Source organism: Mustela putorius, unplaced genomic scaffold (assembly GCF_011764305.1).
Source record: "Mustela putorius furo isolate JIRA1106 unplaced genomic scaffold, ASM1176430v1.1 tig00537299_pilon_pilon_pilon, whole genome shotgun sequence".
Taxonomy (NCBI): domain Eukaryota; kingdom Metazoa; phylum Chordata; class Mammalia; order Carnivora; family Mustelidae; genus Mustela; species Mustela putorius.
In genome coordinates this window covers 1-70,592 of record NW_025422437.1, presented here as the reverse complement: position 1 = coordinate 70,592, position 70,592 = coordinate 1, and the positions used below count along the sequence as shown (strand labels likewise).

Below are 70,592 nucleotides of genomic sequence, written 5' to 3'. Positions count from 1 at the left end.
ATTTGTGATAGAGATTATGTTAAGCCTGTTTTGTTTAACTTAAAATTTTTTTTTAAGGTTTTATTTATTTATTTGGCAGAGAGAGGGAGAGGGAAGCAGGCTCCCTACTGAGCTGAGAGCCGGATGTGGGACTCGATCCCAGGACCCTGAGATCATGACCTGAGCCGAACGCAGCAGCTTAACAACACACTGAGCCACCCAGGCGTCCCCTTAACTTAAATTATTTTCAAAGACTTTTTTATTTCTTTAAGTAATTTCTACCCAACATGTGGCTCAAACTCAAAACCCTAAGATTGATAGTTGCATGCTCCACTGACTGTAAGCTTATTTGATAATATTAAATTTATTTAATGGTTCTTTTTTATTTTTGTAAATATATGGTTTTTTAAAAAATTAACATATAATGTATTAATGTTTCAGGGGTATAGGTCTGTGATTCATCAGTCTTACTCAATTCACAGCGCTCACCATATAGCACATACCCCCCCCCAATATCCCTCACCAAGCCACCCCCATTCCTCCCACCACCCGTGCTCCCTCACCCCCCAGCAACCCTTAGTTTGTTTCCTGAGATTAAGAGTCTCCCTCGCTGGTTTCATCTTTTTTCATTTTTCCCTCCCTTCCCCTGTGATCCTCTGTCTTGTTTCTCAAATTCCTCATATCAGTGAGATCATATAATAATTGTCTTTCTCTGATTGACTTATTTCACTTAGTATAATACAATATATTGTATTTTGACAGATGAACCCTAATACAAAATATCCTTTGGTTTCTATGTATAAATACCATTTATTTAGATCTTTTGAGTCTAATACAAACTTCTCATTTTATATGGGCTCTACGAGTTATAATCTAGTCTCCTAGATTACAGAAAAAAAGAGTTTTTCAGAAAAATAGAAGCATTAGAATGTGCAGAAATGAATTTTTTTTTTTAAGATTTTATTTATTCATTTGACAGACAGAGATCACAAGTTGGCAGAGAGGCAGGCAGAGAGGGAGAGAAGCAGGCTCCCTGCTGAGCAGAGAGCCCAACTCGGGGCTCAATCCCAGGACCCTGGGATCATGACCTGAGCCGAAGGCAGAGGCTTTAACCCACTGAGCCACCCAGACGCCCCTTGGACATATTTTATATATCTAATTCTCATCTACCCATCTCATCTACAATAACTCAAAAAACCTTTGATTATGGTTTCAAAATACAATGATCTAGGAGGATGAAAGCCTTTATATGACCTCAGAAAATTGAAGGAAATTTTGAATCTGACACACTTAATTTCGTGTTAAATGAGATGGTTGTAAGACTTCATTATAGGGAAATAAAATGAACAAAGGTTTTGTGAATTGCTAGGAATTTCTTGTTAAGTGGATAGAACTTCCTTACTGTATTCGTTACTCAGTTTCATAGGGTCATTTTCATTTAAAAAAAAAAAAAAGAAGCCTCCTCCTCCCTACTCAGTGAAACAGGAGGGAAAAGATGGGACCAGAGGTCACAATTGGGAATGAGAGGGCATTAAAACAAAACAACAACAAAAAAAACAAATACAACTGACTGGAAACTGGCCTTTGAAAGGGTTTAATGGAGTAAATTACTATGTGAGTTAATCCTGAGCACCTTACAGGTTCTGTGGAGAAGAGTTAGTGCACTTACATGTCAGGTAGTATAGGTCTAGAAGATTATTTCTTACTCATGCTTTTAGGTTTTCAGACCATGATTCTCTCTTCTGGGGACATTTACAAGAGTTGTAGCTAACAGGGCATTTGTGCATTTTTTATATTTTGTACATTTTTTCCTGAGTATTTTTTCTTTTAAGATTTTTGAAATTCATTTGACAGAGAGTGGGTGCCCAAGTGGGGGGAGTGGCAGGCTTGATGTGGGCTTGATCCCACTTGAAACGTAGGCAGATGCTTAGCAGACGGAGCCACCCAGGCGCCGCTTCCTGAATTTTTAAGTGAGAAAATTATTGGAGTTTTATATAAACTTAAATTATATTATAGCTTAGAATGTAGAACTCACAGGGGGGTATTTATGATAAATGGGAAACTACTTGAATTGTCTACCATGACTGTGGTTCTCATTCCCCCCAAACAGGGATTCACTCTCCTTGAGGCAAGTTTAAGAAACATTGGTACTGAGTTATGAGTGGGGCAAAATATTTTACAGAAAATGAGCCAAACTTCATAAAATTGTTTATTTACTCATTTGCTCCAAGTTTTCTTTTTTTTTTTTTTTTTAAGATTTTATTTATTTATTTGACAGAGAGAAATCACAAGTAGATGGAGAGGCAGGCAGAGAGAGAGAGGGAGGGAAGCAGGCTCCCTGCCGAGCAGAGAGCCCGATGCGGGGCTCGATCCCAGGACCCTGGGATCATGACCTGAGCCGAAGGCAGCGGCTCAACCCACTGAGCCACCCAGGCGCCCCATTGCTCCAAGTTTTCAAATCAGTTGTTATTGTGCTTGTTTCTGTGGAGCTGTCTTTATGTACCTTTTCATTTCTCTGCCAAGTCCTGCTTTAGTCTCTGTGGCTTTGTATGCTTTTTTAATTTATGCTATCCTTTTGGCTCCTTTAAATTCCCGTTTCCAAAGGTTTTCCTCACTTAAATATTTTTAACATGAATTTACTCTATATTGATTCACTTCTCAAATTCATTATTGATAAGATTTTCTTTTGACTCGTTCCTCATTTGCTTTTGTCTGCTTAGCATTGATCTGGTAGCCTTGCTCCAGAAGCCTGTTCCTCCCAGTCAAGCCTCAGAAGTCAACTCCTTTGAAACTTCCCAACAGCAGGGCTTTGGTCAAGCCCTTGTCTTCACAAATTCTCAGCACAACAATCAGATGGCACCAGGGACTGGCAGCTCCACTGCTGTCAACTCCTATTCTCCTCAGAGTCTGGTAACTCACTTTTATTTTAGTATGGGATTTGAAGAAATGTACCCATAAGCAAATGTATTCCAGAATGACACTTGCCTTATAATTATTTTATAAATAAAAATATATCTGCAGTAGATATCAGTCCAGAAAACAATGATGTGAGAATTACCAAGCACATATCTGATGTTGCCATGTGGAATTGAGCTACTCTGAGTTTTCTGGACAAAGATTGGAAATACTTCTTCTTTTTGGAGGGGCGGGTAAAGATTTTATTTATTTATTTGACAGAGAGGGAGACCGCAAGAGCAGGAACACAAGCAGGGGGTAGTGGGGGAGAGGAGAAGAAGCAGGCTTCCTGCTGAGCAGGGATCCCAACACGAGTCTTGATCCCAGGACTCTGGGATCATGACCTGAGGTGAAGGCAGATGTTTAATGACTGTGCTACCTTTTTTACAATTAGTTGAAATCTTGAGTCGTAATCACTCAGGCATCCTTCTTACTGGTAATTTTTTTTCTTGGATTTGGTTTGAAAGTCTGTACTTACGACATGAAAATTCATTTGTTTTCCAATTTAGTTAAATGCAGATGTTTGTCAGAATTGGCTTGCTAAAATCATGCTAAAACATTTCTAGGTGCTTATATTTTTTTTTGCATTTTTGGTTTTTTTTTTTTTTTTTTTTTTTTAAAATTAGTGTACTTTTTCTTAACATGCCACTCTAGTGGAGGACCTTATGATATGGATATGTTTTCATTAAAACAGGGGTATCTGCTGCTTGCATATCTGGCTTTAACTTCCCATGAAAATTTAAGTCCTGTCAGGACTCTAGGAACTGGTAGAGAAGGATATGAAGATAGTCTGATGGGAGTAAAATCTTAGAGCATAGAATATCAAAGAATGTGGCTGCAGAATGGTGAACTGAAGGCCCTAACTTTAGGCAGCTCTCATTTGGCAGTGGGGGGATGGGGGCGTTTGGAATACAGATCCACAGCTTTCACTAGTGGGAATTATTTTGGTTCATTTGCTATGTTTTACCTGAAATCTGTGGTTGAGAAACAAAATTTTGTACAAATATGATATCTTGTCCCCTTATTGACTCAAAAATCATTTGCTGAACCCTAATAAAATAGAGAATGAAATATGTAAACTTTTCATTGCTGTCTTCTACTCTGCAGACATGTCATGTCATGTATAACTGGCTTGGGACTTGGCATTTTTAGTGTCACTGATGATTATGTATGAGAGGGTGTCAGTGCTTGAAGTAGGACAGCCCAGGGCATGATGCTGTCTCTGTTTTGAGAAGGTCTAATAATACCCTCAAGTTTTGTTTTTTGTTTTTTTAATTTAAATTTTTTTAAAGATTTTATTTATTTATTTGACAGAGAGAGATCACAGGTAGGCAGAGAGGCAGGCAGAGAGAGAGAGGAGGAAGCAGGCTCCCTGCGGAGCAGAGAGCCAGATGCGGGACTTGATCCCAGGACCCTGGGATCATGACCTGAGCCGAAGGCAGAGGCTTTAACCCACTGAACCACCCAGGCTCCCCTTATTTAATTTTTTAAAGCAATCTCTACACCCAGTGTGGGGCTCGAACTTGTAACCCTGAGATCAAGAGCCACACATTGCACCAACTGAGCCAGCCAGGGGCCGCAGTGCCTGCAAGTTTTGATTGAACCATTCCTGTCCTTTCTTCTTTTTGCCTTTCCATCTGCTACTGGTATGCTGACATAATATCTAGGCTGACCTGCTGGAATCTCAGCCAGGACACTCATAGGTAGAACACAAGTAGTGTTTTTTGTTTTTTGTTTTTTTTTTTTTAAAGATTTATTTATTTATTTATTTGACAGTAGATGGAGAGGCAGGCAGAGAGAGAGAAGCAGGCTCCTTGCTGAGCAGAGAGCCCCATGCGGGACTCGATCCCAGGACCCTGAGATCATGACCTGAGCCGAAGGCAGCGGCTTAACCCACTGAGCCACCCAGGCGCCCCGTGTTTTTTGTTCTTAACAGTGCCTTCTGGTGTGTTGCCTTTTTCATAATGAACAGCACCTTGAGAAACTGGAACAGGTATTGTTTAGCATATTACAACAAAGGTGCTCAACCTACTGTACTTTTATAATCAATGGGGAACTTGAGTAAATAACAAAAGTAGTAATAGTAATAATAATATAATGCCAGAGTCCACATAGACCAAATAAGTCACAATTTTGGGATTGCAAGTTGGGCACTTGTGTATGTTTGTGTATATGTGAGTGCACACATATTTGTGTATCAGTATACACATTGTTAAAGCCCCCATTGATTAAAATACAGGTGAAATTGAGAAGTCCTGTGCTAAGTGTTAACCTGAAGCTAAGCGTTAGTCCTTGATTCAGTGATTTCATTGTGTTGCAAAACACACAGAAACTGCATTTGATAATAGTTGATGGAGGAAAGCGATCAGAAGAATAGAAGCATCATCCTGGAAGCCTTTACTGAACAAGGGGGCTTGAACTGGGTTGTGGTGGATTCATAGCAACATAAGACCTGTGTTTGGGACAGCATGAGGAAGGCCTCTGGAGTAGTGATAAATAATGTTAGCAGATTCTGTTATTTATGTGCAAAACTGCTTATAACCTAATGTTTTGCTCAGATTGGAGAACTTGAATTTCCTTAAAACAACTGGGATACTCCATGCCTTTGGGTAGTGTTAACAGAAATAATAATTTCAACTTTCTGTATCTGATCTCTTCAGAGAATGCAGGTCATTCCTGTTTTTGACCTTTTAAATGTTTCAAAAAGTTTATTTTTTTTATTATTCTTTAGATTTTATTTATTTGAGAGAGAGCAAGCACGAGGGGGGAGGGGCAGAGGAAGAAGTAGACTCCCCACTGACTGGGAAGCCCCATGTGGAACTCAGTCCTGGGACTGTGGGATCATGACCTGAGCCAAAGGCAGATGCTTAACTAACTGAGCCACCCGGGGGCCCTTAAAAAGTTAGTTTTTGATAAATACCTTTTTAGAAACTGAAGGATCTTGATATGTAGAAATGCAGTTGATCTGCCATTGTGTTCATGAGTTGTAGGCTTTCATTCTCCTTGTGTTTTTTTGTTTGTTTGTTTGTTTGTTTTCTTTTCTTATTTTGGTATAGTCCCAATAGTTTATTTTTGCTTTTTTTTCCTGGCCTTAGGAGACATATCTAGGAAAATGTTGCTGTAGCCGATGTGAATGAAATTACTGCCTATGTTCTCTTCTAGGATTTTTATGGTTTCAGGTTTCAAATTTAGGTCTTTAATCTGTTTCTAGTTTATTTTTGTGTTTTGTTTTAGAAAGTGGTCCAGTTTCATTTTTTTACATATATCATTCTCATTGGCTCTTGGTATCTGACCTGATAGGATAGATGAATGAAGATAGATAGAAGAGGTGTAACATTTTCTTTTGGATACTTAGTTAAGGAGCGTATTTGGTGTTCTTAGTCATCAAAACAACTTGAAAGAAATGCAGTGATGTCCAGGGTATTGGCCCAATACACAGATATCTCATGTGTAATTTACTGTTTGGTTTTAGAATATTAACTTTTTAAGTAAGTGCTCTAGCCTGCATTTAATTTTGCAGGATGACATGGCTGAGCCATTCCGTGATCAAACTTAATAAGTATGATTACTGTTGTTGCATACATTAAGAAAATACTGTACTTTTGTTTCTGAAGCTTGTCTTTGTCATTTAAGTCATGGTATTTATCTTTAGTGTAAAAAACGATACCATTTTGTGAATTTGTGGCATCACTTTTATTTATTTATTTATTTATTATTTTTTAAAGATTTTGTTTTATTCATTTGAGAGAGGGAGAGAGAGATCACAAGTAGGCAGAGAGTCAGGCAGAGAGAGGGGGAAGCAGGCTCCCTGCCAAGCAGAGAGCCCCATGTGGGGCTCGATCCCAAGACACTGAGATCATGACCTGAGCCGAAGGCAGAGGCTTAACCACTGAGCCACCCAGGTGCCCCTGTGGCATCACTTTTAAAAAGAAAGCAATGTCTTTTTGTTTTTTAAGATTTCATTTATTTGATGGGGCTCCTGGGTGACTCAATTGGTTAAGTGGCTGCCTTCTGTTCAGGTCATGATCCTGGAGTCCTGGGATGAGGCCTGCATCAAGGGAGCCTGGTTCTCCCTCTCCCTCTGGCTGCTGCTCCCCCTACTTATGCTCTTTTTCTCTAAATAAATAAAATCTTGGTGGGGAGGACAATTTATTTGCAGGAGAAAGAGGGAGAACACGAATGGGGGTTGGAGGAACAAAGGGAGAAGGAGAGGGAGAAGCAGGCTCCCTGACATGGGGCTCAACCACAGGACCCTGGGATCATGACCTGAGCCGAAGGCAGTGACCTAATCAACTGAGCCACCCACAGGTGCCCAAAACAAAGCAATGTCTTAAAATCCAGATAAAATATTCCCCTTCCCTTTAATATCTTTATCAGAATCTAGACGGATTGTTGGATTTAATCAGATTTTGTTCTGTAATCAGATTTTGTAGTAATATTTTCATGTAGTATTTACTCATTTATTCAAATGTTCTAGGTTATAGTTTTTTAAAATTCTTGTTAAATACTTGATGTACTTAAAGTCTGGAGTACAGTTTGCTGAGGATTTTTGCTTTTTTTTTTTTTTTTTTCCTTTTAAAGTCATCCGTCCTTGGTTCAGGATTTGGGGAGCTTGCACCTTCCAAAATGGCAAACATCACCAGCTCCCAGGTTTTGGACCAGTTGAAAGCTCCAAGTTTGGGCCAGTTTACCACTACCCCAAGTTCACAGCAGAATAGTACAAGTCCACCCACAACCACTTCTTCTTGGGACCTCAAGCCCTCAACTTCCCAGTCCTCAGTTCTTAGTCATTTTGGTAAGTATACGTTTTCTCTGGTGGTTTGCCCGTAGTGGAACATGCTAAACATTAGCAGAGTGCGTTGACTGAGGAACACTAATGTGGAAGTTGTGCAGAGATGTTTCTTTTTAGTAGAATTTCTGTGGCATTTATGAATTTCTTAAAATTTTTATTTATCTGACAGAGACACAGCGAGAGGGGGAACACAAGCAGGGGGATTGGGAGAGGGAGAAGCAGGCTTCCAGCTGAGCAGGGAACCCGATGCGGGCCTCGATCCCAGAACCCTGGGATCATGACCTGAGCCGAAAGCAGTTGCTTAACGACTGAGACACCCAGCCGCCCCTGTGTTTGCTAATTAAATCAGATAGCTTTGTGTTGTATAAATACCTGCATTTATTTGTTGTTATCAGTAGTGATAGTAGTACTTGAAGAGATGTGCAAAAGCATGGTAAAGCCATACAAATATAAGGAAATAACAGTTTGAGTAAATGCCTGGACAGAATTTTCTGAGCTCGACCAAAATATGGTGGGGACAGAATTGGGATGTGGAATTTTAAATCACTCCCTCTGGGTTGCTTTCTCATTCTAATATTTATATGTAATTATCCTGGTTTGTGCCAGCCTTATTGTCAGTGGTTTATAATATAACGGGTCCGTATATAAGTTGAATATTTTCTAAACTGTACTGTCACAGATTTTGTGACATTAAGACACCCCCCATTTCCCACCAGCATACAAATACCACACTGTATTAAGGAATAGCGGAGGGTTATTAACCATAGGGTTGGCTTCCTAGGCATGTTTATGTTTAGGGCTTCTTAAAAGACATGGGATCACATTTCTCTCTGAAAGAAACAGTTTGTTGTTAAGGAAGTATCTGAGACTACTCCCAGGTTTGGAGTCATGTCTACCAAGAAAATTCATTAGAGCCTGAATACTCTAAGTTTTTTATTGGAGAGCTGGTTATACATAAGTACCCTCTGACTGACTAGTACATACCAAAATTTCACATTCCCAGTAGGAAAGCAGGTGTTCATGATAAACTACATTGTACAGACATTAAAGGCACAGAGAGTCACTTTTACCTGATAAGAGTGCTTGGCAGCCTTTGCCTAGAATATATTAAAATTCTGTGTTCACAGATATTGGCCAAGAGCCAGTGTAGCAAGGTGGCTTTTCTCATGCCAGCTATAATCCTTTGTTAAACCTTTTTCCACAAACCCACTGCAGTGAGTGATAGGTGTTTTTAGATTTGTACATGCTATTTCTATATTCTTTAGAAATCCTGTCTTTCTTACACATGCCTCTAAAATAAAGTCCAAAAGTAGATTCATCTAAGATGGAAATATACTAAGTCATGGGTTGGCAGACCTTCAACTAAGTTTGTCAGCTGTTTTTGTAAATACCATTTTATTGGAACATAGCCATGACCATTCATTATGTATTGTCTTATAACTACTTTCAGTCTACAAAGGGAGAGTTGAGTAGGTGCTAACAGATGGCCTTCAAAGCCTAAAATATTTACTACCTGGCTCTTCACTGGAAAAAATTGCCAACTTCTATTTGATTTGAAAATCATAGACAGAGGGCTAACTTCCTTCATTAAAAAGAGTAACTAAAAGGAGACTAAACAGGTTAAAAAAAAAAAAAAGGACAAAGGGGTATTATTGTCAGAGTTCATAGGCAAAGAATACTGGAGTATATGAAATGATGCCTCAATGAATTTGTATCATTTAATTTGCATCTTTTATGTCATTTTCCATCATTCAAATTAGGAAGGATAAAATTTGTTGGTATCAGCATATTAAAAAGTGTGTGTTGTATCTATTGAAATAATTTTAAAGTGTTTGTCAATATTTAAAATAGAGTTGTTCTTTGAACCCTAACCCTATTCTAGTTGTTGATCCCACAGGTATACTTGCACTTGAGCAAATGTCTTACATAAAAATACATTCATTATAGCATTGTTTTTCTTAGCAAGATACTAGAAAATCTAAAAGCCCATTAATATAGTATTGGTTTTAAAAAATTGATGCCTGTGCACATTGGATTACTCTGTGGCCAAAAAATGAAATAGCCCTTCACATGGGAATATGGCAAGTTTTTGAAAACCAAATGGTTTGTGAGGAAGCTCTATATATAATGTGTGTTTCTCTGCTGCATATTTGTGTTTTGAAACAGTATCTCTGAAAATACTCAGGAAATAGTACAATGTCTGCCTCTGTGGAAGGAATCTGGGGATAGGGTTGAAAGGGTGATTTATAGTCATACACTTTTTTTTTACCTTTCAGATTTTGTAGTATCACATTACTTACTGAAAAACATATTTTTTAACAGTTTTGTTAAAAAATCCATAAAGCAAAATAGAATTCTCTCTTAGCTAAACATGTGTAGCAGCTCCATGTTCTTTTTGCCCACTCCATATGTCTTAATGTAAACAGCATCTCTCTGCTTTAAAAATTATCTACAAACCCATTCAGGCATCCTTTTGCATTTATCATATATCAGTTTTAATACATCACACACGCCCTCAACTTACAGGATTCAGGTAGAAGGTTCTTGGAAGAAATAGGTGGTGACTACAACCTTTCACTCTCGTCATAGTGGAAGAGGGAGCTCTAAGCCCATGTTCCTAAATAATTGATTATTGCTTGTTTCCCCTCCCCCCTTTACATATTTCATAGACTTCAAATCTCAGCCTGAACCATCCCCGGTTCTTAGTCAATTGAGCCAGCGACAGCAGCACCACACTCAGGCCGTTGCTGCTGCTCCTCCTGGGTTGGAGTCCTTTCCTTCCCAGGTAAAACTGCGAGAGTCAACACCCAGAGACAGTACCTCCACTGTGAACAAGCTTTTGCAGCTTCCCAGCATGACTGTAGAAAACATTGCTGTGTCTACCCATCAACCACAGTCTAAACACATCAAACTACCGAAGCGGCGGATACCTCCAGCTTCTAAGGTGTGTTCTCCATCAAGAAGTCCCAGGTCCAACGGTGGATTGTATTTTAACATTTAGCTCAAGGGTTGTGTTAGTAAGTCTCAGAAATGGTGATGTGTGGTATTTTTTTCAAACACATAGCTTACTGCTTAACAAGGAATTGGCCATTTCTGAGCGGCTCAGGTAATACTAGAGGGGATGGTTTTCTGTTGGAGACAGAGACTATTCATTCAAATTATAGGATCTGGGTCAGAGAATCCTGGCCTTGTGTATTTACCTGTGTCTTGTACATAGAATAAGATAAAGAATAAGGTCTTGTGTATTGACCTGTGTCTCGTAGACGGAGAATCTTTGGCTAGATAGTGCTTTCAGCAGCGGCCTGCTCTCTTCCCTTCACTCACCCATCACCAGCCTGCCCACACCCATTTCTTCAGCCTTTGCCCTAAGAAGCAGTTGGTGGCACTGACCATTCTGCTGTTAACTTCTCATTTTTCTTTTCTCTTCTCTTTGTTTTTGAAGTATCCTGTGCCTTTTTCCTTTTTGTAGACATCTTGCTCATTGTTCTTCCAGGGTACCAGTAGTGATTTGGGAAGCCTGTACTCATCTGGCTGTTAGAGGCCTCTGGGATGTGAAATCTCTCATCTCTGTTCCTGATGTGATGGCTCTGCTTTTTCAGATCCCAGCTTCTGCAGTGGAAATGCCTGGCTCAGCAGATGTCACGGGATTAAATGTTCAGTTTGGCGCCTTGGAATTTGGATCAGAACCTTCTCTCTCTGAATTTGGATCATCTGCAAGCAGTGAAAATAGTAACCAGATTCCCATCAGCTTGTATTCGAAGTCTTTAAGGTACACAACTTCTTATTTCTCTGGCTTTGACTAAATTAAGTCCCTTGTTGGGAAAGTAAAACAAAATAGAGTCTAAGAAATCACCTGGTGGAGACCATATAACTTGGGTTTGTGCACCCGTAGCTAGTACCTAATTTCAGAACTTTTCTTCCATCACCTTAAAAAGGAACCCTGTGCCTGTCCGCCATCACTCCCAATTCCCCCATCCTTCATCCCCTGGCAACTAAGCCTCTGTCTCTGGATTTGCCTATTCTGATACTTCATAAGGCAAGAATCATGCAAGATGTGGCCTTCTGTGTTTGGCTTCTTTTACTTGGCATCGTGTTTTCAAGGTTTATCCGTTTGTAGCCGATACGCATTTTATTTCCAAATAGTATTGCATTGTGCAGATATGTCCTATTCTGTTGATCTGTTCATTAGTTGATGGACATTTGAATTGTTTCTACTTTTTGGGTATTAAGAATCATGGTGCTGTGAACATTGATTTACAAGTTCTGTGTACTTTAAGTTCTTCTGGATGTAGACCTAGTAATTGCTGGTCCTGTGGTAACCCTTACGTTAACTTTGGAGGAAAGCAGCAAACTTTTCCCATAGTGTCTGCAGCATTTTACATGTCTGTCAGTAATCTCTGAGGGATGCAGTTCTCGTGCATCTTTGCCAACACGTATTTTCCTTCAGTGGAATGCTTCATAAGTAGAAAATCCCAGATTTTAGATTTTATTAATTTTTCTACTCCCCAGAGCTAAAAGCTGGTATTCTCTCTCTCTGAAAATGGTTTCAGGACGCCTGGGTGGCTCAGTTGGTTAAGCGGCTGCCTTCGGCTCAGGTCATGAGCCCAGGGTCCTGGTATCGAGCCCACACAGGCTCTCTGCCGAGCGGGGAGCCCGCTTCTCTCTTTCTTTCTCTCTCTCTCTCTCTACTTGTGTGCGCCCATTCTCTCTCTTGCTCTCTGTCTAATTAATTAATTAAATCTAAGAAAAATGATTGCAGACTTCTGGATTTATTACAGATTCTTTAGGATTCTTAAAGATGTCCCTCTACCTGTCATTTAAATTAGGTGTGTCTGATTGGGAGGGGAGGGGTATTTTGAATATTTGTCTTTAATATAGTTAAAGAATGCAGTAATACCAATGTGTAGGTACAGATGTGTTTAATATATAGTATGGCAGTAAATTGATGAACTAGTTCTTGATGAACGCATGTAAAGTGACACTAATTTATGTCTAAATCTTTTTATTCTTTCTAGTGATTCTTTGAATACCTCTCTACCAATGACCAGTGCAGTACAGAACTCCACCTATACAACTTCAGTTATTACCTCCTCCAGTCTGACCAGCTCATCGCTGAGCTCCACTAGTCCAGTAACAACGTCTTCCTCCTATGACCAGAGTTCTGTGCACAACAGAATTGCATACCAAAGCTCTGTGAGTCCATCGGAGTTAGCTCCAGGAACCATCACGGTAATTGGTCTTTCAGGTTTCTACTTGCTGGAAATCCTGTTTGGATGTTCATTGTTTAGTTTGAGGGTTTTAGATGAGATTTTTTTTTAGGAATTGGCTAACCTTTTTAAGATTTTATTTTATTTTATTTGAGATTTTATTTTTATATTTGACAGAGAGAGCACAAGTAGGCAGAGCACAGGCAGAGGGAGAGGCACAGCCAGCACCCCCTGCTGAGCAGGGAGCCTGATACAGGGGTTGATCCCAGGACCCTGGCATTATGACCTGGGCAGGCAGATGCTTAACCAGCTGACCCACATAGGTGCCCCAAGGGTTTATTTTTAAGTAATCTCTCCACCTAACATGGAGAGCAAACTTAAAACCCCAAGAGCAAGTTGCATGGTCTACCAACTGAGCCTGCCAGGCACCCCCTAGAACATTGGCTAACCTTTTGAATAGAATCCTTATAGTTCATTGAGTTTACTGATATGGGCTGTGATGTGAAATCTGTATTTTTTTTTTTTAAGATTTTATTTATTTATTTGACAGAGAGAGATTACAAGTAGGCAGAGAGGCAGGCAGAGAGAGAGAGGAGGAAGCAGGCTCCCTGCTGAGCAGAGAGCCCGATGCGGGACTCCATCCCAGGACCCTGAGATCATGACCTGAGCTGAAGGCAGTGGTTTAACCCACTGAGCCACCCAGGAGCCCTGAAATCTGTATTTTAAGCAACTATACTTTAGGAGTGTATGAATGGACTGAGAATCTTAGTATAAGGATAGCATAAAGATACATCCCAAATTGTCCCTGGTGCCTTTGCATGGGGTTTTGGGGTGGGGATGGGGGAAGACATGATGGATCTCTATTATTTGGTGTCCTGAATGGCAGAGATGTTCAAGCATTACTAGTGAGAGCTACTTTTTAAAAAAATTTCATTCAGGGCGCCTGGGTGGCTCAGTGGGTTAAGCCACTGCCTTCGGCTCAGGTCATGATCTCAGGGTCCTGGGATGGAGTCCCGCATCGGGCTCTCTGCTCAGCAGGGAGCCTGCTTCCCTCTCTCTCTCTCTGCCTGCCTCTCTGTCTACTTGTAATCTCTCTTTATCAAATAAATAAATAAAATCTTTAAAAAAAAATTTATTTCAATTTTTAATTTAAATTCTGGTCACCATATATGGTAAAATTCTGTAGTAGTTCATTAAAATTAAAAAAACATTTACAGTTTTAGTTCCTCGGACATACTAACCATATTTTAAGTGCTCAGTATCGAGGCACGTGGGTGGCTCAGTCAGGGTGCTAGGATTGAGTCCCCAGTTGGGCTCCCTGCTCAGTGGGTAGTTTGCTTCTCTCCCTTCCTCTGCCTGCTGCTCTCCTGGCTTGTGTGCTCTTTCTCTCTCTTTCTGTCAAATAAACAAAATCTTTATTTTTAAAAAATCTTTATTTATTTATTTTTAAAGATTTTATTTATTTGACACAGAGAGACACAGTAAGAGAGGGAATACAGGCAGGAAGAGTGCGAGACTGAGAAGCAGGCTCCCCGCTTAGCAGGAAGCCTGATGCAGGGCTCGATCCCAGGACTCTGGGATCATGACCCGAGCCAAAAGCAGATGCTTATCGACTGAGCCACTCAGGTGCCCCAACAAAAACTTTAAAAAGAATAAATGCTCAATATCTATAGTGGCTACAGTATAGGAACACACACATGTCCATCCATACAGAATATGCCCTTTATTGCAGAATGTTTCCTGGGCTATAGTTTCTAAAACCTAAATCACACAGTGTGCTATCCAGGCTTAAGGGTATGTCATCTGCTGAACTTCTCGACTGCAGCTCTAATTCACCTGGTATATTGCTTGCTCTTGTCATTACTCACCTCATTCCTCGGCTTGGCTAGATGAACTGAGACCTTGCAGATTTCTGATTTCTCCTGTCCATTTGGTATTTCTTTACTTTTGCTCCCACCATTCTTCTGCATAGAATTACCCCCACCCCAAGTATTACAGTTCCTGTGTTGTATCAGTTTCTCCATTATAATTTAAAAGTGATTTTCAAGGTGGAATAAAATATTCCTAAGGTCTGATGACTGCTCATTTTCTGTTACCCTTTTTTTAATTCTTTCCATTTGGTGTAGTTTTGAGAATACTTATTTGTATGTCACCATTTGTGCTGTTTTGGATGCACATGCTCAGTGTTAACGTCTGTATATTTAGTGCTTAGTGAACCCCAGTTTAGAGGGAGGCAGAAAGTAGAATTTTGATTGTTCTCTCCCTGTCTATATATATTGTTAAGATGTATTGTGTTTCCCTTTACTTGACCTCTTTTTTTTTTTTTTTTAAAGATTTTATTCATTTATTTGACAGAGATCACAAGTAGATAGAGAGGCAGGCAGAGAGAGAGGAGGAAGCAGGCTCTCTGCTGAGCAGAGAGCCCAATGCGGGACTCGATCCCAGGACCCTGAAATCATGACCTGAGCCGAAGGCAGCGGCTTAACCCACTGAGCCATCCAGGCACCCCGACCTCTTTTTTTCTAACTCATTTTTTTTCTCCCTCTCAAGTTCTAATCTTTCATAGTTCACATTTCTTGTAAATAACTTCAAATTGCTTTAAGAAAAAAGACATGGGGGCACCTTGCTAGCTCAGTTTTTAAGTGTCTGCCTTTAGCTCTGGTCATGATCCGAGGGTCCTGGGATTGAACCCCATATTTGGCTCCCTGCTTAGCAGGAAGCCTGCTTCTCCTTCTCCCACTCCCCTGCTTGTGTTCCCTCTCTCACTGTGTCTCTCTGTCCAATAAATAAATAAAACTTTCAAAAAAAGAAAAAGGAAAAAAATATTATAACATTTCTTGAACAGAAATTGTACTGGATTTGGATTAATACAGAGGTAACATCTATAAGGTTTGTCCTTTTTTTTGTTTTTTTTTTTTTTTTGTTAGGATTTTTTATTATTTGAGAGAAAGATAGTAAGAGAGCATAAGCAGGGAGGAGAGGGAGAAGCAGGCTCCCTGAGCCAGATGTGGGGCTCTGTCATGACCTGAGGCGAAGGCAGATGCTTAACTGCCTGAGCCACTGTGCCCCATATTTTAGGAGGTTTGACATTGGTAAGAAGGAAATTTCTGGGGGCGCCTGGGTGGCTCAGTGGATTAAAGCTCTGCCTTCGGCTCAGGTCAGCTTCCTTTTCTTATCCAGGGACAGTATTGGAGTTTTCTATGCTCCACTGTCATTCTCTCTATACCTGTCTCCGTTGCTCAGTTTGTGGAAATTTTCCTTGGTACCAATTTTCCTTCTGTGTGTCTTGGTTCCAGAGAAATGCCTTACGGTCAACACCATCTAGTTGTTTTCAGATTCTGCTCTGTTTAGTCACTGCCACACTCTGCTAACCCACTCTTTCCCTACCGAGTCAGGAAAGCTGTTTCAGAGTAACATCTCTGAGAACCATTTTTCATTTCATTTGGAAACATTTTTTTCTTGCATGACTGGTACTCAAGAGACAGAATGTGCATGATACAGAAAGATGTGGTGATTTCAGTATAGTAACTTCCTAAGTTTTTTGTACTACTTAATTTTTAGGACTGCTTCATTGCTTCCTGTGATTTGAGTCTTTTTTTTTTTTTTTTTTTTTAAGATTTTATTTATTTTATTTGACAGACAGAGATTACAAGTAGGCAGAGAGGCAGGCAGAGAGAGAGGAAGGGAAGCAGGCTCCCCGCTGAGCAGAGAGCCCGATGCGGGCCTCGATCCCAGGACCCTGAGATCATGACCTGAGCCAAAGGCAGCGGCTTAACCCACTGAGCCACCCAGGCACCCCTGTGATTTGAGTCTTAAGTTTTGTCTTTGTTAGTCCCCTAAATACACAGTCTGATTTTCAAAAATGTCAGCTCCTTGGGATTGTTTTTTTTTTTTTAACGTTCATTTATTTGACAGAGATCACAGGTGGGCAGAGAGGTAAGCAGAGAGAGAGAGGAGGAAGCAGTCTCCCTGCTGAGTGGAGAGCCCGATGCAGGGCTCAATCCCAGGACCCTGGGACCATGACTTGAGCTGAAGGCAGAGGCTTTAACCCACTGAGCAACCCAGGTGCCTCATCCTTGGGATTTCTTAAGAATATGTTATTACCTGTCCTTTTATTAAGAAGCAAAATAAAACCAGACATTGTTTCTTGACTAATCTATACTTCATATGTTTCTGGCTAAATTCCAGTAGAAATTCAGCTAAGTTGTCATTTGACTTTGTGGATTTACTTACTTTTTTTTCCTTATAGAATGGACATGGTGGTGGTCGAAGTCAGCAGACGGTAGACAGTAAGTATATAAGTAACCACTCTTGTTTTGGCTGGTGGAAATCAAACAGAAAAAGAGTATAGCCAATATGATGAAGAAAACCATGGCGAGTGACTAATTCTACAAAAATAGTCCTTTTGCCTTTTTTCTGATAGTTAGTTACTTCTGATCCATCACATTGGCATCCTTTCTTTGGCAGGGTTTACAAGTCCAGCCAGAGATGCCTCTGTGAGTAGGTTGTAGCTGATGGTATTAAGAGAAATGTCAATACTACAGCAAGAAGGAGGTGATAATAAGCCTCATATCCCTCTGTTCTGGTCGCCTGCACCCCAGGTATACAGTGTAGTGTGGATTCAAAAGATGCTTTGAGGTACAGGTTCCAGTATGTTCATAGAGCTCTCCAATACTATGTTTGATTCTTGGTGTGCTAGTTCAGGAAAGACATGCTTGTACATGTATAGAGACATGTACAAAGACATGAGGTACAGGTTCCAGTATGTTCAAAGAGCTCTCCAGTACTATGCTTGATTTTAAAGCAAAAACTTGGTGTGCTAGTTCAGGAAAGACATGCTTTTTTGCCTTCAGGATCTAGTGGACTGTTGTGAAGAAAAGAGGTCAGATGCTCTCTAGAGTTGGTGCAGATGAATTACTGTTAGCTGTTTCTTTCCTTTTTTCTTGGCTTGGTTATCTGTGATTGTTAATGATGATTTTCATTATTATTCAGTAAGGCAAATAGGCATCGGTATTGGGTAGAGAAGCCAGAAGGGCTTTCCTTTTCTCTTTTTTTTTAAAGATTATTTATTTACTTACTAGAGAGGGAGAGAGAGAACAAGTAGGCAAAGTGGTAGGCAGATGGCGAGGGAGAAGCAGGCTCCCCGCTGAGCAAGGAGCCTGATGAAGGGCTTGATCCCATGACCCTGGGATCATGACTTGAGCTGAAGGCAGCCACTTAACTGACTGAGCCACCCAGGTGCCCTGGACTTGCCTTTTATTTAAGATTTTTGGTAGTGTTGGGGCGCCTGGGTGGCTCAGTGGGTTAAAAGCCTGTGCCTTCAGCTCGGGTCATGATCCCAGGGTCCTGGGATCGAGCCCCGAGCTGGGCTCTCTGCTCAGCAGGAAGCCTGCTTCCTCCTCTCTCTCTGCCTGCCTCTCTGCCTACTTGTGATCTCTGTCTGTCAAATAAATAAATAAAAATCTTTAAAAAAAAGAAAAGATTTTTGGTAGTGTGGACATGGAATTTCATCAGTTCAAGAGGGACCTCAGTTGGAATTAAAGTGACACATGTGATTTACGCAGAATTGGTTTTGGTATTGCTGGGCTGCCGGAGCTGTTTGGAGGTACATTGATAGCCCCGAGAATGTTACATCAGAGGACATTCTTACTCCACAAGCCTTGGTGCCAAGTTTCTTTAGTACAGGCATGAGATTGAGAACACATAGAGGTATCCTAGTTTATTTGGAGATTCTTTTTGTTTTCAGTTATCTCTATACCCAGCCTGAAGCTTGAACTCACAATCCTGAGATCAGGAGTCCCGTGCTCTACCAACTGAGCCAGCCAGGTATCCTGGTTATTTGGAGATTTTAATTAATTTTTTTAGAACTCAGGGAGGGGTGGGGTTGGTGGGGGTGGACAATCTAAAGCAACCTCCACGCCTGGCTCACAACCTAGTGCAGGGCTTGATCTCACAACTCTGAAATCATGACCTGAGCTGAAATCAAGAGTTAGGCCCTAAACCGACTGAGGCACCCTGGCACCTCTGTTTGGAGATTTTAAATGAGATAATAAGATATGAAATGTCTGGAAAACCTTGTGTGTGTTTTTTTTAGATAGTTTTTTAGCTCTATATCTGTCTACTCTCTGTGCTCCCCCTCCCCCCATTCTGTATGAGGCTTCTTGTGAACTTGTTATCATTGTGACCTGAGACCTAGGGAGGTAAGTGATGGGGTCTGAGTTTTGGGACAGGGACGTCTGTGGTATTTTCATCTGGTATCTGTAACAGTAGGTGTCGTGTTTGGAAAAGGGAAGTCTCTAGACAGTAAGGACTCCTCTAAGAATGGGCTAAGTTGTGTGTTGACCCCTGTTGCTACCTGTGTTTGTTTTAAATTCATCCTCCTTTTTAGAGACTGGCATGTTTTCCATTGGGTTCCCAACGAGTCCTGTGGGTGGGTAGAGGGTTACTGTTCTTCCTAACTGGGAAAGACAATGATGCTTTATATCCAAGCACATATGTGAGTTATATGTGTGGATAGAACTAAAACTGAGTCTTTTCTACAGCTAGGATTGATCATATTTATGATCTTCTGGAAGCCAAATAAGCTCCTCTGTGTGTCCTGAGGGTTTTGTTTGTTCAAGGAAGTGCTCACTGTGCATGCATGTGAAAGTGACTGTTGACAGTGGCTTGTAAGCATCTGTAACACCCCACACTGTATGTACCCTGTGCTCTCAACCCCCATTTGCCCTAAACTGGCTGTGCGCTTTCCCAGGTCAGCCTGATTTCATACTGACTTGATAGAAGCAAAGACGTATCCCTTTTGATGGTCTTGCCTACCAGACCTCTACTATCCCTTGTGCCTTTTGAGATAAGTTTGCCTCGCATTCTAATCCTGTGTGTTCGTCTCAGAGCCTCTTGCCCTTTCTAGTGCAGCTCAGAGTTGGGTTCCTTTAGTTAGGAGATGTAAACATTACAGAACAGTTTAGGGTTGGTTATAAAGGTATCATTTCTTCTTACTCTTGGCCAAGTCCTGTTTGTCTTACCTTAACATGTCATTTTTATTAGTTGTATTGGACAGAAAATGCTATCCCCTGGGGAATATAATTTATGTTTCTCAAGTTGATCCTGAGGTGTCACAAGGCACTGAGTATATTTTAGGTACTTAGGATTGGGTCTGGAGCTTAACCAGTCTGTTTTTTACAGCTACTTCATCCGTTCCAGCTCCAAAGACAACAGACCCTCCTTCCACCCTCCCATCTGTGGGCTCCCTGCCCAGCACCACTTCCTGCACTCCGCTTCTGCCCTCCGCGTCCCAGCACACTGCCACTTTGCCCTCCATGTCCCAGCCTGGTGACCTGTCCAGCAGCCCCCTCTCTCAGCTTAGCAGGTATGGAGAAAATATGGACCCAAAAAGAGAGGCATAGTGGGGCGAAGTTCTGAACCCTTACAGAAAGCAGCGGCAATGAACAAAACCCTCTCGTTGCCCCCACCATGGTGGCCTGGTCTTTAGCAATAATGCGGCAGGGCATAGGCTTTGGCTGGGCCTGGTCTCAGAACCACTAGATGTGTAAAACTTGCCTACTTGAAATGTCCCTGCTGTCGCAGGCCCCTGGGGCCCTTGGGAATGGAGTGGGGCCAGCAGTCACTGCTGCTGCTCTTCTTGGACCCCTCAGGAGTGTGCCCTGAGCCTGGCCTCTGAGCTCTGGGCTCAAGTCACTGCAACGCGAAGTGAGAATTGTGTTTGATTTTTGAACAGGTCTACTTGTTCTTGTTCTGGCTTTAGAGGTTGAATTATTAGAACAGGGTGTAGGACAGTGGATTTTGTTTGATCCTCATCCTGTATCTTGGAGTAGGATATACCTCTCTGCCGTGCCCCACCCCCGCCAAGCCAGGAATAAAAGCCTTTGATTTGAATTCTGGATTTGAAGGGAAGTCAGCCTTTGGCTCTGGTATGGGGGGTGGAGGTTTGAACGGGAACTTTCTTCCCTCACACACAGATTGAATGGTGTCTCCGTGGCTGGCAGTGTTCTTAGTGCAGTCCTGTTCACTTTTTACAGTCTAAAGAGCGAGTGTTTTTAATTGGCTGAAGCTGGCTCTGGAGGTGTCCCAGGCCATGCTGTCCCAGATCCTCATGATGAATGACCCTTTAGATCATTTCTCAACATCCCAACAGCTGGTCTGGGCCTAAGGTGATGATGAGTGATGTGTGTGAAGCCAGGGCTCCCCTTGGGGGGATGGGTCAAACTTATATCTAGCCCATCTGGACATGGGGCCTCTGCTGTGGGGTGACTTGGTGGGGTGGACACTTGGTGCTCTTTTTTGTTTTCTAGTTCACTCTCCAGCCATCAGAGCAGCCTCTCCTCTGCACATGCAGCGCTCTCCTCCAGCACAGCACACACAGTAAGTGTCTTCTCTGTCCTGTCATCTCCCACCCCACTCAGTGAGCTTGGAGCTTAGTCCTCTGTTGGTAGGGCTTTGGTTTTTGGGTTTTGAGTATCTAAGATAACCTCAGCTTCCTCAGGTGTATTATCTCAGTCTAGGTTTGTGGTTTGAGCTGTTGGTTTTCCTAGGTACCAGGGCCAACTTCTTGCTTCCTGAACTGGTACTTCAGTGGAAGAATTGCTTCTCTAGAGTTGATCTATGATAGGCAGGGCTGTCGGGGGCTAGATTTGTTCCTGAGCGTTCACTGAGCTTCCTGTCCATTAGAGGAGCCTTTTTTTTTTTTTTTTTTTTTTTTTTTTTAAGATTTTTATTTATTTATTTGACAGAGAGAGAGATCACAAATAGGCAGAGAGGCAAGCAGAGAGAGAAAAAGGGGTAGCCGGCGCCTTGCTGGGCAGAGAGCCCATGCGGGACTCAGTCCTAGGACCTTGAGATTATGACCTGAGCCGAAGGCAGAGGCTTAACCCACTGAGCAACCCAGGCGCCCCAGTTAGAGGAACCTTTTGAAACTACTCTTGGGTTGGTCGCATTGAGGTAATGTCAAGCTTTTTAGAGCAAAGTAGGCTCATTGCTAACTTGAGCTTATGCTCCACCAGAAGTCAAGTTGAATCAAGGGCGTTGTTCTAGGTTATCTTTTGTTCCTCTGGGAAGGCCGTTGTAGAGAGAATGTTGGGAGGGAAAAGGGAGAACTTGGGTGAGGACTAGCTGTCTCCGGCCACATGTACATGCACATCTCTCTCTGAGCCTCCCTAGCTCTTCGCCCCTTTAGTCCGTGTAACTGCATTGCGGTGTGTGGTCATACAGACTTTCCTTGTCACGGCATCAGGTATTCTGGTATTCAGGTATTCTCCTCCTTCGTGCCATCGGAGACCATCCTCCCCAGCTCAGAGGCAGATTGTGGGAAGGTTGATAGTGGAGAGGCAAACCTAGAAGTCCTAAGTTGGCAAGTGTCCCCGTGTGCTAAAGAGATGGTTACTGCAGTGTGGCTTCTCCAGGTGTGGAGATGGACACAGTTTCAGTGGTGGTCTTTGTAGCTTGTGGTGGGCGGAGGAACGGACGTGGTGAGATGGTGAAGAGGCAGGGTGGTAGCAGGGTGCTTCACTCAGACTAGGGGGCCCTGAGTGTAAAGGTAGGCAGACAGGTACCAAGAACAGATAATAAGAGATCGATCCAGAAGCAGGGAAAGAAGTTTCAGGTATAGATCAATAGGAGAGGTTAGAAATTTGGGGGAATTTTGTGTTCTCTGAAGAAGAGGTCATTTGCTACAGAATGGAGTCATGGCAGAGTCAGCTCTCTCCTTCCATCAGGATGTGGCTAACATTGTGGGTTTCAAACTCCCGTTTTCCTAGTGACATCTTGTACATAATTCTTTGTCATAAAATACGTAGATCACCATCTTTATAGCAGAGCACAGATGGATGCCTCTGCCCGTGGAGTAAGTGCCTGGTCCCGTGCCTGTGCCTGCTGTTGGTGGGTGGGAACTGTAGCTGGTCGCCGTCCGGAGTGTGGAGAGTTGGCCCCCGGTCCCGGGGCCCTGGTGTGTTGGAGTCTGTGTTCTTGTTCACATGGGTGTGCCGCTTTCCGTGTCCCAAAATGCCCCAGCCAGAATAAAGCCTCATCCAGGGAGTCCCAGACCTTGCCATGTGCCAGAATTGCTGCATTGCTAATACAGTTAAAAGATTCAGTAATGAAAAGTATGAAGAGATAGATACTGAAGTGTTTTTCTCTATCACGTCTGCTTGGGTTCTACCCCTTCCTATTATTTTCTTGATCCACTGGAGTTTTTTTTTAATCTGTAAACTAGGAAATGCATACACAGTCACTTTCCCACTGCCTCTTGCCCTTTGCTTTCATTTATTTCCCCTGTAACATATATGGGACTGTTCCCTAGATAGTGTCCTTCAGCATTTCCCCCCATGTAACAGTTCTGAGATATTTCTGTGCTAAAACATAGATTCTGTCTTCTTTTCCCATAGCTCTACTACATCACATTAGTAAATCGCTCTTTCACTAATGGAGCTGCAGGGCCATTTTCTGTCTGGAATACAATAAACATTGTTACATTTGATAACTTTCTACCTTGCTTTGTCTGCAGGGGCAGTCCTGGAGGTTGAATCCCCAGCCATTTGACGTTTTATACAAATTGCAGAATTGCAGTCACTGCACAGTGATACTAAACCTCTTTACCTCCCACTGGCAAAGAAGGAGATGGACTGTTTCCGCACTGCCTCCTGAGATTGTGTTGTCAGAAATTTTTATGTTGCCCATGTGTTAATTGAAAAATGACCTGTCAGTACAGTGTTTTATTGAATGAGATTGAACATCTTTTATATATATATAAATATATATATATATATATATATATATATATATTAGAAAGCCATTAAATTTCCTTTTCAATGAGTTCTTCATATTCATTTTTCTGTCAGGTCCTTGGTGTCTCTTTCTAGGCAGTCCGTATTCAGGAGACTAGAAAGTAGCCGTTTGTGATGGGAGGTGCAGATACTTTGCTCAGGTTTGTCATTTTATTTTTGACTTTTGTATAGTCAGATACATCAGTCTTTTCGTCCTCTGTCATAATTAGTTCTTTCCCCCTTGAAGTTTATGAAGGAAATCTCCATGTTTTCTCCTGTCCTTTGTGTCGTTGTGGAAGGGTTGGTGCCCTTTTTGCAGAGCTGGTTCCACTGCCCCATCGGAGCAGCTGCCTGAGCTGTTTAAATGAAGTAGAGATCAGTTAGGCCAGCCCCTCGCCGCCCTCACAGATCGGGAGGTGAGGAACAGGGACAGGAGCCCTGTCAGGTTCATTTGGAGGTAGGAGAGGCTTACTGGATGACTTTGAGTTCCTTTCAGCAAGTCAGGAACTAATTTTCTAGTTAGCTGCTCTTGTGGATTCCCCCTTCCCCCAGACTGGGGAATAATAATTTTTTGTCCTGTGGTTAAAAGAGTTGAAAAGTTGTACGACTAGTGACATGTAGGCACAGTGTCAGATCTGTTCCTGATTCTGTAGCAGGTGGTCAGCCTGGCTCTATGCAGAGGAATGTGGAGTGGGTGCTGGGACAGGCTGGCCTAGCCTCCCTCTGTCCTTGGGGCTCTCCTCACCCAGCTTCTGTCAGTCTAGGCCAAGGGAGCAGAGTCCTGGGGTGCCCCAGGAGATGACGGTTTTGCCTGTCTTCACCTTGTACTGATTCTGGATGGCAGGACCCTAAGGTCTGTGCTCAGCTGACCTGGGTGGCATAGTCTGTGAGGCTGGGACCTACACAGAGCTGTGTGTGTGGTGCAAGATAGGGTACATGATTGTCCCCCTTCTCCTGGGGCTTCCTGTTCCTGAGGCTTCTCCAGGAGTTTCTAGACTGCTTTGTTCTGTACATGCTCTGGTTTGAAGGCTGGTCTCAGCCTCACAGAGCCTTTTCTTCCCTCTTTGGGCCTTGTTGCCCAACCAGGTGCATCTCTTTCACCTACCCCTGAGCCTTTGAAGTGCTTTTTGGTACCTTGTTCCTCCCTGGAATTGAACACCTGGGCAGGATTCCTGGAACTCCTTAGATCTTTTGTTGGGTTTCACCCTTCCTCCCTAGGTGGATCATGTTGAACAGGCAGAGACGCAGGCCATGCCCTTTTAGGTAGGTCCTGATGGCCTACCAGGTTCTGGAGCAAAGGCCTCTCTGGGCCCCCTGTGATTTCCATATCAGAATAGTTAGGAAGCCTAGTAGAAGGCAGCTGTTCTCAGAAGGCTGTGACTTGGGCCAGGCTGCTTGTGGTGCCATGATTGACTCTCCTGAGACTGCTTGCTCTTCTGTGAGGTGGATTCTCACCTCACATTCCGAACACATTCTGTGTTCACATATGACCTAAGGTTTATGTGGGGTATCTGTACCTTATTTCAGATAGCAGATCTTGAGCAACGATTCTTAGTAGGAGGGTGTTGGTCAGTAAAGCTCAGCTTTAATTATGTGATACTCAGCTTATGAGTTGTGTCCTGATGGCCTCATCTAGCTGCAGTGTGAGCAGCAGAGAGCCCCTCAAAAACGGTCTTCAGAGTGCAGACCCAGATGCCAGACCGGTCCTCTTGCGCTCTTGTTTTTTGCTACCAGATCCATGTGTCCTCGCTTTTCTGTTTTGCCAGCATGCCAGTGTGGAGAGCACCCCTTCCCTTCAGTCCTCAGCCACCTTTTCAACGGCAGCAACCTCTGCCTCGGGTGCCACGTCCTCAGGGCTCAGCCTGCCGAGCAGCATGAACACAGTGAACAGCCTCTGTCTGGGCGGGGCCACTGTGAGTGCCCCCAGCAGCAGTGCCAGGGCCACGCCCTTGGTGACCTCAGGTGTGTGCTCCCCAGACCTTGCCTATCTATTCCCCGCCCCAGAAGGTGATGCTTGGTTTCCCAGGGAGGATGCCTAGAGGTGGCTGCAGGGCATGCTGGGTAGCTACAAGCATAGGAGCATCCTGGTCTCCCTCCAGCCCTGCCATTGCTCCCTGGTCCTCTTTGTTCCACTGACTTCTTGAGTCCCAGTCCTTCCAGCAATGATGTGGGGATGAAGGAAACCAGTCTTCTGGGTGGGCTTCCCCTGGGCAAGATTCCTGGGTAGCCTTTGTGCTTGTAGGTCCCCTGTCTTTTCTGCTGTCTTCCTCTCTGGAGCTGAGATGGCCTGGTGACATGAATGGACCATGGAACAGCTCTCTTGGGCTCCTTCTGGAGGACTGATGGTCCATCAGCAAGACTTGGGCAGTCTTTGTGGACCAAGCAAACTGTGGCTTAGTAGAAGCTGCTGAAAGCTGCCTTGGACACAGCCTGTCCCCCTCTGCTGGCACCGCCCAGCCTTAGTTTCTGTTCTGAGGAGGCAGATTGTTCCTTATGTTTAGGTTTGCTCAGTGCTGTATTGATAGGAGTGGGTGAGGGGTGGTGTTTCTGTCTGGGCAATGAACCCTCTGATGTGGAAAGAGCCTGAATGTGGTGTCACATGCTTTGTCTCCTCTACTTCCTGGCACAGCCTTCTGTGTCTCTCAGCTGCTGCCCTCCTCTCTTGGTGGTGGCCCCATGTGGGGCAGTACTGTGACTGTGAGCTCAGGGCCCACTCCCCAACAGTAGCTGCGACCTTGCGCTCTTTGTGGTGGCATCACTGCTTGTTTGATTTTTGCTTTCACAGGCAAAGCACCCCCTAACCTGCCCCAGGGAGTACCTCCCCTGCTTCACAACCAGTACCTCGTGGGCCCCGGAGGATTGCTTCCTGCCTATCCGGTGAGTGCACAGTGTATGGCTTCTGGCTGCCTGACTCTTGTGGCCTTAGGGGTTGACACCTGGCAGGACCTGGTGAGGTGGGCCTTGGGCTACTTTTCCCTGGTATTTCTCCCTCATCTGGACTCCATCAAGGTGTCTTCTCACAGCAGATGGTCTGAGTCCCCATGTCCCATCTCCCCAACCCTGTTTAGGCCCCTACATGGGCCTGGGCTTCCCAAGGGATTGTACATGGTCCCTGACACCCTTTTTGGTCCTCACGCAGATCTATGGCTATGATGAGCTCCAGATGCTGCAGTCACGTCTGCCAGTGGTGAGTGGGATGTGGTGGGAGATGGGGGGACTCAGGCTCTTCACAGGTCCTTCCTCCCTAGGCCTTCATTGCTACCCTGTTGAGAAAGCTGCTAGCATTTGGGGGTTGGGCCTCATGTCACTGTAGCTGGGCAGGAGTGTCCTGTGCTTACTGCTTGGGAACTTGGAGACCATTGGGACCTGGGGTCCCAAGAGGCAGTGCCCTCTACTACATGTGGGTCCTTCTCTTCCTTCAGGCATGCCCCTACTGCCCGTACCCCCCTCTCCCCCCGTTCTGAACAAGAAAAACCATATGACGTAAGACATAGGGTTGCTTGACTGACTCTAGAGTTTTTTTTTTTTTTCCAACTTGTGTTCTTTGAAGTGCTGTTCAGTGTCTTTGGCCTCTGAAGTGGCCATCAGTGATGCTTGTGATAGCAGCATGGCTTGTCTCTCCCCAGCTGAGTGACCCACCCAAGCTGATACTCTTGAAGGGTCCCTGTGGATCTGCCCTGCCATCTCTGCTTACAAGTGTGCTGGCCCCGGGGAGTCCCTGGTTCTGCAGCCTCACTCTGAGGCCAGGACTGCTGCTGCTTTCATCCAACCCTTGCTGCCAGGCTGAGCCTCCTGGCCTCCGTGGACAAGCCTGCACTGGAGAGGGCACCAAAGGAAGTGTGCTTCCTACCTGAACAGGCCTGCAGGCTGTTGTCCTGCCCCTCCTTCCTTGGTCTGGCCTTTCCCAGACTCCTGATAATTTTCAGCAGCCTAGGGCATCGGTCACGTTGGTAAGGAGAGAGCTGTTTGAATGTGCCTGCACAATGTGATCTTTCCTATTCCCTGAGGGAGAGGTTTTCCGCCCAGTGTGGTGTCCTTTCTTAACTCTTTCCCACTGGCTGCACCCTTCTCTGCTTGCCCACAAAGTAGTTCGGGGAGCTGCAGGTATCCCCTCCACCTCCCGGGCCTGCAGGCCAAAGCCCTTGTCTCTCAGGAGAATGCTTCTCAGCTCCTGAAGTCTTCCAGAGGCAGCAGAGGTGGGTGGCTAGGTGACTATTCCCCCTGACAGCAGGCAATCATCACACTACTGCTGCCGGTGTCCCCAGAGGACCCAGAGGAGGGGATGTTGAAGACATGATGGCACATTGCTAGGGTGGTCAACAGAACTTGGGGTTTCTGGGGAATGCCTAAGCCTTAGGGCTTTCCAGAAGAGGAACTGGAAGTGGCCCCGGCCCTCTTACTATCATGAAGAAACCTCATACCCACCTGACCTAGAAGCCCCAGCACTGGAGTGTCTGGGGGAGTCCTGGTGGACTGAGTCCCAAGAGTCCCAAGAGGGACTCAGTGGGTTACCAGCCCTGGGAGTTATCTTGCCTTGTTTTCTTTGTATCATTTTGTGCCTTAGAAGAAATCACCTCTGAGCCCACCTTTTGAGATATGTTTTGTTCATTTTTCCCCTTTGTTCATTTATTAGGGTCTGGTACTTTTGTGCCTAGTTCCTGCCTTTGATTTTCCTGTGAAAGAGTATCTTTTCCTGGGCTTGCTCTAGGCCTGTCTGCAGTTGTGTTCTTGCTACCTCAGGACTTCCTGGTCCTGCCTTCTCCTGGGGTTCCGAGCTGAGGAAGCTAATGGGTTTCCTGGAGGTTAAGTGGAAATGAGGCTGAGGGAGGGTAGAGGTGCCATTCCTAGCCCAGATGGCTCCTGTCTGGTTGTGACCAGGCACTGTTAGCCCACAACAAAAGTAGGAAGGCTTCCAATGGGGCCTGGAGGCCGAGGGACCATGCGTCTAGTACTGGCAAAGCCCTGGATGGTGAGTAAGGGACTGGTCAGGCCTCCCCTTCCCCACAGAGCTCCAGTTTTGTGTTTCTTAGTGTCCACACTTGCCCTGGCTCCTCCATGATCCGTGGTGGCATGACAGCATGGGTGGTGAGGAGCCAATTTGGGACCTTAACTAGGGTCCTCTTGGACCTATGCCTGCTTGACATTGCTCCTCTAATGGCTTTTAAACCCTCAGGCACCCCCTTTCCTGCTGGTTCTTTTTCAGGGTGCTTATCTGCTCTGTAGAATCTGTCACATAGGAAAAGCCAGTAGAGTTGGTTTGACCTGTGCATTTACCAGCATCCATCTGCACCCGTATATTACCCATGAGACTGGTCCACCAGTAGCTCTGCCTGGCGAAGGCTGATGGTCTTTTCAGTGCGTCTTGCACGCTGTGTGGCTGCCACATAGCACAACTCCAATGGGCACTGTTTACTTTGAATTTGAGTGCTGCCCTCTGGAGGTTAGCCTGTGTCCCTGCAGTCCAGCCTGTCCTGGGAGCAGGGCATCACATGGAGTGCCTGGGCTGCCTGCTGGGCCTGTTCTGGGACTGGGTGGAGGCCATTCTGCTGATTGAGCCTCACTGGTCTCTCCTAGGATTACTATGGAATTCCCTTTGCCACGCCCACAGCCCTGGCCAGCCGAGATGGGAGCCTAGCTAATAACCCGTATTCAGGTTAGTCTGCTCAGGGTGAGAGGAGTCGGGTTGGGACGTGGTGCATGGGACTGGTCTGCAGCTAATCTCAGGCATCTGGAACCAGCGGCACAGGGGCTTAGAGAGTCCTGCTAGCAACCTCTTGAGCCAGCTGCAGGAGCCTATTCCTGTTTTCAGGAGCCAGTCTGGCTTTTTTCCTGGTTGGATGAGGGTGGGGTGGGGGCAGTGATTCGAGTCAGTGTTCCTCTTCTCCTAGGTGATGTCACAAAGTTTGGCCGAGGTGACTCCGCATCCCCTGCACCCCCCACCACACTGGCTCAGGCGCAGCAGAGCCAGTCCCAGGCCCACCATACAGCCCAGCAGCCCTTCCTGAATCCTGCGCTGCCCCCTGGCTACAGCTACACTGGCCTCCCCTACTACACAGGCGTGCCTAGTGCCTTTCAGTATGGGCCTACGATGTTTGTGAGTGTTGGCAGGGTGGGGTGGGGATGTTACTCCAGTTCTGGGGACTTAGAAGCAGGGCCACGAGGTGTTAGGCTACTTTCCCGTGTGCTTTTACAGCTAGTGCAGGTCGCACTACTGAACACAGGTCCTCTGTGGTTGTGCTGCCTAGGACTAAGCCAGGGGATACCTGACCTGCTCCCTCTGCCCTGTTCCTGCACTGACGCCTCTCCTGCTTGCTCTGCCAGGTCCCTCCGGCTTCAGCCAAGCAGCATGGTGTGAACCTCAGCACCCCCACCACCCCTTTCCAGCAGGCCGGTGGTTACGGCCAGCATAGCTACAGCACAGGTGAGGGGTGCTCCCGGCACAGAGAGATGCGGGTGGGACAGGCTTGCTTGGCTCACGCGTGCCTCTTGTGCCCTGCCATGCTAGGTTATGATGACCTGACCCAGGGGACAGCAGCGGGAGACTACACCAAGGGTGGCTATGGTGGATCATCGCAGGCACAAAACAAGTCTGCAGGTTCTGGGCCTGGCAAAGGTAGCGTCTGCCCCTCCTTTCCAGGATTGAGGCCCAGAGTAGTTGTCTTCTACTGACTCTTTCTCAGGCAAGGCTACCCCAGAGTGCCCCTGGAGGTGGGGAGGAGGCTGGAGCTGGGCCCAGTGGCCGTGGGAACAAACTGCTTTCCCTCCTAGGAGTGTCCGTGTCCTCAAGCACCACCGGCCTACCTGACATGACCGGTTCAGTCTACAACAAGACTCAGGTGAAGGAGGATTCGGGTAGATGGGTCAGCCGGTGGGAGGTGCTGCCCAGGCTGGCCCTTACCATGGTCTCTTTATCCTGCAGACTTTCGACAAGCAGGGATTTCACGCAGGGACTCCTCCACCGTTCGGCCTGCCCTCGGCCTTGGGTTCCACTGGGCCCCTGGCCGCTGGAGCAGCCCCTGGTTATGCGCCCCCACCATTCTTACACATCCTGCCTGCCCACCAGCAGCCTCATTCACAGCTGCTACACCACCACCTGCCACAGGATGCCCAGGTGAGCCCCGTGATGGAGGCAGCCACCCTGCCCTGGACTGGGGGTCCTGCTCCAGCCCTTACAGCCTTCTCTCCTCCTCCTCAGAGTGGCGCGGGTCAACGCAGCCAGCCCAGCTCCCTGCAGCCCAAGTCGCAAGCCTCCAAGCCCACCTACGGCAACTCTCCCTACTGGACAAACTGAACCTTTGAAGAGAGGGGTGGGCTTGGGCGGGGCTTACCCTGGGCAGGAGAGAACACACGGAGCCCATTTCTAGGAGCCCAGCGCCCTTTCCTAGAATTCCTGAGACGTGTAACTGTGTCAGCCGAGCCTCTGTGGGGAACCTGCCTCCCAGACTCGCTATTGTATGTAATGTATTTATGTATGTATTTGTAAATGTGATAGAAGTCTTGGGGTGTAGGGGTACAGCTGCTACTCTTAGCCAGGTCTGCAATCCCATTCGAGCCCCTTCTCACTGTAGCAAAGAAGCCCTTTTCCCATTCCTGCCTTCAGGCCTTCTTTGTAGCCTTCCAGCCCCACGGGCAGTTGGGAGCAGTGTGTGGAAGGGCTGCTTCAAGGCAGTTTGGGGACTGGGTCAGGTACCAATGAAGAATCACGACTTAATCTCACTCCCTTGTAAGCCATTTTTTGAGTTTCTTTCCCTGTGTAATTACTTTAGCCCTCTCTTTGAGGAACAGACCTTTTGTCATTTGTCATGTTCCTCACCTACCAAATCTTGATCTGGGAATAGCAGTGATATCCTTCCTGCCCAACATGAAAGTAGCACCTGTTTGTCTTCATATAGACCAGAGGCCTCTGCTTCTGGTCTTGTCCCCAAGAGACTTGCCTTCCTCTGGCTGACCATTTTTTAAAAAACGTCTGAAGTTGTGCTCAGAGATGTTCAGTCAATCTGCTCCCGTTTAAAAAAAAAAAAAAAAAAAATCCAAGATATGCCTTCACCTCAATGAGAGCACGTCTCCAAGCAAAGGCTCCTCTATTCCATTTGTCCTGAACCAGGTGGGCGACTGTTTCAGGGGTTTTCTCTCTTTGCCCAATCTCCACCTAATAAAGTTCTGAGAGCATGCACGGTCTCTGTGTGGTGTGACTAAAGGGTAGGTCAGGGCAGAGGCTGTTTTCATGATTGTTCTGGGCACCGTGGACTTCACATTAGAGCTGAAGTAGCAGTCGCGTGGTCAGTCTTCTGACAGTACGTTGTGAGGGCTTAAACTGGCATTCCTTCTTTAGCCCTGGTCAGCATCCAGGGAGCGGAAAGGGAAATGATGAGGCTGCAAAGCCCACTTACCCTCCTGACAGGGCATAGGCAGTGGTTATCAAAGTTCACTTTGATAAGGCAATTTCTTACAGGGCCGACCTGGTCAACAGGAATACCAGGGCAGGGTCCTTTCATTTCCAAATGTCAGCGGATATTAAAATCTGAAAGGAAGAGCAGAGGATGTGTGTCTCATGACCGAAGAGAGAGGAAGTTTGAACAGCTCACCCTCTCTCTCCTTGGTTCTTCATCAACCAGACAGAATCTTAACTGTTAAGGGGTGGGGTGGAAGGAAAACGAGCGAGTCAGGGTGGTATGAAGTAGGTAAGTGGGTCCTGGGCAAAATACTTGCTCCAGAAAGTCCCAAGCAGCCATTCACTTGGGCCAGGATTCCAGTGCAGCTCCTTCCTCCTGTTCCCAGGCCACCAGTTGGGGAGGAATCAAGGCCATCTACTAGCCCTCTGTGGCAGGAGGCAGATCGCCCCACAATTCTGTAGCACAGTTGTGCTCCGATCTCCAGGTGTTGACCAGGCATCACAGCCTCATTCTTAAACGACCCCTCAGACTAGGCTAAGCAACCAACCAAAGTGGGGCATCAGATACTGGTCAAGTTGGTGTGCCAGAACCTGGGGTCAGTCTTCACCTTTTCTGCTTTTGCCCTCTAAAATCAGTGGTCATTTCATCAAATGGGGCCCCTGCTGCTGGTGACCCACAGCTTGAGATCCTGACCAGAAAAAACATAAGTGTTCACATAAAAGGACTTCATACGATCTCTTGCCTGTTTCCTGCTTATTAATAAGCAGCAGGATGTTCAAAAGACAAATGATGAAAACAAAAGGCTTACCTAAGGAGGGCAGTGGAGCACCCTCATCCCTTTACCGACCTACTTGTACTGGCAGATTGTGCCCTACTTAAGAATTAAGGTTAACAAATGGCTGTCTTAATAACCTTTCCTAAAAGTTAGTACGGACTGGGAATGTGTATTCCATGAGATGAGTTGAGCAGAATATCCTAAAAGATCAGTGAAATTTAGTGTCCGTTTTTGTTTTTTTTTCAGCTGAGTCATGGGCATAATTGGTGAGGCAATTGGTGAAGTACTGAGAACCACCTTTTAGTTTTCTTTAACACAAAGAAAGAAGAGGGTCATCCCATGGGGAAGTAGCAATACAGGTATATTTTATTTCACATTTTATTAGTAGACAGATGGGCAGAAAAAGACAAAATAAACCACTATAGGGGAAGTTCAACACAAAAAAATGCATCAGATAATCTTTTCTCTCATAAGTTAAACTGAAGAAAAAACATCTACAATTTCAGCTAAGAAAACTATTAAAGTCAGGTGTGTCCTGCTGGTTTCAGAATAGTTGAAAATTGCATCTGAATCTTTTTGTAAATGTAAACCATTTTTATCAGAATGGGAGGGATGGGGAGGTAACTTTCAGTGGAGAACTACACTTTTCCCTACAGTCTCCTACTGTGTATGTCCCAAACATAAGGAAACAAGCAAATGAAGTAATTTGAAGGGAAGAGGAAAGAGGGAAACTACAAAACAGTCTGGCTAATAGAAAAGAACTCTGGAATGGCATGAAAAAAGAGCGGGAAGACTTTGAGAAGCAACACAACGGAATCGTCGTCGTATTACTTTCTCCACCCAGCCTCAAAACACACAGACCTGAAGAGCATCCAGAGAGGCCTCCACTACCATCAAAAGGAATCTAAAAATGCAGGATTCTGAATTCATGTTAACACCAAATAATCAGCACAACTGTACTTATAAGGATCTGGTCTGACCCTGAGACCTCTACTCCCAAAAAGGAAAAAAAAAAATTACATGCTCAAGTTTTCTTTTTTTGCCACAGGATGTGTTCTCAGGACAGAGCTCTGGAACCAGCATCTGAGTTTTACAGGTCAGTCTGAGTTACCAGAATGTCCACCTGCTAGCCAATCAACACATACCAGTCTTTTCTGGAACTGATTGTACTCTTATCAGAGGCAAAGCCAGCCCTCACTAGTAACACCCCAAAGGGCTGAGAGGTATGACTTCCACCTGGCTCTCTGGCTCCCTGAGTCAATGTGCAACAGAGGTCAACAGGGCCTAATGGGACAGGGCTGAGCAGCCCAGCACCTTCTGCAAGGCTAAGGTGCCTGGCCTGCCCTGGCAGAGAAATGCTTTTATGATAAGGGAAGAAAGAAATGCCTTAATCTTAGGGCTCCAAGAGAGAAGACCAAGCTACTGGCTGTAAACGTGTATGGGGGTGTTTAGAGGGTAATCAGAGCATTAGGAGACTTGGGACTCCAGAAGATTTGCAGGTCATCCAGAAACATTACTTAAAAAGCTAGTTCCGACACCCTCCTATGAAAATTTGCGGCCAGTGTTTTGTCACAAAGAGCTGTTACTGTTCTCAGAATCTGACTGGAATCACTAGGTTCAGGGGTGCAAGCAGTGCTAGCCCCATGGGGATTGGACAGAGATTCTGGGACCAGGCTCAACACTGTCCCATAGGAACCTTTGCATGTTAACATTTCTACTTAATACCAGATCAAACTTTAGAGGCCAGAGAGGTCTGCTGGGCATTAGTCAGCAAATGTTTGGAGTTTGAAGCGAATGAAAAACCCTGAGATCAGAAAGGAAGGAAGGAGGAGCTAAGGAAGTAAGCATCACCTACTCTGTTCTAGGATCCATCCTACCCCTGTCCCTCATCAACCCTTTGGTTCTTTCTGAGCTATGATCTGAACAAAAGACGCTGACACCAGTACAAAGGGATCTGGAGGAGGATTGTAACCAGTCTCTGCTCATTTTCTTTCCTTCCGAAGTCTAATTTTACATTATAATGATTTTCCCCACTGAAAGAACACTGCCCTCCTATGAACTGGCCCACTCTCAAAGAAGAATCACTGCCAAGTTCTGAAGTCCCTGGTTGGTGAAGACTGATGAATCTCAATATTGATTGAAGTAACACGTGATTGAGACCAGGGAAGTCAAAGCTGCAGCCACTGCACAGTTGGAAAATCAGTTGCCCAGATACTGCCTGCAGCCAATTCCCTCAGCCCTGCCAAAAGAGTCAAAGCAGCCCAGGGCAAGCTCCATGCACAACTTCTGCTTGCCCTCCACAGCCAGCATACACTGAAAGGAGAGAAAAGTCCAGGTCACATCCAATGAGGAAAAGTGGGAACTGGTCACTCATGTCTCCTATCCACAGCTATCACTATTGGCATAAGCAGCTCAATGAAAACCAAAATCTTAACACATGCACCTAGGAGTAATACTGAGTAATTAAAACTGGCTACTTGCACTCTCACCATGAGGATTTTCAAAATATTTTTGAGGGAAAGGCCATGTTCACATAAAACAGATGTTTTCTCACCCAACAGTGGTCACCAGTAGTTTTGACTTTTTTTTTCCCCAGCAGCATCAACCAAAATTGGCATAGTGATTTTAAACTCCTTGTTCCCATCACTAAGACTCCACACACACACACACACACACACACACACACACACTCACTCCCCTCCACACTCTTCCCACTCCCTTGGGGTGGGGAGGGTAACAACTCTGTCTTTTAAAATAAATAGCAATCAAGTGCTCAATTCTATGTAAAGTATGAATATTTATTTTCAGGCTTTAGATCCCAATCGATTTCAAAAAACAAAATCTGATCTCTCTCCTCAGGGTAGCTGAGGCCCCCTGTATTAAGATGATGTCCTGGAGGCTGAAGGGGCTCTGTGCCCTTAGAAACACATTTTCATCAGGCTTAGCACGAAGTCCCTGATGCCCACTGTATCCCAGCCTTAAGAAGGGAAAGGAAACAAAATTCACCACCATGGGGCTGATCGAATGCACACACACTAAATGAGCAGCTAAACCTTGGCAAATTTGTTTTTTTTTTTTTTTTTTAAAGTTAGTTTTGTGGGGTTTTTATTTTTTTTTCCATTTTCTTTTGCTACTCAGCATATGCAGCACTTGTGAACTTCCAATGGGTTCCCAGCTTTAAACACATTAAAACGTCTTGATGAAAGACTATTTAATTCTTCAAGAATCTAAAAACAGACCAAACGTGTTTTGCTGTGAACACTCTGTAGAGACGAAGTGAGGCGAGAGTTTGGGTTTAAAGAAGAAGAAAAAAAGAATCAATACAGTGATGGAAGGGTAAAGAATGCAAGAATTCAGACATTCTGTGGAGGATACTTTCTCTCCATTAAGAGGTCCATAAAAAGGAGCAAACTGAGATCCATAAGGGGAGTCAGCAGGAGCCGTGTTTGTTTTTCCCACCCCCGGTGATAGGTTTTTGCTGAGGGGCCACTGCTAGGTCCCCACTTGCTCCCCTCCCTTTGGCCTGAGACGGCAGGGCAGTACGGGGCACTGAAGGAGCACGTCACGACTCCTCGTTCCCAGAATCATCATCATCATAGCAGTCGGCATCTTCCTCCTCCTCATCTTCATCATCAATGTCGTCGTCGTACAAGTCGTCATAAAGCAAATCTGAGCTGTTGTCATTGGAAGGCACTTTAGTTTTGATGCAGTATTCCGCCAAGGTTGTGGGGACCTTCACTCCATCCTTTTCTGCTTCGGCTTTAGTGGCTGAAACCTGTTTCCTGAAGGGAGAAAGTTTATGTAAGTCTCTGTTTTGGAAGATGGATTTGCAACTGGCCTTTCTTAATAATCAGGATTCCGTATTTTAAAAAAAAAAAAAGACTCCTTATGACTCAAGGTTTCTCAATTTCAATGCCTACCTAAAAGTATCTGACATACTACACCAAAGGTTCTTAGCCCATCAGGGTAGCGTTTTAAACACTTAATAATGACCTTTTGAGGGGTATTTAAAAGCATTGGGTCTTAAATATTGGTTAACCAGAAATGACCTCAGAGATTTTTTTTTTTCCCTCCCTTGTCTCACCAAACTCGCAGTCCCAACAACTCTTAATTCAATAATCCTGTCATTTACACTTAGATTGCAGAAAGCCTAAGTAGGGTTCCAATGTCACATGACACACCCTGCCTCCCACTTTATTCTTGTCACCCAAAATATACAGGACATCGTGGTCCTTTTTTATTCTTCTTTAGTACCTTGAACAACACTTATTTTTCTGTGTGGCTAAGAACTCTTCTGATTTTTACTACCTGACTGCCTGCTGAACTTTGAAAACAGCATGTTTCTGACAACCCAAGTTAAAACAGCCACCAAGTCACTCCTTCACATTATGCTACTTAACCCACTAATCATTTCTCCTATAATCTTCCCCAATTGTTAGCTTTTCTGTCAGTTTTTCTCCCCCTTCCCATTCCCCCTTCACCCCTCAATGTGAACTTCTCTGGGAGAACTACTCTTTCTTCCAGTTGTGCAAGAACTTAAGCTGTGCAAAAAATTACTGACTGGACGGATGGAAGGGTGAAGTTTCCTTCAAGTACAAAAACTGACCATAAAACAACAAACCACCAACTTCATGATCTTCCTTCTGCTGGCTCTAATTAGATGGTTCCCCAGTGATATTGCTGTCTGCCTTACTTTGCCAAACCTGACAGCTTGGTGTTGCTGATAAACCCTGGCTTGATGCTCTTCCCTCTCCCTCTCTGTCTCTTCCTGGGTCATCTTAGTCATTCCCATGGCTTTTGCCACCCATGCCCCTTCATGCTGACAGCTGTCAAACCCATCAGGATCCACCCATATCTTCTGAGCCCTACACCGTTCAATAAGCCTTTGGGATGTGTCCACCCTGATGTTCCATAGGGACCCTAACTCAGCAAGTCTGCAATTGTCATTTTCAACCTCTGTGGCCACCTTCTCCCATTTTTCTTCTAAGAGTATATTCTTAAAATCATAAACCTCACTCCAAAAGCTCTACTTTCAAATCTGTTTTCTCACTGTCCCTGCCTCTGTTTAGTCTTCATCTTGGCTTCCCTTTCCTGTATCAGCCTCTTCTGGTCAACTAGGTTCTTTGAAAACTCTAATCTCCCCTTCCCTTCCTAAAAATCTTTAAATGATACCCCATCACTTATAAGATTAAGGACGAAAGCCTTATTGTGGCTTCAAATGTCTCTCTAAGATCTGATCCCTCTCAAACAAAAAAACCACACAACAAAAACAAATCTGATGGCTCTCTGAATTTCCCATTACTTTGGAAATGAGAATTTATACTCAAGCAATGTAAAGCTGCTTACCAGTTCTCTAATCACACCATGCTGTTAGCTACCTTGTTAGCAAACCTGTTTCTTCCCTGAAAGGGCTCTTTCCTTTCCCTTCCTACTTGAAAAAAATCTTGGTTATGATTACCTCTCCTAGAACTCCACAGCAATATTTATTCCTTTCACTGTATCTTGTTTATGCTTAGAGAGTATATATTTGCACTCATCTCATTACATGGTCATTTGTTCACAAGTTTCTTGCTAGTAAGTGTGACCTCCTCAAAGAGAGACTGCTTTTGATGATCTAACAGAGCGTACCTGACATGCAGCTGGTGTTATAATAAATGTTTGAAAGAATTAAAGAATGAGATAAACCCTTAAATTAAGAAATAGAAAGAAGAGACGCCTTAGGGATATTACAGATATTTCGAGGATACATGCAGTTGAGAGGCACAAGAAGAACAATGAGTACCTGTATCCTTTTTCCACATTCTTCCTTCTTATAGTATATATGCTCTATGATCCACAATAATAGATGAAGTCTGTCAGTGAGGTGTGTAGGTTTCTCACAACAGTGAATATTTTCAGGTTTGAAAAATCTTCCAGGTAGAAGCGTATCTTAGGTGATATTTTATAGGGAGCCATACTGCATACATTCATCAGTTCTATGTTTGGCCATAACCAGTCCTAAAACTAGGGACATCCAAATCAGAAGCATTCCAATGAGAAGGACTCTTTTCCTAGGTAATAACCATCTATTTATGAGGCATTTGGTTATTAGGTTATTGACTTCATTCCAAGGAGATTAGCTCTGGTTACCTGCCCTTTTTTCTCAAGAGTGTTTCCTTTCTTCTCTTCCCTTTGTCCTCTCCACACACAGACCTCATTATAGGTCAGATGCTCAGCTCATTTCTTCCGCTGGGAAGGAATGAAAACATCCACAGTCTTCCTGGTTGTAGTTATAGTTGATATCTTAGTATATTTTCTTTTAAAAACCATTTTCTCGGGACGCCTGGGTGACTCAGTTGGTTAAGCTGCTGCCTTCATCTCAGGTCATGATCCCAGGGTCCTAGGATCAAGTCCCACATCAGTCTCCTTGCTCAGCGGGGAGACTGCTTATCTCTCTGCATCTGCCTCTGCCTGCTTGTGCACTCTGGCTCGCTCGCTCTCTGACAAATAAATAAATAAAATCTTAAATTTTTTTCTTTTTCCTCTGGGTGTGTATTTGCATGTGTAGTTAAAAATAATGGACCTGTACTCATATAGGATCTCTGAATACTGAAGTCAGTATTTCTGGAACACAAATGCTTTTTTTTTTTTTTTTTAAATTTTTAAAAGGGATTTTATTAATTTGAGAGTGAGTGAGCGAGAGAGAGAGAGAGAGCAGAGCAGAGGAAGGGACAGAGAGGGAGGGAGAAAGCAGACTCTCGCTGAAGAGGGAGCCTGACTTCAGGCTTGATCCCAGAAACTCCATCTGGGATCATGACCCAAGCCAAAGGCAGACACTTAACTGACTGAGCCACCCAGGTGCCCCCACAAGTGCTTTCTTCTTAAAACGCTTAATAATTTGGTAGCTGTTTGTTCTGTAACAGTTGTTTGAGCGGATCGTCTGTACCCAGTAAGGCAGGAGTTTATTAGCACTGTACTTCATGTCAGCAAGGACTGACTGTTAGGAAATCATAGAATGGAACAAATACCTTACAACAAGGAGGTGTCTATGAATTCAGTAATCAACATGAAATTAGGGTCCAAGGCAGACCAGCTTCATAATTAACTTTGTTCTGTTTTAAAATTTTATATATCATAAGGATCTCATTGTACTTGTGCTGTGTTCATACTTTCTTACTCATGGCAGAATTGCTTGAATATGATCTACAACTGATGCAAAATAAGTTTGAGAAATTGATTTGAGTTTATGTGCATAGTAAGCTAGCTAAGTTGGTTATTTGACAACATGACATTTTATTGAGAATAGCTTCATATTTTCTTGGATTGGTAAACTAAATTCATGAGATAACATGACACATCTTGTGCAGTATACAAACCAAGAATTATTTGGAGTAAGATAGTATTTTGGCTTTGTGATGTAAACTGTGATTATTGTCAATAGGAACCTGGAAGAATTCTGTGGAAGAGTGGACAACAGACGACTGGACTGAAGATGTAAGTATTTAGCATCAGATTAGATTTGTCTTCTTTTGGTTTTTGATAGGGGGTATACATTCCTTGAAGAAAGCTGGAGACCTATAGTTGTTTCATTCTTTTTTGGATATCTGTGATGATCATGTTTTTTTTAGCAAATGCTTCTCAGAAGGAAGTTTGGGGTGTTGAGATTTTTTTTAAGAAACTTGGTTTTAAAAGCATCCACTTTGGAGTGCCTGGTGGCTCTGCTGTTAAGCTGCTGACTTTGGATTAGCTCATGATCTCAGGGTCCTGGGTTTAAGCCCCATATCAGGTGCCCTGCTCCATGGGAGGCATGCTTCTCCCCTTGCAACCCCCCTATCCCTCTCTTGCTGTGTCTCTGTCAAATTAAAAAAAAAAAAAAAAACCATTAAAGAAAAAATAAAGCACCCATTTAAAAATGACCAGTAGTAAAACGGATGAAATCATTTTTTCACTTATTTTTTCTGTTTTGTTTGTTCTTTTTAAAAAGTTTAAATTTTTTATGATTTTATTTATCTGAGAGTGAGTGAGAAAGTGCTCAAGCAGGGTGAGGCACAGAGGGAGAGGGAGAAGCAAGGGTCCTTGCTGAACACGGAGCCAGATGTGGGACTTGATCCCAGGACCTGAGATCATGACCTGAGCCAAAGTCAGATGCTTAGCCACCTGAGCCACCCAGGCATCCCTTCTTCGTTCTGATAATCAACTGATGGTGTTGCCCTGACCTTTTATTTTTTATAGTGTTTTTTTTTTAATGGAGATGGTGTTTTGGGTCACAGCTGAAATTAAACTGAATAAGTGATTCTGGTTCTAGGTCCCGACCCCCCCTTCTTCTTCTTAAAACTAGATTCTTGTTATATTTGTTTATTCCATAGACATTTTTTAGTGTACTACTTTAGTTCTGGTAGTGTTGATCTGTAAACTCTGGTCCCCAGCATAAGATATTATTTGGTTAAAAAAGAATTTTAACTTAATAAAATATAACTGAACAAGTAGCCCTATATTTTATGTTTTGTACCAATTTTCTGTTTGACTCTCAAGCTCCAGAACAGGTATATGTACATCATTGAGAGCAAACATTGTGTGGGTGAGAATAAAGAGATGATAAGTGTTGGCCTTTATTTATTTAAATAATGGGTTTTAAATTTATTCATTTTTAAGTAATTTCTGCATCCAGTATGAGGCTCAAACTCACGAACCCAAGACCAAAGAGTTGCATGCTCTACTGACAAAGCTAGCCAGGTGCCCCCAATATTGACCTTTAATATCATAAAATGACCCCGACTTTGAAAATTTTTTTCCTGAGAAAAATTTCCTGCCCTCCCCTACCGTTTTTACAGGTGTATATTTTTTATTTATTATTTGATAAGAATATATATACTTTAAAGATTTTATTTGAGTGAGAGAGAGACAGCACAAACGGAGAGGGACAGAGGAGAGAGAGACAGGCAAACTCCCAGGACCGTGAATTTATGACCTGAGCCAAAGTCAATGCTTAATAGACTGAGACAACGGGCACCCCCCCTACAAGTACATTCTTAAAGAAATGACCTACAGTATGCCACCCCTTTTCTGCTGCAAAGCAGTATTGTATCTGGTTTGTTAGTGAGCAGACTGGGTTGAGTATGAGGAAGCGAGACAATAGAAGTGCTCATTTGATTGAGATTTAAAGGTATGTATTCACTTCTGCCATATATTAACCATAAAATCTTTGGGGTATGATGTCATCAGGCTCTGTAGTACTGGTAATAGGAGGATGATGGACTAGGTAGATGCTTACTTGAATCAGTGGAGGGATGGGTACCAGTGACGAAGGAAGATAGAGTGAGCAGCTGTGGGAACTTCATCTTACTTGAAACAGAGCTGTTCAATTTTTCAGTGTCTTTGTTACTAGAATTTTTGCCAAGTGTTTGTTTGGGAGGAAGAAATATTTTCAGTGCTAGAAGCTTTAGAGCTAGGAGCTTTTTGGCTCCTGTCTGGGTCACAGGCAGGCAGGTTAGAAGATGAGCAGGGATCAGAATGCAAAAGGCCATGGGGTGCCTGGGTGCTGAGTTGGTGTAAGTGGCTGCTTTTGACTCATGTCAAACTCCTAGCATCCTAGTAATGAACCAGCTCATTGGGCTTCCTGCTCAGCGGGAGTCTACCTTTCCCTCCCCCCCTCCCCTGTGCTCTCCTCTCTCTCCCTCTCAAATAAATAAAAAATAGGGGTGCCTGGGTGCTCAGTGGGTTAAGTCTCTGCCTTCGGCTCAGGTTGTGATCCCAGGGTCCTGGGATCGATCCCCTCCCCGCATCGGGCTCTCTGCTCAGCGGGGAGCTTGCTTCCTTCTCTCTCTGTCTGCCTGCCTCTCTGCCTACTTGCGATCTCTCTTTGTCAAATAAATAAATAAATATTTAAAAATAAATAAATAAATCTTAAAAAAAAGAAAAAAGGCCTGTATTCAAATTCTGACTGAACTGACCTATTGACTTTGAGTGATGCATCTTTCCTTATTGAGCCTTCTCTTTTCCGCCCAGTGTAATGAATATCATAACAGTTATCCTGTTTGACTTTCGATTAGTTGTTCTGTGGGTTAGATGAGGTCTTCCAGTGAATGTTGTTAACAAGCAGTTCAAACGTACGCACATAGAGATTAATATTCTGGAGAGTCCATATTATGTCCACAGTATAATTTGTAATTAATGATAAGAATTAGCATAGGAAATTTGGATATCTTTTCTCAAAGTATCCAAAAATTTAAAACTTTCCTGATATAAAATAATGGTGATTGAAACATGAGTAATCTAAGGCAAAACATAGAAAATTCTATGTAGAACTTAGAACAATAGGGGCGCCTGGGTGGCTCAGTGGGTTAAGCCGCTGCCTTTGGCTCAGGTCATGATCCCAGGGTCCTGGGATTGAGTCCCGCATCGGGCTCTCTGCTCAGCAGGGAGCCTGCTTCCCTCTCTCTCTCTCTCTGCCTGCCTCTCAATCTACTTGTGATTTCTCTCTTATCAAATAAATAATAAAATCTTTAAAAAAAAAAAAAGAACTTAGAACAATAACTGTTGGAGTACCTGGGGGCTCAGTTCTGAATTAAGGGTCCAACTCTTGTTTTCAGCTCAGGTCAACTGATCTCGGGGTGGTGAGGTCAGGTTCCATGTTTGGGCTCCACATTCAACAGGTGTCTACTTGAGATTCTCCCTCCCTGCCACACTCACTTTCTCTCTTTTGAATAAATAAGTAAATCTCTAAGAATAACCCAAAACAACAATACCTATTAACCCTTCCTTCCCTACTCCATTTTTTCCCTTTAAGTAATTTCTGCATTTAGCATAGTGCTTAAACCTGCAAACCCAAGATCAAAGAGTTGCATGCTCTACTAACTGAGCCAGCCAGGTTGCAGCCACTTTAAATAATTTTTATGTATTTTCTTTTGATTTTTTTTCTTTTCACAAATTCTAAAATACAGCTTGTGTCTCTTGAAATCTGAGATTGCTTACTTTTTACATACTTTTAAAAAAAGATTTTATTTTTAAGTAGCTTCTGCACCTACTACGTGAGGCTTGAATCAAGAATCATGATTTACTGGCTGAGCCAGTAGTTGCCCCTCTCCTTTTTTTAGAAAATAGAGAAGGAGGAAACTAATTTTTTTTGTATTCTACCAAGGTTAAAGAGGATGTCAGTGGTTAATGTGGGTTCTCTCATTTGCTTTGAACTGTTTACTGTTTTTGTGGCTTTGCTTTTCACAGTTACTCCTTTATTGCTTTTCTCTGTGTCTTTATAGAATCTTAGGTATTAAATAGAGTTAAGGCAAAAATGAATTCCTTGGGGACTCTTTAAGATACCACCTGGGAACAGGTGCAGTGTAACTCCTATTCAGCACTTTTTTATATTTATTTATTTATTCATTCATTCATTTATTTATTTATGTTTAAGATTTTGTTTATTTATTTGACAGAACACAAGTAGGCAGAGAGGCAGGCAAAGGGAGAGGGAGAAACAGGCTCTCCCTGAGCAGGAGCCTGACGTGGGCTCAATCCTGGGACCCTGGGATCATGACCGGAATCAAAGGCAGCCAGTTAACCGACTGAGCCACCCAGGTACCCCTTTTATTTGTTTTTTATAGAAAACGGACACCTACTGTCTACTCTGCCCCTGCCAGAATATTAATATGTAAGGCAACCTGATTATTATACAGTGTTTTCAGAGTTCTGAGACTGTTAGAGTTGATAAGTATTACAGCAGTCTTTGAAAGATTTTCTGCAGTTTCTCACATAATCTCATTAGGTCATCATTTTTTCAGCCTTTGAAAGCTCACACTTTGAAAATGTGAGAAGAGCCTACCTTTCAATAATGTGAGTTGAACTTTACAAAAAATTTTATTCTGGGGTCCTTAATACTTAAAAGGGCATTTAGACAATATGTATAAATTTAAAATAATTGTATTCACTGAAGAAAGCCAGACCAAAAAATAACCTGCATATTTTAAAATTCCACTTAAAATTCTAGAAATTAAAACACTCATCTCTGGTGACAGAAAACACATTGGTGGTTGCTAAGGTAAATAGTAGGAGGGATTGCTTACATAGGGACAGGAGCAAACTTTTGGGGTACTATGTTCATTGTCTTGATTTTGTGATGATTTCATGGACATATTCACATGACAAAACTTAAGTTATTTGGTTTGAGCATTATCTGATTATTGAATGTGGTATAACCTCAACAGAGTTGTTTCTATATAAAAATGGAAACCTATGACTTAATAAAAAAAAGAAATACAGATTTACTAATAACAAAAATACTAAAACCATCTGTTTTGGGGGAAAGAAAATGTCAGGGTTTTTTTGCCCTTCCAAACGTTGGGCATTTGTGGTGGTTTTTTTTTGTGTATGTCGTTTTGTATAATGTCATTTTGTTTTCTTCCTCATTTTGTGTAATGTCAAATAGAACCCTGCTCTGACTTGACTTCATTCTTTCCCTGATGTGAAATCCTTTTTATGGGTTTGCCAATCTAAAATTACCTTCACCTGAACAATATTACTTGTCATCATCACTTAATGTATTTTCTTTCTCTTAGACTACTTTTTGGGTGAAGTGTAATAAGAGTACCATTGACGGAAAATTGTCAGAAATTTGATACATTTTTAGTTTTCATGTTCTGTAAAATAAAATCAAAGTCTTTTTTTTTTTTTATTACTTTCCAAACAGCTTTCTGAAACAAAGGTCTTCACGGCCTCAGCTGTTCCCAGCGGAGAATCATGTCACACCTGGGCAAAGGTAACAATTTTTGTCACCTTTTGTCTGTTATTCAAAGCATAATTTAAATTTCTTGCTCCGGAAATTTGTTTTGGGTCTTACTAGGTCTCTTTTTTTTTCTCTTTCCTGGAATCTCTAAGGTTTTAACTTATTCCTTCTAAGATTTTGTTTTATCCCTAACCTTCCTTGTGAGCTGACAGAGCCTCTATCATTTTCTAATTTATTGTATTATCTGATGAATTAAAATAGCGATGTTTGTGACTTGTCATCATTTGTGATAGAGATTATGTTAAGCCTGTTTTGTTTAACTTAAAATTTTTTTTTAAGGTTTTATTTATTTATTTGGCAGAGAGAGGGAGAGGGAAGCAGGCTCCCTACTGAGCTGAGAGCCGGATGTGGGACTCGATCCCAGGACCCTGAGATCATGACCTGAGCCGAACGCAGCAGCTTAACACACTGAGCCACCCAGGCGTCCCCTTAACTTAAATTATTTTCAAAGACTTTTTTATTTCTTTAAGTAATTTCTACCCAACATGTGGCTCAAACTCAAAACCCTAAGATTGATAGTTGCATGCTCCACTGACTGTAAGCTTATTTGATAATATTAAATTTATTTAATGGTTCTTTTTTTTTTTTGTAAATATATGGTTTTTTAAAAATTTAACATATAATGTATTAATGTTTCAGGGGTATAGGTCTGTGATTCATCAGTCTTACTCAATTCACAGCGCTCACCATATAGCACATACCCTCCCCAATATCCCTCACCAAGCCACCCCATTCCTCCCACCACCCGTGCTCCCTCACCCCCCAGCAACCCTTAGTTTGTTTTCCTGAGATTAAGAGTCTCTCCCTCGCTGGTTTTCATCTTTTTTCATTTTTCCCTCCCTTCCCCTGTGATCCTCTGTCTTGTTTCTCAAATTCCTCATATCAGTGAGATCATATAATAATTGTCTTTCTCTGATTGACTTATTTCACTTAGTATAATACAATATATTGTATTTTGACACGATGAACCTAATACAAAATATCCTTTGGTTTCTATGTATAAATACCATTTATTTAGATCTTTTGAGTCTAATACAAACTTCTCATTTTATATGGGCTCTACGAGTTATAATCTAGTCTCCTAGATTACAGAAAAAAGAGTTTTCAGAAAAATAGAAGCATTAGAATGTGCAGAATGAATTTTTTTTTTTTAAGATTTTTATTTATTCATTTGACAGACAGAGATCACAAGTTGGCAGAGAGGCAGGCAAGAGAGGGAGAGAAGCAGGCCTCCCTGCTGAGCAGAGAGCCCAACTCGGGGCTCAATCCCAGGACCCTGGGATCATGACCTGAGCCGAAGGCAGAGGCTTTAACCCACTGAGCCACCCAGACGCCCCTTGGACATATTTTATATATCTAATTCTCATCTACCCATCTCATCTACAATAACTCAAAAAACTTTTGATTATGGTTTCAAAATACAATGATCTAGGAGGATGAAAAGCCTTTATATGACCTCAGAAAATTGAAGGAAATTTTGAATCTGACACACACTTAATTTCGTGTTAAATGAGATGGTTGTAAGACTTCATTATAGGGAAATAAAATGAACAAAGGTTTTGTGAATTGCTAGGAATTTCTTGTTAAGTGGATAGAACTTCCTTACTGTATTCGTTACTCATTTTCATAGGGTCATTTTCATTTAAAAAAAAAAAAAGAAGCCTCCTCCTCCCTACTCAGTGAAACAGGAGGGAAAAAGATGGGACCAGAGGTCACAATTGGGAAATGAGAGGGCATTAAAACAAAACAACAACAAAAAAAAACAAATACAACTGACTGGAAACTGGCCTTTGAAAGGGTTTATGGAGTAAATTACTATGTGAGTTAATCCTGAGCACCTTACAGGTTCTGTGGAGAAGAGTTAGTGCACTTACATGTCAGGTAGTATAGGTCTAGAAGATTATATTTCTTACTCATGCTTTTAGGTTTTCAGACCATGATTCTCTCTTCTTTTACTGGGGACATTTACAAGAGTTGTAGCTAACAGGGCATTTGTGCATTTTTTATATTTTGTACATTTTTTCCTGAGTATTTTTTCTTTTAAGATTTTTGAAATTCATTTGACAGAGAGTGGGTGCCCAAGTGGGGGGAGTGGCAGGCTTGATGTGGGCTTGATCCCCACTTGAAACGTAGGCAGATGCTTAGCAGACGGAGCCACCCAGGCGCCGCTTCCTGAATTTTTAAGTGAGAAAATTATTGGAGTTTTATATAAACTTAAATTATATTATAGCTTAGAAATGTAGAACTCACAGGGGGGTATTTATGATAAATGGGAAACTACTTGAATTGTCTACCATGACTGTGGTTCTCATTCCCCCCCCCCCAACAGGGATTCACTCTCCTTGAGGCAAGTTTAAGAAACATTGGTACTGAGTTATGAGTGGGGCAAAATATTTTACAGAAAATGAGCCAAACTTCATAAAATTGTTTATTTACTCATTTGCTCCAAGTTTTCTTTTTTTTTTTTTTTTTAAGATTTTATTTATTTATTTGACAGAGAGAAATCACAAGTAGATGGAGAGGCAGGCAGAGAGAGAGAGGGAGGGAAGCAGGCTCCCTGCCGAGCAGAGAGCCCGATGCGGGGCTCGATCCCAGGACCCTGGGATCATGACCTGAGCCGAAGGCAGCGGCTCAACCCACTGAGCCACCCAGGCGCCCCATTGCTCCAAGTTTTCAAATCAGTTGTTATTGTGCTTGTTTCTGTGGAGCTGTCTTTATGTACCTTTTCATTTCTCTGCCAAGTCCTGCTTTAGTCTCTGTGGCTTTGTATGCTTTTTTTTTTATGCTATCCTTTTGGCTCCTTTAAAATTCCCGTTTCCAAAAGGTTTTCCTCACTTAAATATTTTTAACATGAATTTACTCTATATTGATTCACTTCTCAAATTCATTATTGATAAGATTTTCTTTGACTCGTTCCTCATTTGCTTTTGTCTGCTTAGCATTGATCTGGTAGCCTTGCTCCAGAAGCCTGTTCCTCCCAGTCAAGCCTCAGAAGTCAACTCCTTTGAAACTTCCCAAACAGCAGGGCTTTGGTCAAGCCCTTGTCTTCAACAAATTCTCAGCACAACAATCAGATGGCACCAGGGACTGGCAGCTCCACTGCTGTCAACTCCTATTCTCCTCAGAGTCTGGTAACTCACTTTTATTTTAGTATGGGATTTGAAGAAATGTACCCATAAGCAAATGTATTCCAGAATGACACTTGCCTTATAATTATTTTATAAATAAAAATATATCTGCAGTAGATATCAGTCCAGAAAACAATGATGTGAGAATTACCAAGCACATATCTGATGTTGCCATGTGGAATTGAGCTACTCTGAGTTTTCTGGACAAAGATTGGAAATACTTCTTCTTTTTGGAGGGGCGGGTAAAGATTTTATTTATTTATTTGACAGAGAGGGAGACCGCAAGAGCAGGAACACAAGCAGGGGGTAGTGGGGGAGGGAGAAGCAGGCTTCCTGCTGAGCAGGGATCCCAACACGAGTCTTGATCCCAGGACTCTGGGATCATGACCTGAGGTGAAGGCAGATGTTTAATGACTGTGCTACCTTTTTTACAATTAGTTGAAATCTTGAGTCGTAATCACTCAGGCATCCTTCTTACTGGTAATTTTTTTTCTTGGATTTGGTTTGAAAGTCTGTACTTACGACATGAAAATTCATTTGTTTTCCAATTTAGTTAAATGCAGATGTTTGTCAGAATTGGCTTGCTAAAATCATGCTAAAACATTTCTAGGTGCTTATATTTTTTGCATTTTTGGTTTTTTTTTTTTTTTTTTTTTTGTAAAATTAGTGTACTTTTTCTTAACATGCCACTCTAGTGGAGGACCTTATGATATGGATATGTTTTCATTAAAACAGGGGTATCTGCTGCTTGCATATCTGGCTTTAACTTCCCATGAAAATTTAAGTCCTGTCAGGACTCTAGGAACTGGTAGAGAAGGATATGAAGATAGTCTGATGGGAGTAAAATCTTAGAGCATAGAATATCAAAGAATGTGGCTGCAGAATGGTGAACTGAAGGCCCTAACTTTAGGCAGCTCTCATTTGGCAGTGGGGGGATGGGGGCGTTTGGAATACAGATCCACAGCTTTCACTAGTGGGAATTATTTTGGTTCATTTGCTATGTTTTACCTGAAATCTGTGGTTGAGAAACAAAATTTTGTACAAATATGATATCTTGTCCCCTTATTGACTCAAAAATCATTTGCTGAACCCTAATAAAATAGAGAATGAAATATGTAAACTTTTCATTGCTGTCTTCTACTCTGCAGACATGTCATGTCATGTATAACTGGCTTGGGACTTGGCATTTTTAGTGTCACTGATGATTATGTATGAGAGGGTGTCAGTGCTTGAAGTAGGACAGCCCAGGGCATGATGCTGTCTCTGTTTTGAGAAGGTCTAATAATACCCTCAAGTTTTGTTTTTTGTTTTTTTAATTTAAATTTTTTTAAAGATTTTATTTATTTATTTGACAGAGAGAGATCACAGGTAGGTAGCAGAGAGGCAGGCAGAGAGAGAGAGGAGGAAGCAGGCTCCCTGCGGAGCAGAGAGCCCAGATGCGGGACTTGATCCCAGGACCCTGGGATCATGACCTGAGCCGAAGGCAGAGGCTTTAACCCACTGAACCACCCAGGCTCCCCTTATTTAATTTTTTAAAGCAAGCAATCTCTACACCCAGTGTGGGGGCTCGAACTTGTAACCCTGAGATCAAGAGCCACACATTGCACCCAACTGAGCCAGCCAGGGGCCGCAGTGCCTGCAAGTTTTGATTGAACCATTCCTGTCCTTTCTTCTTCTTTTTGCCTTTCCATCTGTCTACTGGTATGCTGACATAATATCTAGGCTGACCTGCTGGAATCTCAGCCAGGACACTCATAGGTAGAACACAGTAGTGTTTTTTTGTTTTTGTTTTTTTTTTTTTTAAAGATTTATTTTATTATATTTATTTGACAGTAGATGGAGAGAGGCAGGCAGAGAGAGAGAAGCAGGCTCCTTGCTGAGCAGAGAGCCCCATGCGGGACTCGATCCCAGGACCCTGAGATCATGACCTGAGCCGAAGGCAGCGGCTTAACCGCACCCACTGAGCCACCCAGGCGCCCCGTGTTTTTTTGTTCTTAACAGTGCCTTCTGGTGTGGCCTTGCCTTTCATAATGAACAGGCACCTTGAGAAACTGGAACAGGTATTGTTTAGCATATTACAACAAAGGTGCTCAACCTACTGTACTTTTTTATAATCACATGGGGGAACTTGAGTAAATAACAAAAGTAGTAATAGTAATAATAAGTATAATGCCAGAGTCCCACATAGACCAAATAAGTCACAATTTTGGGATTGCAAGTTGGGCACTTGTGTATGTTTTGTGTATATGTGAGTGCACACATATTTGTGTATCAGTATACACATTGTTAAAGCCCCCATTGATTAAAATACAGGTGAAATTGAGAAGTCCTGTGCTAAGTGTTAACCTGAAGCTAAGCGTTAGTCCTTGATTCAGTGATGATTCATTGTGTTGCAAAACACACAGAAACTGCATTTGATAATAGTTGATGGAGGGAGGAAAGCGATCAGAAGAATAGAAGCATCATCCTGGAAGCCTTTACTGAACAAGGGGGCTTGAACTGGGTTGTGGTGGATTCATAGCAACATAAGACCTGTGTTTGGGGACAGCATGAGGAAGGCCTCTGGAGTAGTGATAAATAATGTTAGCAGATTCTGTTATTTTATGTATTGCAAAACTGCTTATAACCTAATGTTTTGCTCAGATTGGAGAACTTGAATTTCCTTAAAACAACTGGGATACTCCATGCCTTTGGGTAGTGTTAACAGAAATAATAATTTCAACTTTCTGTATCTGATCTCTTCAGAGAATGCAGGTCATTCCTGTTTTTTGACCTTTTTAATGTTTCAAAAAGTTTATTTTTTTTTATTATTTCTTTAGATTTTATTTATTTGAGAGAGAGCAATCACGAGGGGGGAGGGGCACGAGAGGAAAGAAGTAGACTCCCCACTGACTGGGAAGCCCCATGTGGAACTCAGTCCTGGCGACTGTGGGATCATGACCTGAGCCAAAGGCAGATGCTTAACTAACTGAGCAACCCCGGGGCCCTTAAAAAGTTAGTTTTTGATAAATTACCTTTTTAGTAGAAAACTGAAGGATCTTGATATGTAGAAATGCAGTTGATTTCTGCCATTGTGTTCATGAGTTGTAGGCTTTCATTCTCCTTGTGTTTTTTTTGTTTGTTTGTTTGTTTGTTTTCTTTCTTATTTTGGTATAGTCCCAATAGTTTATTTTTGCTTTTTTTTTCCTGGCCTTAGGAGACATATCTAGGAAAATGTTGCTTGTAGCCGATGTGAATGAAATTACTGCCTATGTTCTCTTCTAGGATTTTTATGGTTTCAGGTTTCAAATTTAGGTCTTTAATCTGTTTCTAGTTTATTTTTGTGTTTTTTTGGCGTAGAAAGGGAGTCCAGTTTCATTTTTTTACATATATCATTCTCATTGGCTCTTGGTATCTGACCTGATAGGATAGATGAATGAAGATAGATAGAAGAGGTGTAAAACATTTTCTTTTGGACTACACTACTTAGTTAAGGAGCGTATTTGGTGTTCTTAGTCATCAAAACAACTTGAAAGAAATGCAGTGATGTCCAGGGTATTGGCCCAATACACAGATATCTCGATGTGTAATTTACTGTTTGTTTTAGAATATTAACTTTTTAAGTAAGTGCTCTAGCCTGCATTTAATTTTTGCAGGATGACATGGCTGGAGCCTTCCGTGATCAAACTTAATAGTATGATTACTGTTGTTGCATACATTAAGAAAATACTGTACTTTTGTTTCTGAAGCTTGTCTTTGTCATTTAAGTCATGGTAGTTTATCTTTAGTGTAAAAAAACGATACCATTTTTGTGAATTTGTGGCCATCACTTTTATTTATTTATTTATTTATTATTTTAAAGATTTTGTTTATTCATTTGAGAGAGGGAGAGAGAGATCACAAGTAGGCAGAGAGTCAGGCAGAGAGAGGGGGAAGCAGGCTCCCTGCCAAGCAAGAGAGCCCCATGTGGGGCTCGATCCCAAGACACTGAGATCATGACCTGAGCCGAAGGCAGAGGCTTAAACCCTACTGAGCCACCCACTGTGCCCCTGTGGGCATCACTTTTAAAAAGAAAAGCAATGTCTTTTTGTTTTTAAGATTTCATTTATTTGATGGGGCTCCTGCCGGGTGACTCAATTGGTTAAGTGGCTGCTTCTGTTCAGGTCATGATCCTGGAGTCCTGGGATGAGGCCTGCATCAAGGGAGCCTGGTTCTCCCTCCCTCCCTCTGGCTGCTGCTCCCCCCCTACTTATGCTCTTTTTCTCTAAATAAATAAAATCTTGGTGTGGGAGGACAATTTATTTGCAGGAGAAAGAGGGAGAACACGAATGGGGGTTTGGAGGAACAAAGGGAGAAGGAGGTTGAGGGAGAAGCAGCTCCCTGACATGGGGCTCAACCACAGGACCCTGGGATCATGACCTGAGCCGAAGGCAGTGACCTAATCAACTGAGCCACCCACAGTGCCCAAAACAAAGCAATGTCTTAAAATCCCAGATAAAATATTCCCCCTTCCCTTTAATATCTTTATCAGAATCTAGACGGATTGTTGGATTTAATCAGATTTTGTTCTGTAATCAGATTTTGTAGTAATATTTTCATGTTAGTATTTACTCATTTATTCAAATGTTCTAGGTTATAGTTTTTTAAAAATTCTTGTTAAATACTTGATGTACTTAAAGTCTGGAGTACAGTTTGCCTGAGGATTTTTGCTTTTTTTTTTTTTTTTTTTTTTTCCTTTTAAAGTCATCCGTCCTTGGTTCAGGATTTGGGGAGCTTGCACCTTCCAAAATGGCAAACATCACCAGCTCCCAGGTTTTTGACCAGTTGAAAGCTCCAAGTTTGGGCCAGTTTACCACTACCCCACCAGTTCACCACACAGCAGAATAGTACAAGTCCACCCACACCCACTTCTTCTTGGGACCTCAAGCCCTCAACTTCCCAGTCCTCAGTTCTTAGTCATTTTGGTAAGTATTAACGTTTTCTCTCTGGTGGTTTGCCCGTAGTGGAACATGCTAAACATTAGCAGAGTGCGTTGACTGAGGAACACTAATGTGGAAGTTGTGCAGAGATGTTTTCTTTTTAGTAGAATTTCTGTGGCATTTATGAATTTTCTTACTTAATTTTTTATTTATCTGACAGAGACACAGCGAGAGGGGGAACACAAGCAGGGGGATTGGGAGAGGGAGAAGCAGGCTTCCAGCTGAGCAGGGAACCCGATGCGGGCCTCGATCCCAGAACCCTGGGAATCATGACCCTGAGCCGAAAGCAGTTTGCTTTAACGACTGAGACACCCAGCCGCCCCCTGTGTTTGCTAATTAAATCAGATAGCTTTGTGTTGTATAAATACCTGCATTTATTTGTTGTTATCAGTAGTGATAGTAGTACTTGAAGAGATTTGCAAAAGCATGGTAAAGCCATACAAATATAAGGAAATAACAGTTTTGAGTAAATGCGCCTGGACAGAATTTTCTGAGCTCGACCAAAAATATGGTGGGGACAGAATTGGGATGTGGAATTTTAAATCACTCCCTCTGGGTTGCTTTCTCATTCTAATATTTATATGTAATTATCCTGGTTTGTGCCAGCCTTATTGTCAGTGGTTTATAATATAACGGGTCCGTATATAAGTTGAATATTTTCTAAACTGTACTGTCACAGATTTTGTGACATTAAGACACCCCCCATTTTCCCACCAGCATACAAATACCACACTGTATTAAGGAATAGCGGAGGGTTATTAACCATAGGGTTGGCTTCCTAGGCATGTTTATGTTTAGGGCTTCTTAAAAAGACATGGGATCACATTTCTCTCTGAAAGAAACAGTTTGTTGTTAAGGAAGTATCTGAGACTACTCCCAGGTTTGGAGTCATGTCTAACCAAGAAAATTCATTAGAGCCTGAATACTCTAAGTTTTTTATTGGAGAGCTGGTTATACATAAGTACCCTCTGACTGACTAGTACATACCAAAATTTCACATTCCCAGTAGGAAAGCAGGTGTTCATGATAAACTACATTGTACAGACATTAAAGGCACAGAGAGTCACTTTTACCTGATAAGAGTGCTTGGCAGCCTTTGCCTAGAATATATTAAAATTCTGTGTTCACAGATATTGGCCAAGAGCCAGTGTAGTAGCAAGGTGGCTTTTCTCATGCCAGCTATAATCCTTTGTTAAACCTTTTTCCACAAACCCACTGCAGTGAGTGATAGGTGTTTTTAGATTTGTACATGCTATTTCTATATTCTTTAGAAATCCTGTCTTTCTTACACATGCCTCTAAAATAAAGTCCAAAAGTAGATTCATCTAAGATGGAAATATACTAAGTCATGGGTTGGCAGACCTTCAACTAAGTTTGTCAGCTGTTTTTGTAAATACCATTTTATTGGAACATAGCCATGACCATTCATTATGTATTGTCTTATAACTACTTTCAGTCTACAAAGGGAGAGTTGAGTAGGTGCTAACAGATGGCCTTCAAAGCCTAAAATATTTACTACCTGGCTCTTCACTGGAAAAAATTGCCAACTTCTATTTGATTTGAAAATCATAGACAGAGGGCTAACTTCCTTCATTAAAAAGAGTAACTAAAAGGAGACTAAACAGGTTAAAAAAAAAAAAAAAAAGGACAAAGGGGTATTATTGTCAGAGTTCATAGGCAAAGAATACTGGAGTATATGAAAATGATGCCTCAATGAATTTGTATCATTTAATTTGCATCTTTTATGTCATTTTCCATCATTCAAATTAGGAAGGATAAAATTTGTTGGTATCAGCATATTAAAAAGTGTGTGTTGTATCTATTGAAATAATTTTAAAGTGTTTGTCAATATTTAAAATAGAGTTGTTCTTTGAACCCTAACCCTATTCTAGTTGTTGATCCCACAGGTATACTTGCACTTGAGCAAATGTCTTACATAAAAATACATTCATTATAGCATTGTTTTTCTTAGCAAGATACTAGAAAATCTAAAAGCCCATTAATATAGTATTGGTTTTAAAAAATTGATGCCTGTGCACATTGGATTACTCTGTGGCCAAAAAATGAAATAGCCCTTCACATGGGAATATGGCAAGTTTTTGAAAACCAAATGGTTTGTGAGGAAGCTCTATATATAATGTGTGTTTCTCTGCTGCATATTTGTGTTTTGAAACAGTATCTCTGAAAATACTCAGGAAATAGTACAATGTCTGCCTCTGTGGAAGGAATCTGGGATAGGGTTGAAAGGGTGATTTATAGTCATACACTTTTTTTTTACCTTTCAGATTTTGTAGTATCACATTACTTACTGAAAAACATATTTTTTAACAGTTTTGTTAAAAAATCCATAAAGCAACAAAATAGAATTCTCTCTTAGCTAAACATGTGTAGCAGCTCCATGTTCTTTTTGCCCACTCCATATGTCTTAATGTAAACAGCATCTCTCTGCTTTAAAAATTATCTACAAACCCATTCAGGCATCCTTTTTGCATTTATCATATTATCAGTTTTTAATACATCACACACGCCCTCAACTTACAGGATTCAGGTAGAAGGTTCTTGGAAGAAATAGGTGGTGACTACAACCTTTCACTCTCGTCATAGTGGAAGAGGGAGCTCTAAGCCCATGTTCCTAAATAATTGATTATTGCTTGTTTCCCCTCCCCCCTTTACATATTTCATAGACTTCAAATCTCAGCCTGAACCATCCCCGGTTCTTAGTCAATTGAGCCAGCGACAGCAGCACCACACTCAGGCCGTTGCTGCTGCTCCTCCTGGGTTGGAGTCCTTTCCTTCCCAGGTAAAACTGCGAGAGTCAACACCCAGAGACAGTACCTCCACTGTGAACAAGCTTTTGCAGCTTCCCAGCATGACTGTAGAAAACATTGCTGTGTCTACCCATCAACCACAGTCTAAACACATCAAACTACCGAAGCGGCGGATACCTCCAGCTTCTAAGGTGTGTTCTCCATCAAGAAGTCCCAGGTCCAACGGTGGATTGTATTTTAACATTTAGCTCAAGGGTTGTGTTAGTAAGTCTCAGAAATGGTGATGTGGTATTTTTTTTTCAAACACATAGCTTACTGCTTAACAAGGAATTGGCCATTTCTGAGCGGCTCAGGTAATACTAGAGGGGATGGTTTTCTGTTGGAGACAGAGACTATTCATTCAAATTATAGGATCTGGGTCAGAGAATCCTGGCCTTGTGTATTTACCTGTGTCTTGTACATAGAATAAGATAAAGAATAAGGTCTTGTGTATTGACCTGTGTCTCGTAGACGGAGAATCTTTGGCTAGATAGTGCTTTCAGCAGCAGCGGCCTGCTCTCTTCCCTTCACTCACCCATCACCAGCCTGCCCACACCCATTTCTTCAGCCTTTGCCCTAAGAAGCAGTTGGTGGCACTGACCATTCTGCTGTTAACTTCTCATTTTTCTTTTCTCTTCTCTTTGTTTTTGAAGTATCCTGTGCCTTTTTTCCTTTTTGTAGACATCTTGCTCATTGTTCTTCCAGGGTACCAGTAGTGATTTGGGAAGCCTGTACTCATCTGGCTGTTAGAGGCCTCTGGGATGTGAAATCTCTCATCTCTGTTCCTGATGTGATGGCTCTGCTTTTTCAGATCCCAGCTTCTGCAGTGGAAATGCCTGGCTCAGCAGATTGTCACGGGATTAAATGTTCAGTTTGGCGCCTTGGAATTTGGATCAGAACCTTCTCTCTCTGAATTTGGGATCATCTGCAAGCAGTGAAAATAGTAACCAGATTCCCATCAGCTTGTATTCGAAGTCTTTAAGGTACACAACTTCTTATTTCTCTGGCTTTGACTAAATTAAGTCCCTTGTTGGGAAAGTAAAACAAAATAGAGTCTAAGAAATCACCTGGTGGAGACCATATAACTTGGGTTTGTGCACCCGTAGCTAGTACCTAATTTCAGAACTTTTCTTCCATCACCTTAAAAAGGAACCCTGTGCCTGTCCGCCATCACTCCCAATTCCCCCCTTCATCCTTCATCCCCTGGCAACTAAGCCTCTGTCTCTGGATTTGCCTATTCTGATACTTCATAAGGCAAGAATCATGCAAGATGTGGCCTTCTGTGTTTGGCTTCTTTTACTTGGCATCGTGTTTTCAAGGTTTATCCGTTTGTAGCCGATACGCATTTTATTTCCAAATAGTATTGCATTGTGCAGATATGTCCTATTCTGTTGATCTGTTCATTAGTTGATGGACATTTGAATTGTTTCTACTTTTTGGGTATTAAGAATCATGGTGCTGTGAACATTGATTTACAAGTTCTGTGTACTTTAAGTTCTTCTGGATGTAGACCTAGTAATTGCTGGTCCTGTGGGGTAACCCTTACGTTAACTTTGGAGGAAAGCAGCAAACTTTTTCCCATAGTGTCTGCAGCATTTTACATGTCTGTCAGTAATCTCTGAGGGATGCAGTTCTCGTGCATCTTTGCCAACACGTATTTTCCTTCAGTGGAATGCTTCATAAGTAGAAAATCCCAGATTTTAGATTTTATTAATTTTTCTACTCCCCAGAGCTAAAAGCTGGTATTCTCTCTCTCTGAAAATGGTTTCAGGACGCCTGGGTGGCTCAGTTGGTTAAGCGGCTGCCTTCGGCTCAGGTCATGAGCCCAGGGTCCTGGTATCGAGCCCACACAGGCTCTCTGCCGAGCGGGGGGGTGGGAGCCCGCTTCTCTCTTTCTTTCTCTCTCTCTCTCTCTACTTGTGTGCGCCCATTCTCTCTCTTGCTCTCTGTCTAATTAATTAATTAAATCTAAGAAAAATGATTGCAGACTTCTGGATTTATTACAGATTCTTTAGGATTCTTAAAGATGTCCCTCTACCTGTCATTTAAATTAGGTGTGTCTGATTGGGAGGGGAGGGGTATTTTTGAATATTTGTCTTTAATATAGTTAAAGAATGCAGTAATACCAATGTGTAGGTACAGATGTGTTTAATATATAGTATGGCAGTAAATTGATGAACTAGTTCTTGATGAACGCATGTAAAGTGACACTAATTTATGTCTAAATCTTTTTATTCTTTCTAGTGATTCTTTGAATACCTCTCTACCAATGACCAGTGCAGTACAGAACTCCACCTATACAACTTCAGTTATTACCTCCTCCAGTCTGACCAGCTCATCGCTGAGCTCCACTAGTCCAGTAACAACGTCTTCCCTCCTATGACCAGAGTTTCTGTGCACAACAGAATTGCATACCAAAGCTCTGTGAGTCCATCGGAGTTAGCTCCAGGAACCATCACGGTAATTGGTCTTTCAGGTTTCTACTTGCTGGAAATCCTGTTTGGATGTTCATTGTTTAGTTTGAGGGTTTTAGATGAGATTTTTTTTTTTAGGAATTGGCTAACCTTTTTAAGATTTTATTTTATTTTATTTGAGATTTTATTTTTTATATTTGACAGAGAGAGCACAAGTAGGCAGAGCACAGGCAGAGGGAGAGGCACAGCCAGCACCCCCTGCTGAGCAGGGAGCCTGATACAGGGGTTGATCCCAGGACCCTGGCATTATGACCTGGGCAGGCAGATGCTTAACCAGCTGACCCACATAGGTGCCCCAAGGGTTTATTTTTAAGTAATCTCTCCACCTAACATGGAGAGCAAACTTAAAACCCCAAGAGCAAGTTGCATGGTCTACCAACTGAGCCTGCCAGGCACCCCCTAGAACATTGGCTAACCTTTTGAATAGAATCCTTATAGTTCATTGAGTTTACTGATATGGGCTGTGATGTGAAATCTGTATTTTTTTTTTTTAAGATTTTATTTATTTATTTGACAGAGAGAGATTACAAGTAGGCAGAGAGGCAGGCAGAGAGAGAGAGGAGGAAGCAGGCTCCCTGCTGAGCAGAGAGCCCGATGCGGGACTCCATCCCAGGACCCTGAGATCATGACCTGAGCTGAAGGCAGTGGTTTAACCCACTGAGCCACCCAGGAGCCCTGAAATCTGTATTTTAAGCAACTATACTTTAGGAGTGTATGAATGGACTGAGAATCTTAGTATAAGGATAGCATAAAGATACATCCCAAATTGTCCCTGGTGCCTTTGCATGGGGTTTTGGGGTGGGGATGGGGGAAGACATGATGGATCTCTATTATTTGGTGTCCTGAATGGCAGAGATGTTCAAGCATTACTAGTGAGAGCTACTTTTTAAAAAATTTATTTCAGGGCGCCTGGGTGGCTCAGTGGGTTAAGCCACTGCCTTCGGCTCAGGTCATGATCTCAGGGTCCTGGGATGGAGTCCCGCATCGGGCTCTCTGCTCAGCAGGGAGCCTGCTTCCCTCTCTCTCTCTCTGCCTGCCTCTCTGTCTACTTGTAATCTCTCTTTATCAAATAAATAAATAAAATCTTTAAAAAAAAATTTATTTCAATTTTTAATTTAAATTCTGGTCACCATATATGGTAAAATTCTGTAGTAGTTCATTAAAATTAAAAAAACATTTACAGTTTTAGTTCCTCGGACATACTAACCATATTTTAAGTGCTCAGTATCGAGGCACGTGGGTGGCTCAGTCAGGGTGCTAGGATTGAGTCCCCAGTTGGGCTCCCTGCTCAGTGGGGTAGTTTGCTTCTCTCCCTTCCTCTGCCTGCTGCTCTCCTGGCTTTGTGTGCTCTTTCTCTCTCTTTCTGTCAAATAAACAAAATCTTTATTTTTAAAAAATCTTTATTTATTTATTTTTAAAGATTTTATTTATTTGACACAGAGAGACACAGTAAGAGAGGGAATACAGGCAGGAAGAGTGCGAGACTGAGAAGCAGGCTCCCCGCTTAGCAGGAAGCCTGATGCAGGGCTCGATCCCAGGACTCTGGGATCATGACCCGAGCCAAAAGCAGATGCTTATCGACTGAGCCACTCAGGTGCCCCAACAAAAACTTTAAAAAGAATAAATGCTCAATATCTATAGTGGCTACAGTATAGGAACACACACATGTCCATCCATACAGAATATGCCCTTTATTGCCAGAATGTTTCCTGGGCTATAGTTTCTAAAACCTAAATCACACAGTGTGCTATCCAGGCTTAAGGGTATGTCATCTGCTGAACTTCTCGACTGCAGCTCTAATTCACCTGGTATATTGCTTGCTCTTGTCATTACTCACCTCATTCCTCGGCTTGGCTAGATGAACTGAGACCTTGCAGATTTCTGATTTCTCCTGTCCATTTGGTATTTCTTTACTTTTGCTCCCACCATTCTTCTGCATAGAATTACCCCCACCCCAAGTATTACAGTTCCTGTGTTGTATCAGTTTCTCCATTATAATTTAAAAGTGATTTTCAAGGTGGAATAAAATATTCCTAAGGTCTGATGACTGCTCATTTTCTGTTACCCTTTTTTTAATTCTTTCCATTTGGTGTAGTTTTGAGAATACTTATTTGTATGTCACCATTTGTGCTGTTTTGGATGCACATGCTCAGTGTTAACGTCTGTATATTTAGTGCTTAGTGAACCCCAGTTTAGAGGGAGGCAGAAAGTAGAATTTTGATTGTTCTCTCCCTGTCTATATATATTGTTAAGATGTATTGTGTTTCCCTTTACTTGACCTCTTTTTTTTTTTTTTTAAAGATTTTATTCATTTATTTGACAGAGATCACAAGTAGATAGAGAGGCAGGCAGAGAGAGAGGAGGAAGCAGGCTCTCTGCTGAGCAGAGAGCCCAATGCGGGACTCGATCCCAGGACCCTGAAATCATGACCTGAGCCGAAGGCAGCGGCTTAACCCACTGAGCCATCCAGGCACCCCGACCTCTTTTTTTTCTAAACTCATTTTTTTTCTCCCTCTCAAGTTCTAATCTTTCATAGTTCACATTTCTTGTAAATAACTTCAAATTGCTTTAAGAAAAAAGACATGGGGGCACCTTGCTAGCTCAGTTTTTAAGTGTCTGCCTTTAGCTCTGGTCATGATCCGAGGGTCCTGGGATTGAACCCCATATTTGGCTCCCTGCTTAGCAGGAAGCCTGCTTCTCCTTCTCCCACTCCCCTGCTTGTGTTCCCTCTCTCACTGTGTCTCTCTGTCCAATAAATAAATAAAACTTTCAAAAAAAGAAAAAGGAAAAAAATATTATAACATTTCTTGAACAGAAATTGTACTGGATTTGGATTAATACAGAGGTAACATCTATAAGGTTTGTCCTTTTTTTTGTTTTTTTTTTTTTTTTGTTAGGATTTTTTATTATTTGAGAGAAAGATAGTAAGAGAGCATAAGCAGGGAGGAGAGGGAGAAGCAGGCTCCCTGAGCCAGATGTGGGGCTCTGTCATGACCTGAGGCGAAGGCAGATGCTTAACTGCCTGAGCCACTGTGCCCCATATTTTAGGAGGTTTGACATTGGTAAGAAGGAAATTTCTGGGGGCGCCTGGGTGGCTCAGTGGATTAAAGCCTCTGCCTTCGGCTCAGGTCAGCTTCCTTTTCTTATCCAGGGACAGTATTGGAGTTTTCTATGCTCCACTGTCATTCTCTCTATACCTGTCTCCGTTGCTCAGTTTGTGGAAATTTTCCTTGGTACCAATTTTCCTTCTGTGTGTCTTGGTTCCAGAGAAATGCCTTACGGTCAACACCATCTAGTTGTTTTCAGATTCTGCTCTGTTTAGTCACTGCCACACTCTGCTAACCCACTCTTTCCCTACCGAGTCAGGAAAGCTGTTTCAGAGTAACATCTCTGAGAACCATTTTTCATTTCATTTGGAAACATTTTTTTCTTGCATGACTGGTACTCAAGAGACAGAATGTGCATGATACAGAAAGATGTGGTGATTTCAGTATAGTAACTTCCTAAGTTTTTTGTACTACTTAATTTTTAGGACTGCTTCATTGCTTCCTGTGATTTGAGTCTTTTTTTTTTTTTTTTTTTTTAAGATTTTATTTATTTTATTTGACAGACAGAGATTACAAGTAGGCAGAGAGGCAGGCAGAGAGAGAGAGAGGGAAGGGAAAGCAGGCTCCCCGCTGAGCAGAGAGCCCGATGCGGGCCTCGATCCCAGGACCCTGAGATCATGACCTGAGCCAAAGGCAGCGGCTTAACCCACTGAGCCACCCAGGCACCCCTGTGATTTGAGTCTTAAGTTTTGTCTTTGTTAGTCCCCTAAATACACAGTCTGATTTTCAAAAATGTCAGCTCCTTGGGATTGTTTTTTTTTTTTTTTTGATTTAACGTTCATTTATTTGACAGAGATCACAGGTGGGCAGAGAGGTAAGCAGAGAGAGAGAGGAGGAAGCAGTCTCTCCCTGCTGAGTGGAGAGCCCGATGCAGGGCTCAATCCCAGGACCCTGGGACCATGACTTGAGCTGAAGGCAGAGGCTTTAACCCACTGAGCAACCCAGGTGCCTCATCCTTGGGATTTCTTAAGAATATGTTATTACCTGTCCTTTTATTAAGAAGCAAAATAAAACCAGACATTGTTTCTTGACTAATCTATACTTCATATGTTTCTGGCTAAATTCCAGTAGAAATTCAGCTAAGTTGTCATTTGACTTTGTGGATTTACTTACTTTTTTTTCCTTATAGAATGGACATGGTGGTGGTCGAAGTCAGCAGACGGTAGACAGTAAGTATATAAGTAACCACTCTTGTTTTGGCTGGTGGAAATCAAACAGAAAAAGAGTATAGCCAATATGATGAAGAAAACCATGGCGAGTGACTAATTCTACAAAAATAGTCCTTTTGCCTTTTTTCTGATAGTTACTTCTGATCCATCACATTGGCATCCTTTCTTTGGCAGGGTTTACAAGTCCAGCCAGAGATGCCTCTGTGAGTAGGTTGTAGCTGATGGTATTAAGAGAAATGTCAATACTACAGCAAGAAGGAGGTGATAATAAGCCTCATATCCCTCTGTTCTGGTCGCCTGCACCCCAGGTATACAGTGTAGTGTGGATTCAAAAGATGCTTTGAGGTACAGGTTCCAGTATGTTCATAGAGCTCTCCAATACTATGTTTGATTCTTGGTGTGCTAGTTCAGGAAAGACATGCTTGTACATGTATAGAGACATGTACAAAGACATGAGGTACAGGTTCCAGTATGTTCAAAGAGCTCTCCAGTACTATGCTTGATTTTAAAGCAAAAACTTGGTGTGCTAGTTCAGGAAAGACATGCTTTTTGCCTTCAGGATCTAGTGGACTGTTGTGAAGAAAGAGGTCAGATGCTCTCTAGAGTTGGTGCAGATGAATTACTGTTAGCTGTTTCTTTCCTTTTTTCTTGGCTTGGTTATCTGTGATTGTTAATGATGATTTTCATTATTATTCAGTAAGGCAAATAGGCATCGGTATTGGGTAGAGAAGCCAGAAGGGCTTTCCTTTTCTCTTTTTTTTTAAAGATTATTTATTTACTTACTAGAGAGGGAGAGAGAGAACAAGTAGGCAAAGTGGTAGGCAGATGGCGAGGGAGAAGCAGGCTCCCCGCTGAGCAAGGAGCCTGATGAAGGGCTTGATCCCATGACCCTGGGATCATGACTTGAGCTGAAGGCAGCCACTTAACTGACTGAGCCACCCAGGTGCCCTGGACTTGCCTTTTATTTAAGATTTTTGGTAGTGTTGGGGGCGCCTGGGTGGCTCAGTGGGTTAAAAGCCTGTGCCTTTCAGCTCGGGTCATGATCCCAGGGTCCTGGGATCGAGCCCCGAGCTGGGCTCTCTGCTCAGCAGGAAGCCTGCTTCCTCCTCTCTCTCTGCCTGCCTCTCTGCCTACTTGTGATCTCTGTCTGTCAAATAAATAAATAAAAATCTTTAAAAAAAAGAAAAGATTTTTGGTAGTGTGGACATGGAATTTCATCAGTTCAAGAGGGACCTCAGTTGGAATTAAAGTGACACATGTGATTTACGCAGAATTGGTTTTGGTATTGCTGGGCTGCCGGAGCTGTTGTTTGGAGGTACATTGATAGCCCCGAGAATGTTACATCAGAGGACATTCTTACTCCACAAGCCTTGGTGCCAAGTTTCTTTAGTACAGGCATGAGATTGAGAACACATAGAGGTATCCTAGTTTATTTGGAGATTCTTTTTGTTTTCAGTTATCTCTATACCCAGCCTGAAGCTTGAACTCACAATCCTGAGATCAGGAGTCCCGTGCTCTACCAACTGAGCCAGCCAGGTATCCTGGTTATTTGGAGATTTTAATTAATTTTTTTAGAACTCAGGGAGGGGTGGGGTTGGTGGGGGTGGACAATCTAAAGCAACCTCCACGCCTGGCTCACAACCTAGTGCAGGGCTTGATCTCACAACTCTGAAATCATGACCTGAGCTGAAATCAAGAGTTAGGCCCTAAACCGACTGAGGCACCCTGGCACCTCTGTTTGGAGATTTTAAATGAGATAATAAGATATGAAATGTCTGGAAAACCTTGTGTGTGTTTTAGATAGGTTTTTAGCTCTATATCTGTCTACTCTCTGTGCTCCCCCTCCCCCCATTCTGTATGAGGCTTCTTGTGAACTTGTTATCATTGTGACCTGAGACCTAGGGAGGTAAGTGATGGGGTCTGAGTTTTGGGACAGGGACGTCTGTGGTATTTTTCATCTGGTATCTGTAACAGTAGGTGTCGTGTTTGGAAAAAGGGAAGTCTCTAGACAGTAAGGACTCCTCTAAAGAATGGGCTAAGTTGTGTGTTGTTGACCCCTGTTGCTACCTGTGTTTGTTTTAAATTCATCCTCCTTTTTAGAGACTGGCATGTTTTCCATTGGGTTCCCAACGAGTCCTGTGGTGTGGGTAGAGGGTTACTGTTCTTCCTAACTGGGAAAAGACAATGATGCTTTATATCCAAGCACATATGTGAGTTATATGTGTGGATAGAACTAAAACTGAGTCTTTTCTACAGCTAGGATTGATCATATTTATGATCTTCTGGAAGCCAAATAAGCTCCTCTGTGTGTCCCTGAGGGTTTTGTTTGTTCAAGGAAGTGCTCACTGTGCATGTGAAAAGTGACTGTTGACAGTGGCTTGTAAGCATCTGTAACACCCCACACTGTATGTACCCTGTGCTCTCAACCCCCATTTGCCCTAAACTGGCTGTGCGCTTTCCCAGGTCAGCCTGATTTCATACTGACTTGATAGAAGCAAAGACGTATCCCTTTTGATGGTCTTGCCTACCAGACCCTCTACTATCCCTTGTGCCTTTTGAGATAAGTTTGCCTCGCATTCTAATCCTGTGTGTTCGTCTCAGAGCCTCTTGCCCTTTCTAGTGCAGCTCAGAGTTGGGTTCCTTTAGTTAGGAGATGTAAACATTACAGAACAGTTTAGGGTTGGTTATAAAGGTATCATTTCTTCTTACTCTTGGCCAAGTCCTGTTTGTCTTACCTTAACATGTCATTTTTATTAGTTGTATTGGACAGAAAATGCTATCCCCCCTGGGGAATATAATTTATGTTTCTCAAGTTGATCCTGAGGTGTCACAAGGCACTGAGTATATTTTAGGTACTTAGGATTGGGTCTGGAGCTTAACCAGTCTGTTTTTTACAGCTACTTCATCCGTTCCAGCTCCAAAGACAACAGACCCTCCTTCCACCCTCCCATCTGTGGGCTCCCTGCCCAGCACCACTTCCTGCACTCCGCTTCTGCCCTCCGCGTCCCAGCACACTGCCACTTTGCCCTCCATGTCCCAGCCTGGTGACCTGTCCAGCAGCCCCCTCTCTCAGCTTAGCAGGTATGGAGAAAATATGGACCCAAAAAGAGAGGCATAGTGGGGCGAAGTTCTGAACCCTTACAGAAAGCAGAGCGGCAATGAACAAAACCCTCTCGTTGCCCCCACCATGGTGGCCTGGTCTTTAGCAATAATGCGGCAGGGCATAGGCTTTGGCTGGGCCTGGTCTCAGAACCACTAGATGTGTAAAACTTGCCTACTTGAAATGTCCCTGCTGTCGCAGGCCCCTGGGGCCCTTGGGAATGGAGTGGGGCCAGCAGTCACTGCTGCTGCTCTTCTTGGGACCCCTCAGGAGTGTGCCCTGAGCCTGGCCTCTGAGCTCTGGGCTCAAGTCACTGCAACGCGAAGTGAGAATTGTGTTTGATTTTGAACAGGTCTACTTGTTCTTGTTCTGGCTTTAGAGGTTTTGAATTATTAGAACAGGGGTGTAGGACAGTGGATTTTGTTTGATCCTCATCCTGTATCTTTGGAGTAGGATATACCTCTCTGCCGTGCCCCACCCCCGCCAAGCCAGGAATAAAAGCCTTTGATTTGAATTCTGGATTTGAAGGGAAGTCAGCCTTTGGCTCTGGTATGGGGGGGTGGAGGTTTGAACGGGAACTTTCTTCCCTCACACACAGATTGAATGGTGTCTCTCCGTGGCTGGCAGTGTTCTTAGTGCAGTCCTGTTCACTTTTTACAGTCTAAAGAGCGAGTGTTTTTAATTGGCTGAAGCTGGCTCTGGAGGTGTCCCAGGCCATGCTGTCCCAGATCCTCATGATGAATGACCCTTTAGATCATTTCTCAACATCCCAACAGCTGGTCTGGGCCTAAGGTGATGATGAGTGATGTGTGTGAAGCCAGGGCTCCCCTTGGGGGGATGGGTCAAAACTTATATCTAGCCCATCTGGACATGGGGCCTATGCTGTGGGGTGATTGGTGGGGTGGACACTTGGTGCTCTTTTTTGTTTTCTAGTTCACTCTCCAGCCATCAGAGCAGCCTCTCCTCTGCACATGCAGCGCTCTCCTCCAGCACAGCACACACAGTAAGTGTCTTCTCTGTCCTGTCATCTCCCACCCCACTCAGTGAGCTTGGAGCTTAGTCCTCTGTTTGGTAGGGCTTTGGTTTTTGGGTTTGAGTATCTAAGATAACCTCAGCTTCCTCAGGTGTATTATCTCAGTCTAGGTTTGTGGTTTGAGCTGTTGGTTTTCCTAGGTACCAGGGCCAACTTCTTGCTTCCTGAACTGGTACTTCAGTGGAAGAATTGCTTCTCTAGAGTTGATCTATGATAGGCAGGGCTGTCGGGGGCTAGATTTGTTTTGTTCCTGAGCGTTCACTGAGCTTCCTGTCCATTAGAGGAGCCTTTTTTTTTTTTTTTTTTTTTTTAAGATTTTATTTATTTATTTGACAGAGAGAGAGATCACAAATAGGCAGAGAGGGCAAGCAGAGAGAGAGAAAAGGGGTAGCCGGCGCCTTGCTGGGGCGCCAGAGAGCCCATGCGGGACTCAGTCCTAGGACCTTGAGATTATGACCTGAGCCGAAGGCAGAGGCTTAAACCCACTGAGCAACCCCAGGCGCCCCCAGTTAGAGGAACCTTTTGAAACTACTCTTGGGTGGTCGCATTGAGGTAAATGTCAAGCTTTTTAGAGCAAAGTAGGCTCATTGCTAACTTGAGCTTATGCTCACCAGAAGTCAAGTTGAATCAAGGGCGTTGTTCTAGGTTATCTTTTGTTCCTCTGGGAAGGCCGTTGTAGAGAGAATGTTGGGAGGGAAAAAGGGAGAACTTGGGTGAGGACTAGCTGTCTCCGGCCACATGTACATGCACATCTCTCTCTGAGCCTCCCTAGCTCTTCGCCCCTTTAGTCCGTGTAACTGCATTGCGGTGTGTGTGGTCATACAGACTTTCACTTGTCACGGCATCAGGTATTCTGGTATTCAGGTTATTCTCCTCCTTCGTGCCAGCGGAGACCATCCTCCCCAGCTCAGAGGCAGATTGTGGGAAGGTTGATAGTGGAGAGGCAAACCTAGAAGTCCTAAGTTGGCAAGTGTCCCCGTGTGCTAAAGAGATGGTTACTGCAGTGTGGCTTCTCCAGGTGTGGAGATGGACACAGTTTCAGTGGTGGTTCTTTGTAGCTTGTGGTGGGCGGAGGAACGGACGTGGTGAGATGGTGAAGAGGCAGGGTGGTAGCAGGGTGCTTCACTCAGACTAGGGGGCCCCTGAGTGTAAAGGTAGGCAGACAGGTACCAAGAACAGATAATAAGAGATCGATCCAGAAGCAGGGAAAGAAGTTTCAGGTATAGATCAATAGGAGAGGTTAGAAATTTGGGGGGAATTTTGTTGTTCTCTGAAGAAGAGGTCATTTGCTACAGAATGGAGTCATGGCAGAGTCAGCTCTCTCCTTCCATCAGGATTGTGGCTAACATTGTGGGTTTTCAAACTCCCGTTTTACCTAGTGACATCTTGTACATAATTCTTTGTCATAAAATACGTAGATCACATCTTTATAGCAGAGCACAGATGGATGCCTCTTGCCCGTGGAGTAAGTGCCTTGGTCCCGTTGCCTGTGCCTGCTGTTGGTGGGTGGGAACTGTAGCTGGTCGCCGTCCGGAGTGTGGAGAGTTGGCCCCCCCCCCGGGTCCCGGGGCACTGGTGTGTTGGAGTCTGTGTTCTTGTTCACATGGGTGTGTGCCGCTTTCCGTGTCCAAAAATGCCCCAGCCAGAATAGCCTCATCCAGGGAGTCCCAGACCTTGCCATGTGCCAGAATTGCTGCATTGCTAATACAGTTAAAAGATTCAGTAATGAAAAGTATGAAGAGATAGATACTGAAGTGTTTTTTTCTCTATCACGTCTGCTTGGGTTTTACCCCTTTCTATATTTTCTTGATCCACTGGAGTTTTTTTTTAATCTGTAAAACTAGGAAATGCATACACAGTCACTTTCCCACTGCCTCTTGCCCTTTGCTTTCATTATTTCCCCTGTAAACATATATGGGACTGTTCCCTAGATAGTGTCCCTTCAGCATTTCCCCCCATGTAACAGTTCTGAGATATTTCTGTGCTAAAACATAGATTCTGTCTTCTTTTCCCATAGCTCTACTACATCACATTAGTAAAATCGCTCTTTCACTAATGGAGCTGCAGGGCCATTTTCTGTCTGGAATACATAAAAACATTGTTACATTTGATAACTTTCTACCTTGCTTTGTCTGCAGGGGCAGTCCTGGAGGTTGGAATCCCCAGCATTTGCGTTTTATACAAATTTTGCAGAATTGCAGTCACTGCCACAGTGCTACTAACCTCTTTACCTCCCACTGGCAAAGAAGGAGATGGACTGTTTTCCGCACTGCCTTCCTGAGATTGTGTTGTCAGAAATTTTATTGTTGCCCATGTGTTAATTGAAAAATGACCTGTCAGTACCAGTGTTTTATTGAATGAGATTGAACATCTTTTGATATATATATAATATATATATATATATATATATATATATATATTAGAAAGCCATGTAAATTTCCTTTTTCAATGAGTTCTTCATATTCATTGTTTCTGTCAGGTCCTTGGTGTCTCTTTCTAGGCAGTCCGTATTCAGGAGACTAGAAAGTAGCCCGTTTTTGTGATGGGAGGTGCAGATACTTTGCTCAGGGGTGTATTTTATTTTTGACTTTTGTATAGTCAGGATAACCTCAGTCTTTTTGTCATCTGTCATCATTAGTTACGTTCAACCTTGAAGTCATAGTTTATGAAGGAAATCTCCATGTTTTCCTGATTCTGTAGCAGGTGGTCAGCCTGGCTCTATGCAGAGAATGTGGAGTGGGTGCTGGGACAGGCTGGCCTAGCCTCCCCTGTCCTTGGGGCTCTCCTCACCCAGCTTCTGTCAGTCTAGGCCAAGGGAGCAGAGTCCTGGGTGCCCCAGGAGATGACGTTTTGCCTTGTCTTCACCTTGTACTGATTCTGGATGGCAGGACCCTAAGGTCTGTGCTCAGCTGACCTGGGTGGCATAGTCTGTGAGGCTGGGACCTACACAGAGCTGTGTGTGTGGTGCAAGATAGGGTACATGATTGTCCCTCCTGGGGCTTCCTGTTCCTGAGGCTTCTCCAGGAGTTTCTAGACTGCTTTGTTCTGTACATGCTCTGGTTTGAAGGCTGGTCTCAGCCTCACAGAGCTCTTTCTTCCCTCTTGGGCCTTGTTGCCCAACCAGGTGCATCTCTTTCACCTACCCCTGAGCCTTTGAAGTGCTTTTTGGTACCTTGTTCCTCCCTG

At 43.1% G+C, this 70,592-nt stretch overlaps 1 protein-coding gene, 4 non-coding genes and 1 pseudogene across 10 annotated transcripts; all 6 read left to right on the top strand.

Moving 5' to 3' along the window:
• Window positions 1-2,699: 2,699 nt before the first annotated feature.
• Window positions 2,700-31,879, top strand: LOC123390308 (ubiquitin-associated protein 2-like). 6 transcript variants are annotated; one of them, XM_045074015.1, is made up of 17 exons: window positions 2,700-2,889; window positions 7,516-7,729; window positions 10,396-10,670; window positions 11,326-11,495; window positions 12,742-12,955; window positions 17,183-17,222; window positions 20,116-20,299; window positions 21,243-21,312; window positions 25,475-25,670; window positions 26,494-26,585; window positions 26,848-26,895; window positions 29,283-29,361; window positions 29,597-29,802; window positions 30,030-30,129; window positions 30,477-30,544; window positions 30,628-30,819; window positions 30,904-31,879. In XM_045074015.1, the coding sequence occupies exons 1-17, from the start codon at window positions 2,833-2,835 to the stop codon at window positions 30,997-30,999; spliced, it is 2,301 nt and encodes a 766-aa protein (XP_044929950.1). In that variant the 5' UTR covers window positions 2,700-2,832; the 3' UTR covers window positions 31,000-31,879. The 6 variants fall into 6 exon arrangements, 3 of the variants coding, with proteins under 3 accessions (XP_044929950.1, XP_044929951.1, XP_044929952.1); XM_045074016.1 differs by lacking the exons at window positions 30,628-30,819; window positions 30,904-31,879 and adding an exon at window positions 30,214-30,388 and having other exon boundaries at window positions 30,477-30,539; XR_006604908.1 differs by lacking the exons at window positions 29,283-29,361; window positions 30,477-30,544; window positions 30,628-30,819; window positions 30,904-31,879.
• On the top strand, window positions 3,010-3,092 carry LOC123390312. Its single transcript, XR_006604913.1, has one exon. It is a non-coding gene; the product is annotated as a small nucleolar RNA SNORD121A (small nucleolar RNA).
• LOC123390313 lies at window positions 19,392-19,473 on the top strand. The gene has a single exon (XR_006604914.1). It is a non-coding gene; the product is annotated as a small nucleolar RNA SNORD121A (small nucleolar RNA).
• A 6,771-nt stretch (window positions 31,880-38,650) lies between the features above and the next one.
• LOC123390310 lies at window positions 38,651-69,936 on the top strand (annotated as a pseudogene).
• Window positions 48,882-48,964, top strand: LOC123390311. The gene has a single exon (XR_006604912.1). It is a non-coding gene; the product is annotated as a small nucleolar RNA SNORD121A (small nucleolar RNA).
• Window positions 65,446-65,526, top strand: LOC123390314. Its single transcript, XR_006604915.1, has one exon. It is a non-coding gene; the product is annotated as a small nucleolar RNA SNORD121A (small nucleolar RNA).
• Window positions 69,937-70,592: the final 656 nt, after the last annotated feature.

Bases quoted from the DNA above. Each gene is read 5' to 3' on its own strand.
- LOC123390308 (XM_045074015.1), top strand. From the start codon at position 2,833: ATGGCACCAGGGACTGGCAGCTCCACTGCTGTCAACTCCTATTCTCCT. The intron at 25,671-26,493 runs GTGTGTGCTCCC...TTGCTTTCACAG, and splicing joins CACGCCCTTGGTGACCTCAG to GCAAAGCACCCCCTAACCTG. The intron at 29,803-30,029 runs GTGAGTGTTGGC...TTGCTCTGCCAG, and splicing joins AGTATGGGCCTACGATGTTT to GTCCCTCCGGCTTCAGCCAA.